Source organism: Sesamum indicum, linkage group LG13 (assembly GCF_026168435.1).
Source record: "Sesamum indicum cultivar Baizhima isolate 11 linkage group LG13, ASM2616843v1, whole genome shotgun sequence".
In the NCBI taxonomy this organism is placed as follows: Eukaryota; Viridiplantae; Streptophyta; class Magnoliopsida; order Lamiales; family Pedaliaceae; genus Sesamum; species Sesamum indicum.
This window is the reverse complement of record NC_142669.1, coordinates 4,181,592-4,253,680: the sequence shown is the minus strand read 5'-3', so window position 1 is coordinate 4,253,680 and position 72,089 is coordinate 4,181,592. Positions and strand designations below refer to the sequence as shown.

The 72,089-nt window shown below is 35.9% G+C and overlaps 2 protein-coding genes and 1 long non-coding RNA gene across 6 annotated transcripts; 2 read left to right on the top strand and 1 right to left on the bottom strand.

The window, feature by feature from the left end:
- Positions 1–8,179: 8,179 nt before the first annotated feature.
- Positions 8,180–8,710, bottom strand: LOC148784402 (uncharacterized). The gene has a single exon (XM_088876812.1). The coding sequence runs from the start codon at positions 8,708–8,710 to the stop codon at positions 8,180–8,182; it is 531 nt and encodes a 176-aa protein (XP_088732938.1).
- A 16,665-nt stretch (positions 8,711–25,375) lies between these two features.
- On the top strand, positions 25,376–42,999 carry LOC148784401 (ubiquitin C-terminal hydrolase 13-like). Of its 4 annotated transcripts, none has more exons than XM_088877003.1 (14): positions 25,376–25,793; positions 26,635–26,690; positions 26,800–26,977; positions 27,056–27,157; positions 27,277–27,348; positions 27,457–28,488; positions 28,609–28,683; positions 28,775–28,858; positions 37,868–37,926; positions 39,537–39,604; positions 40,339–40,397; positions 40,778–40,981; positions 42,007–42,074; positions 42,789–42,999. In XM_088877003.1, exons 1-6 carry the CDS (start codon positions 25,719–25,721, stop codon positions 27,568–27,570), a joined length of 597 nt encoding a protein of 198 aa, XP_088733129.1. In that variant the 5' UTR covers positions 25,376–25,718; the 3' UTR covers positions 27,571–28,488; positions 28,609–28,683; positions 28,775–28,858; positions 37,868–37,926; positions 39,537–39,604; positions 40,339–40,397; positions 40,778–40,981; positions 42,007–42,074; positions 42,789–42,999. The 4 variants fall into 4 exon arrangements, with proteins under 4 accessions (XP_088733129.1, XP_088733128.1, XP_088733130.1 ...); XM_088877002.1 differs by having other exon boundaries at positions 28,560–28,683; XM_088877004.1 differs by lacking the exons at positions 37,868–37,926; positions 39,537–39,604 and having other exon boundaries at positions 28,560–28,683.
- Positions 43,000–51,049: 8,050 nt separating this feature from the next.
- LOC110011506 (uncharacterized) lies at positions 51,050–54,759 on the top strand. Its single transcript, XR_016063825.1, has 2 exons — positions 51,050–51,288; positions 53,200–54,759. It is a non-coding gene; the product is annotated as an uncharacterized LOC110011506 (long non-coding RNA).
- The last annotated feature ends 17,330 nt before the right edge of the window (positions 54,760–72,089 follow it).

The following is a 72,089-nucleotide window of genomic DNA, read 5'->3' as shown; positions in this document are numbered from 1 at the left end:
CAAAAGGGATAGCATCTTAACCGAATGCTGCTGTACGAAAGACCCTTCAATCATCTTGGTACCAAAAAATGCTTTTGCACAGCATATCTAATATATCGTTCTGGTACCGCATTAACCTCGCTCATGCGGAGTATTATCTATTGGACATCATAATGCCCATTGTATTATTTTTGGATGTCATTGGTCATGGACGCCATTATGATAATGTGAACCTTCCAGTTGTCCTCATTTCACTTCTAGAACGTCGAACGTTCTTCACATGTGGACCCTGCCTGCAAGGCCCGCGTAAGGGACCTATCCGAATCATAGGTCTGGTTCTCAAAATCTAGGACAATCCTAAAACTTTGAAGCCAATCATTATAATTTGTTTCGTTAAATATATTAGCCCCAACAATTATAGTTAGTGGATTCTTAGACATCTACATCAAATGTAGACAGAAATTCAGTAGATTATTTTAATATTAAATATCAAGTTTAAGACTTGGTCGTCAGTCATTAACCCATCCCACTATTTCTTGAAAAAAACCCACCACTCTGAGGTGGGATTTTCGAAAAATCATTTCCTAGTGGACTTGGAGTCCACAAACGCAAATCTTCATGCCCCGCTTTTACGATTCACACGGAAAAAGGCTTTACCTCACTTCTTCATGAAATCCTATATCATGCTCATCCAATGAGATCACCAAGTAAATATTCCTTACTTCTTCATGTAATCCTGAGGAATCTAAGCGAATCACAGTACTCAGTGTTAGGTCCGACCCATCCACCAAACGAATCTCTCAACTGCAGCCCCCCACTACTTGTGAGACAGGGAAAAAGGAGTATATTCCATTCGTTCACAACATAGTGTACCTTTCTTTCATTCCAAACATGCCACGACTCGTGAGACCACGAATGGGTGGAAGTAGCATTCACACCACATTCTTGTGGATGGAAGGCATGGATTTAATCAAATCATTTGATTTTTAATCCATTATGGGCCTAAATTTAACTTGGAGCATCCAAGTGAGAGTTAAGTTTGTTGTTCCGAGACCTCATCATTATAAGATTTTTGCATGTATCAGTTTTAGTAATTGAGTATAACAGATGCATTCCAACCAAAGCATACTTCAAACATTAAAACATACACCGTTGGATGATCATAAGCCCAATCCTAAGGGACCCATTGTGCCCCATGTGAGTCTATGGTCAATCGAGGGTGTGGCATAACTATTACAAAATAGTAACCGATTATCATTTTAAAGAGCCTTCATTTTTATTCTTCTTCCATCGTGAGTTCCATCCAACAAGCCTAAGCCTTCATCTTCTTGGAGACTTACATTTATTCAAAATAAATGAAACCTCACAATCCTAACTACACTCATTATAACTGAAATTGAAAACCCCAATCAAAACTTGGGGGAGTACAAAAAGAGGGAGATAGCAAGCCTTATTATTTCAAAACTAAAAACGAAAGAAGAAATTAAAACAAACAGGCACGCAGGCCTCACCCTACATAAAAGTAAACCATGCATTCGGCCAATAGGCTTTGTGATCATCCCCATTGTTTATCCAATAAATAATAATTAACACATTTAAATCAAATATAATCATGTTAAACAAATAAATACAGTCCATGAACTTAAAAATAGATATCAAATATAAAATACCAAGAACATAATTAAATTCAGAAAATAACATACTAATAATGCAATTAAAAAATAAATATCATCCATACATCCGATGTACAATTTTTTTTTTTGGAAACCACTTTCAAATTAATCAAAGGCACAATTTAATTTTATAAAAATTCAATTTAACTAAAATTAAAATTAGCCAAAATTAATAATTTCTGAAAGATTGTAGAAATCAGGAAAATTTAATTTTTTGAGAAAAAACGACTGGGCCATTGGAACAACAGGTGGCCACTACAGACCGAGCGCGCACCCATGCCCGCACGCGCTCACCCGGCGCCACCCCCTGCTGGCCAGTGACCGACCTGCAGGACCGCAACGGGCGTACTGCTTTGTTTTTAAAAACTAAAATAAAATCATGCATTTAAAAAAAATAAATTAACTTTAGAAAATACAGAGATATCCATAATTTAAAAGAAAAAATTAATACATATTTTCTAAACACATAATCATGCTTCAAAGCCCTAAAACATGCTTACCAAAAGCAAATTAAACACGTTGTTCATACTCAACACATAATAACATGTTAATACTAAAGCCACAATATTGAACTGGACATTGACACCAGTGAAAAAATCGATATGGCTTGGGAACGTGGCGGAAGCGTGAAATAAAAATAAAATTTTAAATGGTTCAAAGGGGTGTTACCTTTAAAATTTCAGGGCATTCGGTGTTTGTCAAAAGCATAATAACATAAAAATTTATAAGCATGCTAGACATGTGGCGATAGGATGAAAACAAAAGAATAGAAATACAACATGAAACTTTACCTTTTATAACTTTAGATGAGCAGCAACGTGCATTGTTTCGCTTTTCGTTTCATTTTTGTTCACTTTAGGATCCAAATTAGAACCCCTCTAATTTGTCCAAACCACACTACGGAATAGATATAGTTTTTTTTCAATTGCTAGATAAAACAGAAAATAAGAAAAAAAAACAACTCCGAACAAACACTATTATTTAGTGCTTTTGGATTGCTATATGTTCTAACTTGAATTAAATTCAATGTTGAATAAAAAGGAGACTATTTTGAGAGAGAAATGGGAGCAAATTTCGTGGCTTATTAGTTGGTTATGTTGGATATGCGTCTAATTTTGTATATTACATACAACAGAATTCAAAATTCAATAACTACCAAGTTTGCCGTCAAGGCAACCTATACACACACATGCATATAACTTTCAACCATGATGAAATAACCAGTCCATAATGTTTATCATGGTGAGGAGTTTGAACTCCTTCCTAACTTGCTCCAACCTCCCTCAAATTTGTTTGGCCTTCAAGTATGCACTGGACTTGATATAATTAATTTAAATCAAACCCAAACCAAGTCCATTGGATAATAATCAATAAAATTAATTTTAGCCCAACTAAGTCCAAAGATTCATTTAATCCAATTAAATAAATCTAAGCCCAAACACTAATTAATTGATCCAATCAATTAAATAAGTCAAACCTAATAAATTAATCCAATGAATTTAACAGTGTTAAGCCCAAAATTAATTAATCCAATTTATTCATTATTGATCCGTCCATCAAATGAATTATTAAATAAATGATCTAATTATGTATATATTCTCCTTGAATTAACTTAATCAAATTAAATTAATTCGTTTCTTCTCGAATTAATTTCAAATTATTTCCACAAATTCCATAGTGATTTATGTGTGACTCTTTAGGTAATCCTCCGCTAGGCTTGGGCATTGTGCCCAAGATGAAGAATTGATTAAATTTAATCTAATTAATTATTTTCAATTAACCATTAATTAGGCTCTCGAGTTCCATACAGGTACGGTCCTTCTTTCAATCATCTCCTGGCCTTAGTGTAGGACATGAAATTAATAGTCGGTTCCCATCCTTGACCAGGCAATTATGCTGAATACTTGAGATGCGTTTACTCTATTAATCAATAAAGGAAACCATTTTGTATTTGACCAATCGCTACGGCTATAAACTTAGGGAATCTAAACCATCTCAGAGCGCATAGAAGATATATCTATCATATACTGATAGGGGGTGGATTCTATGTTGAAATCCAACGTCCTTACTGCATACTTCAACACACTGGACAAAGCTTATAACAACCGCATCGAAGACACAATCATCTCCCACTAGATCCAAGATATAGCCATCATATGCATGCGACTGCCATGATTCCTCAAGTCCAAGGACTAATGATATATTATTGAAGTCAGGAATTCAAGTCATAGCGACCAAGCCTTCAAGGCTTCTATATAATTCCCGCGAATCAGCTCAATCAATTAACAACATTGTCAACTAATCCAATAAAATTGCATAGACATCCCATGCCTGTCGTCGATGAAACATGACATTCATCCAATGAATGCAATACTTAGTGGAAGTCTCTATCGGACTCTCGATGCCTAGTCTCGAGGTCCTCGACTTCGAACAGTTGAGACCAACTCCCAGTAGTTAGTTTCCCAGCTGCCATCGAATGTGCAATGCAATTAATGGGTTATTCAATCGGTATGAGGGCATTTACTGTGACGTTAAAACACCATTCAATGTAAATAATAAGCACAACAAACACATAGTTCCATAGATGAATGCATACTACATTCATCAAGATAATATCACATTCATAAAGATTGCTAAATGGTTCCCAAAACCGCCAACCCAATTGGCTTTTCGGTCACCTATTCTAACACCAAGTGCATAAAAGATACCTCTGTCATATACTGACGGGAGATGGATCGTCTTCTTGAAACTCACCATCCTCGCTACATACTTTGGCTGCATTGGGTAAGACATTTGATGATCGTGTTGTGACACAATCACCTCTCGCGTGGATTCAAGATACAGTCATCGTATGCACGTGACTACCGTGATTTCTCAAGTCTGAGAACTACTCCTGTACTATCGAAGCTGATGATTCGAGTCATATCAACCAATCCTCCAAAGCTTCCATATTGTCTCTACGCGAGTCAATTTAGTTGATTTGAGACCTAGTTAAGCAACCCACCAAGATCGCATAGACGCCCCGCGTCTGTTACTGATGGAACATGGTACACCAATTGAAAGCAACTCTTAGTGCAAGTCTCCATAGGACTCTCGATGCCTATTCTCGAGATCCTCGACTTGGAATGTTTCAAACCCAAGGTTTTGTATGTTGGTTTTATGACCATCATCTAATGTGCAGCCCAGCTGCACGCTTGTCAATTGGTCTGTGGGCTTTGTTGTGATACTCAACTAAAAATATAAACATATAAAATGTGCACAACAAAATGGATGCCAAAATAAGCAAGTACTCATTTTATTCACTTGAAATAATATTACAAGACAACTATTAATTTTTCAGTATAAAATACATCTAGGTCAGTCTAACTCGCTTTTCGGTCATTTATTCTAACAATCTCCTACTTCACATAAAGCGAATCCTCCATCGTCCTGAAACCCACTTATCAAAATGTTGAGAATGAGCAATTTGTGACACCAATTTAGTCACTGGATCTGTTGTTTTTTGCTGAGTTAACTCGATCCATCCGCACGTCAACTCTGCTCGCCATCTCTCTAAGTAGATGGTAGCGTCTAAGAATGTGTTTGGAACAGTGATTGGATCTTGGTTCCATTGCTTGTACTATTGCCCTATTGTTATCACAAAAGACAAATATCGGTTCGGCAATGCTAGGCACTACACCCAACTTTTAGATGTAGTTTTTCATCCAAATTGCTTCATTAGCTACTATGTATTCAACTTCATAGTGGTATCTCATGTAGTAGCTTGGCATCATCATCGTCCAACTGGAAGCTAACATCATTGTAGCCTTCCATTATCAATCCTCCATTACCGTAGATCAAGAACATATCTTTAGTCCTTTTTAGGTACTTGAGTATTATCTTGACTGTGCTCCAGTGCATCTCCCCAGCGCATGCCTGATATCTGCTTGTCACGCTCTAAGCGTACGCGACACCGGGCCTAATACACTAGACAACATACTAAAGCAAAGAGGATGTCCGACATCCTTTTAAGTTCCTGATTAGTCTTGGGAGACTGTTTCTTGGACATCTTAATCCCATGTCTCATGGAAAGGAATCCTCGTTTTGAGTTTTTCATCTTGAATCTCTGCAAGACTTCTCAATATACGAGGATTTGGTCAACCCTAACATCATCTATACCTATGCATCTTGATGCCAAGGATGTAGGAGGCCTCACGCATATCCTTCATGAATAAACGTGTGGACAATCATGCTTTAATGTCACCCAACATGTTGACATCATTCCTAATGAGCAAGATGTCGTCTACATATAGCACAAGGTACCAACCACGCTCCCACTGATCTTCTTGTATACACAAGTATCAATTTCGTTTTTGATGAAATTATAACCCTATATAACTTCATCAAAACGTGTGTTCCTGCTTGAGGATGCTTGTTTGAGGCCATAGATGGACCTTTGGAGATAATAGACCTTTTGTTCTTCTCAAACGAAAGTCAAACCCTATGGCTGATCTATGTAGATCTCTTCCTCAACAAAACCACTAAGAAAAGTCATTTTCACATCCATTTGACATATTTTATAGGCATACCATATTGCTATGGCAAGCAGAATCCGAATGGAGTTGGCCATGGCTACGGGCGAATAGGTTTCCTCAAAGAACCCCTGGTTGTTGAGTGTATCCTTTTGCCACGAGCCTAGCCTTGAAGGCTGTAACCTCCCCATCAACTCCAATCTAACGTTTGTAGACCCATTTGCACCCAACAGGCTTAACACCTTTAGGTGGGTCTACTAGGGTCCAAACTGATTTGAACCCATCGTGTCCATTTCGAATCTCATAGGCCTTAAGCCACTTTTCCGAATCGATGTCGAACATCGCTTCTCTGTATATCTTTAGATCATTTTTCAATTGACTAGACAAGCCCATGAATCCATACATATTAGGCATCCTTGATTCTTTAGTCGACCTACGGAGGGCTGGAACACTATCAGCGGGAATTATAGGCTCAAATGATGTTCCTTCATTGTGCTGAGGTATGTCACTTGTTTCCTCAAGTAGTACCACATTGCGTCGACTGTCTGTAGGAAAATCCTTTTCCAAGAACACTACATTTTCTCGAGATAAAACCTTTTGATCAAACGGATCATAGAAGTACTATCCCACAGTTTCTTTCGGATATCAGACAAACCTGCACAAGTTAGACCTTGAATCTAGTTTATCTCCCACTAGCTTCTTAACGTGTGCGGAACTACCCCACACTCTCAAGTTGTTATAGGATGCAAGCTTGCCATGCCGTATCTCATATGGAGTCTGGGGAACCGTCTTAGATGGCGCCATGTTAAGCAATTTGGCCGCTGTCTCGAGAGCGTAACCCCAGACGGAGTAGGACAACTCTATAAAACTCATTGTGGATCGAACCATTTCCAACAGAGTTCGATTCCTCCTTTCAGCCACGCCATTAAATTGTGGCATTCCACGAGGCGTCCATTGAAAGAGAATTGAATTCTCTTTGTAGTAATCAATGAATTCACCTCAAATACTCTCTGCCTCGATCTGATCGAAGGGCTATAATTTTATGGCCAGTTTCATTCTCGACTTCAAGTCTGTACTCCTTGAACCTTCTAAAGGCTTCAGACATGTACAACATTATGTAGACATAACCATACCATCCGTGATCATCGGTAAAGGTTATTTAATGGTCCACAGACGTCCGTATGGATCAAATCTAATAGGATGTTGACAAGCACACATTGTCCAACAAAAGTCTTCTTGATCATTTTCCTTTCAGATAGGATTCGTAAGTAGTTAGATTGTCCAAATTGTCTACCTCTAAACTTTTTTAATCTACAAACTTTCTTATCCTATCTTTTGAGATATGGCCTAGCCTTGCGTGCCATAACTGTGCGTTTTCATGATTATCTTATTTTTGATTATGTTGGGCATCATAATCCAATTAGACTATGGAGAATATAAAGACCATTGAGTAATATACCAATCAGATGAGGGTAATTATCAATCATCAATCATTATTATCTAAAACAAGAATAAAAATAATATTTTTGATCATGCTATGTACATAATAAAAGTTTTTTAATTCTTTCCAAATATGATAATTAATAACTAAGTTGAGAGATCCCATATATTCTGCAGTGATGACCTTCCCATCCCCACCCGCAAGTTATTACAAATGTGAGCTCCACAGCCGGTATCCCAGGAAGCGAAATTAGTTATCATATTTACTTCAATCACAAACATACCTGGGTTGGAGAGGAGTTGTGGCACTCCCTCTTCTAATGCCCCTTTTCATGGCAGTGTATGTAGACATCATTTGCCTTCAAGTGTTGATAACTGCGACCTTCCCTTTCCCTTTGTCCATTCCCACGAGAGCAGTAGGGGCTTTCAGAGCCCTAATGTAGCTGCGACAATTTTTCTCTTACTTTTCTTCCTCTTGCAATGTTTGGCCCCTCTGGCCTTTCGCTTTGGAGGTTGAAGCCTCTACTGCTGGCGTAGTCTTGTGGGTAGACGCTTCGTATTGGACCAGTATATTAATTACTCATGAAAAGACTTCTCAAGTCCATTCATGTTGTAGTTAATAATAATTGGGTCGTAGAATTGAGAAAGTGACTGAACGATCGCATCAATGTACGTGTCATTGTCAAGCCCAACTTTAAGGTTTTCCAACTTCTTCACTAGAGATAGCATCTTGACCCTGTGATTTTGTACAGATAATCCTTTGGCCATCTTGGTTACGAAGAATGCTTTTGCGACAGTGTATCTAATATGCCTATCAGGATCCGCATAAACTTCCTTCATGCGAAGCATTATCGAGGGAACATCATCCAGCCTATCATATTGATTTTGGATGTCATTGGACATCAAAGCCAATATGGTACTGCTGACCTTGTAGTTTTCCTCAAGCCACTTCTCGAACATGTCATGTTCTTCGAGCGAGCACCCTCCCGGTAAGGTCGTTGGGAGTGGCTTGTATAGGACATAGCCATGGTTCTCGAAATCTAGGACAATCCTCAGATTTTGCCGCCAGTCGTTGTAGTTCGTGCAATTGATTTTGTTAGTCTCCATTGTAATGGTTAAACAGAAATCAGTAAATGATTGTAATATTAAGAATTAAGCTTAAAGACTTTGGCTTTAGTCTTTAACTCTCCCACTATTTATACAAAAACCCACCACTCTCAAGTGGGGTTTCAGGAATAATGTGTCCTAGTAGGCTTGGGTCCACAAGCAAACTTTCCATGCTGCGCTTTTATGATTCACATGGCAAAAGCCTTGTGGGAGGTGTCTAATACCATTTTCATTCCATGATATTTGCAAGATTTTTTACCTTACCTCTTCACATGACTTCAAGGACTCAAAGAGAATCATGTTACTCGGTGTTAGGCACGCCCATCAACCAAAACATTTAATTCGCCCCCCCCCCCCACAACTCTGGACATAGGAAAACGGAGAATATGCTCCTTTCTTCAAAACAATGGTGCAGCTTTCCTCTATCCCAAATGTGCCACGTTTCATGAGACCACACTTAAGTATCGATAGCTTTTTCACCACATTGCTGTGGATGGAAGGCTTTGACAAATCCAAATTATTTTGATCCAAGTCCATTATGGGCCTAATATTTAACTTGGTCCAACCGAGTGAAAGTTATTATTGCGTTTTAGACCGAGACGTCATCAAATATTAACATTGCATGCATAACTATCAAATAATTAAATTATCAAATAGATGCACCGCATCGAATGAAACCTAGCATACCCCTGTTAGATGATCACGAGCCCAACCTATGCGATCCACCGAGCTCACAGTGAGTCTAAGGACTGTCTAAGGTGGCCCTATGCTATTACACAATATTTTACCCATCAACATATTGATGGGCCTTGTGATATCTCCATAGGCAGCCATCTCCGTGGGCCTCCTCATCCGTGGACGTTCTTCTCCAAAGGATGAATAAAATAAGAACCTCACTAAAAATATTCTAGACTCTCATTACAATTTTAAAAAAAACCTTTATCAGAAGTCGGGGGAGTACTGGTACAGTACCCATTTTCTTTATTTTATTTCAACACATAAAACTGAAATTATAAACAAGTATTTATGAGAAATCCAATTTTTTCTTAAAATACTTTAAATCATCAAAAATTGCAAAAATTAAACAAGTTAATTTTCTCATATAATTATCAAGAATAAGCTTAATTTTTAGGGTGCTTGGCCGATTTTATTAAATATAAAATACAAGACCCAATTAATTTTAATTAGATCTAATTTAATTAAGATCGACCTATTTAAGCCCATCATATATTTAAAACCAATTAAACATATGAGCCCAATAAGCCTTTATTAATTAATAAGACAAACTTAAAATAATAAGGGCAAGCCCAATATAAATTAATCCTATTAATTTATTCTTGAGCTCCTACATCCAATGGATCCCTCTCATTAATACGTAATCCAATTACTTATGGAATTAATTTCAAATTAATTTCTAGTCCCTTCTTGGTGATTTGTGTGTGACTTCTTACCTTCACCTTTCAGCTAGACTTGGCTATTGTCAAACACTAATTTAATTAATAATTCTCGATTAACCCTTTGATCAAGAAAGATTGTTACCATGGGTGGCCGTCTAGCAACGGTACATGGCACAAGAGACTAGGCGAATATCCATATGAACTTTTAGGCTCTCTAGTCCATACGGGTACGGCTATTCCATCTACCATCTCTCGGCCTTAACTTAGGGCATGGAATTGGGTGTCGGCTCCCATCCTCGAGTAGGCGTCTATGCTTAATACTTGAGATCGTGTTACGCCAAATTGCAATAGGAACCTCTTTGTCCTATTCGACCAATGACTGAGCCCACAGATTTATAGAGCGCAAACGTATCTCCAAGTGCATAGGCGATACCTCTGTTACATTTTGATATGGGATGGATCGTCTTCTTAGATGTTACCATCTCGCTACATGCTTTGACTACACTGGACAAGGCTTAGGATGATCATGTCTAAGACATGATCATCTCTCGCACAAATCCAAGATACAGTCATCGCATGCACGTGATTCTGTGATTCCTCAAGTCTGAGGACTAGTCTCGTATTATTGGAGCCAGGGACTCAAGTCATACAGACGAAGCCTGTAAGGTTCCAATATAACGATCCCTGCGAGACAGTTCAGTCGATTTGATACGTAATCAATTGACCCATTAAGATTGCATAGACGTCCCACATCTGTCGTCGATGAAACACGACACCCATCAAATGAGTGCCATTCTTAATGCAACTCTTCATAGGAAACTCAATACCTATTCTTGAGGTCCTCGACTTGGAATGTTTCAAACCCAGCCCTTGGCAATTGGTTTCATTACTACCGTCCAATACGCAGTCCAACTGTTGCACGGTTGTTAAAGTGGTCTGTGGGCTTTGTTGTGATGTTTAAAAGAAATGCAAACATGTATGTAATGACACAAGAAATGAAATGCCAATAATGAATATCCATTTTATTCACGAAATAATATTATATAGATCGAGTTATTGTCAGAATGGATTACAAGTATGCCAATCTAATTGGCTTTGTCATCACCTATTCTAACAGCTTTAAGGTCTTCGAGCTTCTCCACGACGGAGAGTATCTTGAGCCCATGACTTTGCACAGATGATCATTCAGTCATTTTTGTCCTGAAAAATGCTTTAGCAGTGGTATATCTAATATGCCTATCAGGAATTACATAAACATCCTTCATGCAGAGCATTATCGAGGGATCGTCTTCCAACCTATCATATATTGCTTTTGGATGTCATTGGACATCGAAGCAATATGATGTTGCGGACCTTGCGGTTGTCCTCATACAACTTCTTGAACCTCACATGTTTTTCGGGCGAAGGCCCATTCGGCAAGGTCATCGGGAGTGGCTTATCCAAGACATAGTCCTGGTTCTCGAAATCTAGGACAATCCTTAGATTTTGCAGCAAGTCATTGTAGTTCATGCCATTGAATTTATTAATCTCTATTATCAAGGTTAACGGGTTCTTAGACATTATTCTACATGATAAAATTTAAAATACAAATCAGTAGACGATAGTAATATTATTGACAAGTTGAGACATGGTCTTTAGTCTTTACCTCCACCACTATTTATATGGAAGCCCACCACTTGAAGTAGAGTTTTGGGAAATCAATTCCTAGTGGACTTGCGATCCACTAGAACAGTTTACCATGCCCCGCTTTTATGATTCACATGAAAAAGTCTTGTGGGAGGCAACCGATGCATGAGATTCCCAATATATTTTGCCTCACCTCTTCATATGATCCCAAGGACTCCAAGTGAATCATGTTACTAAATGCTAGGCGCGATTCATCAACCAAATTACACTTCAGTTGTCGGCCCCTGTGACTCGTGAGACAAGGAAATGCTGAACGTGCTCTTTGTTCACAATAATGGTGCAGCTTTTCTCTATTCCAAGTGTGCCACGACTAGTGGGACCACACTTAGATAGTGATAGCTTTCTGACCATATTACTGTGGATGGAAGGCTTGGACAAGACAATCTTGATCCAAGTCCATTTTGGGCCTAATATTTAAGTTGGTCCTACCATGTGAGAGTTAACATTCGAGTTGTTTGACCGTGACTTCACATAATTATATTGCATGCATAACATCAAATTCTAAAGAAATAAATAAATCACCGCATGCAACACAATTAAGCATACCCCTGTGGAATGATCACGAGCATAACCTATGAGACTCACTGAGCCCGCAGTGAGTCAATTGTCGATCTAAGGTGGCCCTTTGCTATTACAAAATAATTTACCCATCAACATGTAGATGGCCTTACAACTTCTTCGTGCGCCTCCTCCTTGGACCTTCATCTCCATTAGCTTGCTTTCAAATAAGAAATCTCACCAAAAATTCCTATACTACTCTCATTACAACATAAAATGAAACTCCAATTAGAAGTCGGGGGAGCATTGTGGATCGAAGAGAGAAGAAAGCATTCCAACCATAAACATAAACATACAAGAGGTCATGGGCTTCGTGATCATCCATCCATACAATTCATAATATACATCACATGTAATATTACAATCAATGATATCCAATATCACAACAATTAATTATACGAAGAAAACACGAGCTCAAAATTTGCAATCAAAAGGATGACCGAAAGTATGTGCATCGAATGCAGAAAATAAATCCAATTTCATCCCAAAAATTAAAAACAACATAATTAATAGTGAAGAAAAAATTTCAGAAAAATAAAGTTTCGAAACCGGTGAAAAATGGCACAACCGTCGGCCATCGGCCCTACAGCGTCTGCTGCCGTCGCGCGTTGGCCCCTCTGCCAGCATTAGCGCGTGCACTGCCCAAGCAAGCACAAGCTCCGCTACTGGGGCAGGTGCCTGGCCGTGCCCGACTATGCATCGTCAGCGGCAGTGCTGCTAATTTTTCTTCCCTTTTTTTGTGTTTAACATAAAACAACAAAATAAAGCATAAATACAAAAAAAATCAAAATTTTCATATGCTTTAATCATCCAAAAAATGAACGAGCTATTTTTATTATATAACATGCAAATACCATATAACCATCAACACCTACATCGAACCGGCTTAGATTCCACTTGAAGGATCGTGTGGTAAGGCCCGGGAACGTGCTAGTGGAAGTGGTAAATAAAATAAAAGGGACATACCATTGGAGTTCCTGGGCATTCGATGTACTATAAAATAAAATGAATATGGGCCTGATGTAAAAACATAAGAGCAGAATATAAAAGCATAAAAAACGATACCTTCATTCTTCACGTTCACTTGAAGCGTTCTCTACCTGAGCTGCAACACAGGTGCCTCTAATTCGTCCACAGCACATCGAAGTCGGGATCTCTACATCCTCTTTTGTAGAAGAGAGCAAGAGTAGAAAAATGCACCAAGCGCACAAAGAGAGATGAGGCAGCCGAATGGCTTATGGAAGGAGGAGGAATTTATTTTGTTGTGTAATACTGATCATAATTATTTTTCCAAATAATTATGTTTCATATATATATATATATATATTGTTTGATGATTAAGAATGTTTTTAAATAAATTCTTTTATCTACAAGGTATGCTTCTGTTTATTTCAAATACAGAGACCCAAATGACTAGAATTGCACATTCCAAAGTTGCAATTTTCTAGCCATTTATTTACTTCCATAAAATTTTCCATGGGCTCAAAATTGGCTTGGCCGATTTTGCCCTTAAAAATACAAGTCCAATGAATTTTTATTTAAATTCAATTTAATAAAAATTTATTTAATTGTGCCCAACTTATATTTACTCTAATTAAATACATAAGACTAAATTATCCTTATCAGTTAATAAAAATCTAAATTATTAAATAATAAGGACAAGCCCAATATAAATTAATGTCATTAGTTTATTCTTGGGTCTTTTCCATCCAATGGATCTCTCTTTATAGGTAATCCAATTACTTGTCGAATTAATTCCAAATTAATTCGTTGTTCCTTTTCTATGATTTGTGTGTGACTCTTTAGGTTCACCTTAAAGCTAAACTTGGATTAGTGTCTAACACTATTAGTAATTAAATCTAATTTAATTAATAATTCTAGATTAACTCTTAATCCAAAAAGCCAATCGCCATGGGTGACCATCTAGGAATAGTCCATGGTACAAGAGACTAGGTGAATTACCATGTAAACATTTAGGCTCTCGAGTCCGTATCGATATGGTCCTTTCGCCTACCAACTCCCCGCCTTTGCCTAGGGCAAGAAATTGGGTGTCGGTTTCCATCCTAGACTAGACGTATATGCTTAATACTTGAGATTCCGTTACGCCAAGTTTCTCGACATCAGAACCTCTTTTTCCTATTCAATCAACAACTGTGGCCACAGATTCACAAGCATGAACGCATCTCCAAGTGCATAGGAGATACCTCTAGGACATACTTACAGAGGACAGATCCTCTTCTTGGAGCTCAGCGTCCTTCTACATATTCTGTCTACACTGGATAAGTTTTGTGATGATCGGGTCTGTGACAGTTATCGTATGCACGTGACTGCCGTGATTCCTCAAGTTTGAGGACTATTCCCATACCACCAAAGTTGGGGATTCGAGTCATACCGATCAATCCTCCAAAGCTTCCATATGACAATCCCCGAGAGTCAGTTCAGTTGATTCGTGACCTAGTCAATCAACTCACCAAGATCGCATAGATGCCCCGTGTCTGTCACAGATGAAACACAGTACTCACCAATTGCATGCAACTCTTAGTGCAAGTCTCCATGGAACTCTCAATGCCCATTTTCGAGGTCCTCGACTTGGAATCTTTCAGACCCAATCTTTTGGCAGTTGGTTTCATGACCGCAATCCAATGAGCGGCCCAACTGCATGGTTGTCAATTGGTCTGTAGGCTTTATTGGCTTTTGGATCATTTATTCTAACAATAACTAATTCTGCTTCTTGGATATTAGATACAAGCTGTGGAGCTCACATCTGCAATGATTTGCAGGTGCTGGAAAGAAGCACAAGGCTATGTAAGGACGAGATGGTCCTAAGGCTTGGTGATGGCAAGGGCGTTGTTGCAGAAGCCATGGCATCTCTTAACTTAGGTATTAATGATCATATCCGGATAGAATTAAAGAATTGTTATTATGTACAGAGAATGAACAAAAATATTATTTCCATTCCTATTTTAGATAATGATGGTTATGCATTTAAGATCGATAAAAATAGTTTTTTTTTCATGATTGATAATAACCTTCATCTGCTTGGTACATTAACAAATGATCTTTATATTCTCTAATAGTCAAATTGGATTATGACTGCCCAACACAAACGAAAATTAGATAACCATGACAATGCACAGATTTGGCATACGAGGTTCGATCATATTTCAATAGAGAATATGAGGAAGTTGGTAAAGGCAAGGAGTCTGGAGGTAGACGACTTGGATAAACTGCCAACTTGCGAATCCTGTCTCAAAGGAAAAATAACCAAGAAACCTTTTATTGGAGAATGTACACTTGCAACTGGTCTATTGGAGTTACCCATACGAATGCCTATGGACCACTAAATACTCCGACTAAAGGAGGATACTCATACTTCATAACCTTTATCGATAATCACTCGCAGTATGCTTATGTTTACCTTATTAGGTATAAGTTTGAGGCCTTTGGAAGGTTTAATAATTTAGACTTGAAGTGAAGAATCAAACTGGCTGCAAGATCAAAACCTTTCGATCAGACCAAGGTGGAGGGTATTTAACTGGTGATTTCATGCATTACTTAAAAGCGAATGGAATTCTCTTTAGTGGACTCCTCTAGGAACGCTACAGCTCAACGGTGTGGTCCAAAGGACAAATCAAACTCTGTTGGACATGGTCCAATCTTTGATGAGTTTTAGCGAATTACCCCTATCCTTCTGGGGATACGCTCTTGAGACAGCAGCCAAGTTGCTCAACATAGCACCATCCAAAGTAGTGCCCTAGAGGCCATATGAGATATGGCACAGCAAGCCTGCATCCTATAAGTACTTGACAGTGTGGGGTAGCCCCGGATACATCAAGAGGCTAGTGGGAGCCAAACTAGATTCGAGATCTAGTCTGTGCAGGTTTATCGAATATCTGAAAGAAACTGGGGGGTACTATTTCTATGACCCGTCGGAACAATAAGTCTTTGTCTGGAGGAACGCAGTATTCTTGGAAAAGGGTTTTTCTACGAATAGCTGACTTGATGAGGAACTACATGAAAACTCAAATGGGATACCTCATCAGGATAATGCAACGCCATCTATACCTAAGGTTCCTCGTGATAGTGCTCCAGTTCTCCGTAGGTCAACCAGAGTATCCCAACCACCTGATAGGTATGGATTCTTAAGCTTCACTAGCCAATTGGATAATGATCCAAGAACATACGGAGAAGCGAGGTCTGATATCGATAGGGATAAGTGGCTTGAAGTCATGAAATCCGAAATGGACTCAATGAGTTCAAACTAAGTTTGAACCCTCGTGGATCATCCTAAAAGTGTTAAGCCAATTGGTTGGAAATGGGCCTACAAACGTAAGCTTGGAGTTGACGGGGAGGTTACTACCTTCAATGTTAGGTTCGTGGCAATAGGAAACACTCAACGACTCGGGATAGACTTTTAGGAAACTTATTCTCTCGTGACCATGGCCAAATCCATTTGGATAATGCTTGCTATAGCAGCATGGTATGACTGTGATATGAAAGATGGACGTGAAAACGACCTTCCTAAATGGTTTTGTTGAGGAATAGATCTACATGGATCAACCGAAAGGTTTCACCTCTGTTGGAGAATAACAGAAAGTCTGTCGTCTCCAAAGGTCTATGGCCTCAAACAAGCTTCCTGAAGCTGGAACATGTATTTTCATGAAGTCATACGGGGATATGATTTCATCAAGAACAGAATCTGATTCTTGTGTATACAAAAAGATCAGTGGGAGCTCAGTTGCGTACCTTGGCCTTTATGTCGACGAGATCTTGCTCATTGGGAATGGTGTCAAGATGTTCGGAAACATAAAAGTATGATTGTCCACTCAATTGTTTATGAAGGATATGGGTAAAGCCTCCTACATCCTTACCATCAAGATCTACAGGGATAGATCCAAAAGGTTGTTAGGTTTCTGAAATGGAATTTAACATTTTTAAACTCTTAAAACAACTTATAAGATTTAGGAGCATGTAAGATGTTTCAAATAACCTCAGCCGAACACTAAGTTTATAAGAACATAATATGTTATTGAATAAGATATAGATAATACCAATTAGATTCATACGAATAAGATCAAGAAATCACACTAAAAATATAAAATTAAAAATTGCAAATAATGGCAAAAAATAATATCTTATGCAATGATATTTCAAAATTTAGAAGTAAATGCAGAATGCAAATAATAATTTTACAAAGTTAGCAGAATTATTAGATCTTGTGATAACAATACTGCTAATGCAAATGTCTAATTAGATTAATATTTGATTAAAAATAATTAGTTTGAAATCCTTTCATATCACATCAATAATGTAAAATTGAAAGACATCATCATCAATAAAATTAAAATACACACGACCTCTATAACAATTTTGTAACGAATGGGACGTGCTGATGTGATTGAGGGGGTAACTAAAATGTATTTATTTTATAGTGGTGCCTGAAACCGCTATAATTTATTGGTTATTACTAATTTTCTATGGTTTTTATAATCGCTAGTTTTCTTTGTATTGGCTTTTTGGTTAAATAAGGATCCGTTGCAATGGCAGTGAGAAAACCCCCAAAAAATTATATAAGAAGACAACACTAAAAAAGCTGTGACATTAGATATAGATTTTTGTAATGACCATTACAAAGTCCTTTACAAAATAATGGCTTCATTTTCTAATGGTTAGTCTTCAAGGATATACTAAGAGTTCCAAGTATATGTGCAAGTTGTTTTCATTTCATTTCATTCCATTTGTTGTAGAAATTCTTATTAACCACAGACACTCTCAATACTCTGATTTTCCTGCATTTACACTTAATTAGTTTGTATATTATTACTCAAATTTTGGACCATCAACTAATGCAGATCATCTCTTAAGTTGGTTGACCAGGTAACAACCGCTAATTTAATATTTTATTGTGTTTAATTATATTAATTGTAGTTTACTTATTTTAGTTTTATTATTTTTTTATTAATCTTAGATCATGTTAAATATATGTATTCTCATAAATGCTGTAGTGTAATTTTTGTCGTCAAATAAGAAAATTAATTATATATACATATGAATACAGTTATATATATATATATCATTATGTTACGAGAATTGAGGAGATGGATGTATAATAAGAACCTTCCAAAGAGGGCAGGTTGTACACTGGAGTTTGAGTATGGGACTAAGACTTTTATAGAATGGGCAAAGGGTCAGCGTGGACATATGGATGAAGATAAAATTAGGTGCCCTTGCCGAAAATGCAAAAACACGAAGTTCAGAACACCCTACGATGTCAATTATCACTTACATATGCGAGGATTTATGCTAGAATGTTATGATGTCCTTAGGTACTTGCTGCTTACTCTCCGTATGTAGAGGTTGTATTCTTGGAGGGCAACTGCCGCGCACATGACGTGACATGCCAATCATCAGACTGAGAGGGGTCAATGTGTCATCCATCCGATGCTGAGGATTGGAAGCATTTTGACTCGACGTATCTCGATTTTGTATAAGAGTCGCGTAATGTCGGTTGGGCCTTTGCACAGATGATTTTGCATCGCACGGTCAGTATGATCGTACTTATTCATGTTGGCCCATTATCATTACACCATTCAATCTCCCCCCTGGTATGTGCACGAGTTCTGAGTACATGTTTCTTAAGATGGTGATCCTTCGCCCTTCTAATCTAAAGCATTTGATCGATGTGTATTTGGAATTGTCGATCGAAGAGCTGGTGCAGTTATGGTGGGGGTTCGAACGTACGACAATGCCACGGACAACGCATTCATCATGCGGGCGGCATCAATGTAGACTGTGAATGATTTACCCGCCTATAGGATAGCGTCTGGGTAGAGTACCACCATTATTATGGGTTGTATGGATGACACAGGGGCATTCCATTTGCAGCACGGTAGGAAGGCGTGCTACTTAGACTGCCACATATAGTTTCTCCCTGATGTTCTGTACTGGGCAACGCATCTGATCCGCCACAACCTTGAGATCATACACATTAAGAAAAATGTGTTTGATAATACATTCAATGCCGTCATGGACATCAAGGAAAAGACAATGGATAATTTGAATGCACACAGGGATTTGAAGATCATCTGTAATCGTCCGGAGCTTGAGTTGGATGAACGTAGATCGAACGTTATGCCTAAACTAGTCTATACCCTGACGAAGGAAAATAAATATATATATGTGAATGGATTCGTGGTGTTAAGTTTCTGATGGCTACGCATCTAACCTTGCCCACCGCATCAACCTGACAGAATTATGGATGCACGGCATGAAGAGCCACGAATATCACGTATTCATGCAGAAATTGATCCTAATTCCATTTTCTGAGATGCTTCTCGAGTATGTACGGAGTGCATTAACGGAGGTTAGTCTTTTATTTCAAAGCATATGCTCGACCATGCTTGATGTCGTCAAGCTACATGAGTTAGAAAACAGTATTGCTATTATACTGTGCAACTTTGATAAAATAGTTCCTCCAGTTTTTTTTGAGTCAATGGAGCACCTCATTGGTCACCTGTCGTATGACGCTCGCGAAGGGAGGCCAGTGCAGTACAGGTGGATGTACCCATTTGAAAGGTTCTTATGTGAATTGAAGAAAAAGGTGAAAAATAAAGCACATGTCGAAGCATCAATTGTTGAGGCATACATTGTCGAAGAAATCGATTTGTTTTTTTCACAATACTTTGAGTCGAACGTGCAATCCAAATGAAGTATGACTCGTCGAAATGATGAGCGCACGAGAAGCAATGATGGAATCAAGGTGTCTATATTTTCAACTACCCTAGTCGGGCTAGTGATGCCTCGAAGAGCAGATGGCTTAGTGGACCAAACCGGCACGTCATCCTAACGTACATTTTGTACCAACACCACCATTTAGTTGACCCAATTATTGATCGACTTGTATCGAATGAGTTCAAGGATTGGTTCAAACGATGTGTAAGCTAATATATTTATTTTTGAATTTTTAAAATTATTTTGTGCAATATATTGAATATCTGATTAATATATGAATGTGAAGGTACATCCCGAGTTCAACTACACGGACAACAAGTTCCTTAAGTCTCACTATTGGGGTCCAAGTGTAGAAGTGACATCGATCCCTTGCTATTTTATGAATGGGAAAAATTCCACACGGAACGTCATAATGCCGGCAAGTAAACCATGAATTGTGGGGTGCGTGTCAAAAGTTCATTGTATACAAACGAGGACAATAACTTCTACGGAATCATCGAAGAGATCATTCAATTGACATACCCACTTATTTCCAACTTCCACATCGTTCTGTTCAAGTGTCGGTGGATCAATCTAGTAAGAGGCATGAAGGTACGCCCACGCTATCACCTTGTTCATGTAAACATCAAAAAAGTGTACCAAAAGGATGTCTCATTCATACTTGCAGATCATGCAGTACAAGTGTACAACACTAAGTACCTAAGTATGAAGAGAGACAAAGCGAATTGAATGGTTGTTTGCAAAATCAAGGATCGGAGAGTTGTCAATCAGTCCAAGTGGACTGAGATCATATATCAGCCGGAGAAAGTCATACCAGTCCCTGAAGTTGCTACGGACAATTAGTTGTATGATTCACGTGATCCCAATAGTTTACGAATTGCACATCAACAGGGTGTAGGTACTCTACGGACTAAAGATGGTCAAACTGATAATGAAGATGAAGAGGATGATGAAGACAACTTTGAGGACTACAGGACAGATGAGGATGAATACGAGGTACATAGTGTATATTTTTTGTAATAAAATATTTTTATTTTGCAATTTTGTAAAATGAAAAAAAAGTTTATAAAATTTTTGAATTCTTTCTAACCATTCATTTTTTTGGAATGGCCAAATTAATGACAAAGCCATTACAATGGCCTTACAATTTAAGACGACAAACTTTTGGCGCCAAAAATGTAAAACGGGGAATGAAATTTTTTAACGGCCACATTGCAAATAGCCGTTACAAATGCAGTTACAAATTAGAAGTTCTGAAATCAAAATAAAAAAGGTGGAAATTTAATTTCGATTGGCCGTTACAAAGGCTGGTACAAAGGTAAATTATGAAAGCACCGGAAAGTGCGAGTGGATCGGCCTGGGAACGCACAAGTGAAAGCGATAATAACGAATTGCGTAAATTAAAATAAAAGCACAATTAAATCATAATTCCAAGGGGTGTACCCTTGGAATTCCCGAGTGATCGATGTAGTTAAAATTAAACGATAATATATTTAATGGAGCTAACATAGGAACCTTTATTTCCTATTCGACTAATGACTATGACTACAGCTTTATAGAGTGTTAACGCATCTCCAAGAGCATAGGTGATACCTCTGTCACGTTTTAACAGGGGAAGGATCCTCTTCTTCGAACTCACCGTCCTCGTTACATACTTTGACTGCACTAGATAAGGCTTTTCAGACTGTGTCTGAAACACGATCACCTCTCGCACAAATCTAAGAAACAGTAATCCATGCACATGACTGCCATGATTCCTTAATTCTAAGGACTACTCTCGTACTACTGGAGTTGGGGACTCAAGTCATATCGACTAAGCCTCCATATGATGATCTCTGCGAGTCAGTTGAGTCGATTCGACACCTAGCTAATTGACCCATTAAGATCGCATAGACATCTTAAGTCTATTGCCGATGAAACACAACGCTCATCAAATGAATGTAACCCTTAATGCAAGTCTCAGTCTCGAGGTCCTTGATTTGGAACATTTCAGACCCAACCCTAAGTAGTTGGTTTCATGACCGCCATCCAATATGCAGTCATACTGTTGCATTGTTGTTAAGGTTGTCTGTGGGCATCTATTGTAACTTCCAACTAGTGGTTGACGTACTTCAGTAAGCACAACAGATACATGTGCCGACAATGAATTCTTACCATATTTATCAGGGCAACATTGCTTAAATAAAGATTGCTTGAATGGTTCTCAAAAACCCCCAATTCAATTGGCCTTTGGCCATCCATTCCAATAAATTATTCCAGCTATTACAAAAGAAGTTACAGAAAACGAGCTATCTCGAAAATTCAGACTGAAAAATGCATTATCTTTACATCCAGGTTCCCGATTCATACCAAATTTAAATATATACAGTATGTGTCCATTAAATCATATCAGACGGTATGATTATAAATCACATGGCCTAATTTATAAATACACCATCTTGAATAATTACTATTACGTTTCAAGCATAATATGTTGAAATCCGTACATCTAATAAGGTTACAACTTGGCTTAATGAATTCTTTTATAAGTGTGATTATATCTGACGGTTTGATCCTAATTTTGTTGGCCCGATTAACCCATGCAGTTCGACACTATAAGATGATAGTTACATCAATGTAATACTGACATTTATGAATATACAAATTATTGTATACTGGGTACATGTATCAATGTCAAATAAAAAATTTTGTTTCTTTAATATATTTCAATTATATTGTTCAACTACTATGATACGTTTCCACAGCATTAAATTATCGAAAACGATAATTTTTTCAAGACAATTTCAATAAGAATAAATAATTATTTAGAACACTCTTTGTAACGGCCTTAGGCACACCACTGAATGAAACGACGTCGTATCCATATTTTGTATTACTCTTTGTAACGGATTTTTACACGACTACCATACACTATATTATTTGTATCGGCATTTTTAACGACTTTTTGCATGACTATATTATTATAATTCTTTTCATGACGGCCTTTTAATTTTTGCATCTCTTAGTAATGATTTTGGTAACAGCCTTGACCGTTCCAAAAAAGATAGATATACAACACTTTGATGAGTTTTTCCACTCTTCCTTTCATTCTTTCCTATTTCCTCTCTTTCTCTCTCTCTTCCTCTCTCTCCCCCCCTTCCACCCACCCCCACCACAGAACCCAACCCCCATCCCCGAATTCGGTAAATGTTTTTAAATTATTGATGTTTCTTTTTCAAATTCTTAATTTTTAAAAAAAATGCCAAATTCTTTAAAATTTCAGAAATTTTTGAAGCTTTTCTGAAAATTTTCTGATTTTTTGAAAATTTAAAAAAAATGTGATTTTTTTAATTTCAAAAAATGTTTTTAAATTCTGTAATTTAAAAAAAATCAGAGTTTTTTTTTAAATTTCAACTTTTTTTAAATTTTTAAAATTGTGGAAATTTTTTAAAATTACTTAACTTGTTTTTCTTAAAATTACATATTTATAAAAATCCAATTTTTTTAAAATTTCAGAAATTTTTGAAGTTAAACTCAAAAGTGCTATAATAATAGATATAAAGGCTCGGTCTCAACCAGTAGCTTCTTGGAAGATTGATTTTTCTGTCATGTAGTTTACTCGCATCCATAGAGTGGCCTAGGGTAGTGATCTGAAATCTACCATAGAGTGGCCTAGGGTAGTGATCTGATATATGACCTATGCCTCATTCAGACCATGCTACTTTTAATTGCACTTGAATCCGCCCTCGTCCGGTCTCCAGACCCACCCCCATCCAGATTCAATTCTGAACCCGATAGGTCTAATTTGCAAAAGTTGATGAAATTTTCTATTTCTTCAATTCATTAACATAATTTTTTTTAAAAAAAATAAAATTAACATTTATAAATATTAAACAAGTTATTATGCTAAATATAATTTGTTTAACCAACATATGCAGTAAATGAAAGTTTAAACTTTTGATTAAATTAAATATATGTATAAACATTATTTAGAAAGGGTGTTGGACGGGGTTAGATTGAATCTAGAAACTTAAATAAATGAAAGCATAAAATACATACTTACCGATTCCGATCGAATATGGCGATCTCCATGGGGCCACGTGTTTTGATTTGTTCGCGTCTACCAGATGTGGAGTGTGGTTCCTGATCAGAAAAGAAGAGCTTGTAAGCTAGTTGAGAGGTCCCCAATTAAGATTTTCGAATGCTTAATTCAGTAATTTTGGCTCAATCTTAATTTTCTATAAGTTTGATTTTTTTTATTAGATTAAAAGGAATTTTTTGATTGAATAATATTTATTATAATTACGGTAATTGATAGTTAATGTTGCTAATTTGTAACAAAATTATGCGCAATTATGTGAAAACTAGACCTAGTCTCTCTCCCGACGTACATGCGTATGCGCAATTATGTGAAAACTCACTTTATATGTTCCTCCATCCGGACCTAGGAGCAGATGACCATGCACGTGCGTACTTCCTTCTAACCTTCAACTTTTAGTTTTTTATAATGAGAGTATAACTCTACTAGATGTTGTCCTTGTTATTCTTTCAAATAGTTCCTTCTCACTCAAATTCTCTTCTATAGGTTCCCTTTGTAGTGTAATATCAATAGTTATTTATAATTTTAGACTTCATATAGTAGCTTTGCATTTGACCGAAAATCATATGTCTAGCTGTCTCGAGCTTACGCTTATCCAATATCTCGCGCCTAGAAAATGAATTGTTATGTTTTTACTTGAATTTTATACTTAAAAATAGCACTAACATAGATGAGACTCGTATTTACCACATTGGAGATTGCTATTGCAAGCACCCTGTGCTGCAAATTGTCTTAAGATGAACAACCCATTTATTTCACTACCACATGAGACATTTGCGTTCTTGCTTGCTCTCAAACTTATCTTTTATTTTTCTCTACGTGTTTCTCCTCCTTGAGGTAGTCCCTTTTATCACATAGTTAGTGATGTGATGCACAGTTAAAGATAGCGCGGTTAAATTACTTTCCTAGCCCATATTATTTGTTTCATAAAAAAGTTTTACCTATTGAAGTATTTGGATATCTGATGCAATTATTCGCTTAAAATTATAGAAAATATAAAACATGTACATTGTCTCTCCAAGAAAGCATAAATCATTTTGGAGTATAATATTATATTATCCAATGATGTTGTTGGATTTTTTGGCCCATGACCCACCCCCCCACTTGGATGGCAGCCCACTTGCTGCTCGGCCCATTACGTGGCCCAACCCTTCTTCTAGTTAACCCTAAATCACTACTTAACCCTATTCTTCCACTATTCAGCCGATGTCTCTTCCTCTCCCTTCTTTCTATCTCTGGTTTTGTTCCTCTCAAGTTTCCAATGCTCTCGAAAATCTCTCATCATCTCACCTCTTTCTATCTTTGTTCAGTGTGTTCTATCTGATACATATATTGGTCTTCTATGGTTTTAAACAGATTGAACAACAAAAAACTAAAACCCCTCTTTGTAAAATACTTTGTGAGAATATTTGCAGAGTGTGAAAGAAACTTCTAAGTGGAATTTTGAGTGATTCTAAATGAAGCCTAAGTGGTCTCTTTGTGGGTCTTTGTATCTTGGTGGCTTCTTAGTGGAATTTTGGGTGATTCTAAAGAAACTTCTTAGTGGAATTTTGCAACCATGTGGGTTGCCGACCAGTGGTGGCGCTTGGCCATTCGGCTGCTGGATCTGGCTCCTGAGCCGGTTACATTACTGGTTTCCGTATTGCTATTTTTCTGTTATTCTTTCTTTATTCATTGATTTGAAATTATTGTATAAGGGTTTTCAAATCCACCATTCTCTCTGTAGTTATTGTTTCATTTGGGTTCATAACTTTGTGAATAAATTCCCAACAGATCTCAAATTATTATCTTCCACGATTCTTTGAAATTCCTCGCTCTTTCTATTTCCCCCTCTCTTGCTCCTTGTTTCTCGTTATCTTAGTGTGATGGCTATGTTTGTTGCTTTATTGCTCTTCAACTTCTCTTTTGTTTTCTCTCTTTGCATTTCTCCTCCTTGAAATGGCCCCTTTTATCACATAGTCGATGTTGTGCCTCATATTGACTATTGTATACGTTATTTGCCTGAACAAATCATAATTAATTACTTTCCTAGCCCGTATTATTTGTTTGACTACAAAAGGTTTTACCTATTGAAAGATTTTGGTATTTTATGCTATTATTTGCTTAAAATTATACAAAATATAAAATTTGTACATTGTCACCTCCGAGAAACAATGAATCATATCAGAGTATAATATTATCGAGTGATCTCATCATATTATCTTCCACGATTCTTTAAAACTTTTGCTCTTTCTCTTGCACCTGTTCTTGATTCCTATTATCTAAGTGTGCATGTGCGTGTGCATACCTAGACACTATTAGTTACTCAATGTACCCCATTTATAACATCTATTTCCTTTCAGTGACCCCAAAATAATGGTTCTAAGTCTAAAAGTATTCTTTTTCCCCGTAACTACCTTCTTGTTAAAGCATTGAAGTGATGCTTCTAACTTTCATCGAATATATCCTGACTTTTTTGGTTTGGTATTCTGCAGGTTATCCACTTTCGCTCGTTGGAAAGGCCTGAAAAGGATGAATTTTGTTTACAACTGTGAGTCCAATAGAAGACAGACTTTTAATTCTAGAGTGTAGCTTCCTTTGTTATGGTTGGTAATATTGATCCACTTAACGCTGCTATTCAAATTTCATTAATTGTGAAGGTCAAAGCTTGATTCATATGATGAGGTTGTTAAGAGAGTAGCAAACCAACTCGGAGTCAATGATCCGTCCAAACTACGGCTTACATCACATAATATCTACTCTCAGCGACCAAAAGCTCATCCTATAAGATACCGAGGAGTAGAAAACTTGTTAGAGATGCTGCTGCATTGCGACCAAGTATGCATTCATACAACTATAAGTCGGGGTTCATTTGATGAGGGTGTGAAACTAACAAAGCATTACTTTCTTGTTCAGCTTTCTGGTATTCTGTACTTTGAAATAGTGGATATACCTCTACCAGAATTGCAAGAGTTGAGAATCCTCGAACTAGCTTTTAGCTATGCGGCAAACTCTGAAGTGAGTATTCATTCATAATCAGACATTATGCTCCTATAGAAGTGCATACATATGCAAGACTTTCAAATTTATTACATATTTAGCAAACATTAAATATCTTATTTGTTTTCCATATATAGCTGGAAACTCACAGTATTAGTCTGCCAAAAGAAAGCATTGTTGGTGATGTGCTTGAGCATCTCAAGGAGAAGGTAATAAAGCTGACAAGTTATTACTAGGAGTGTGCGTGTGTGTGTTCCTAGAATTATAAGATTTGTCGCATAACATAGCGTTAACTGTTGCAATGTTTCGTTAAACAGGTGAAACTTTCTCGTCTAAATGCAGAGCTCAGGTTGCTGGAAGTATTCTCACACAAGATCTACAAGATCCTAAATTATTGCATCTTCTTTTTGTTTCATTCATTAGTTTCATAGTATTAATATCAAAATAATATTCTTCTAAACTTTTACTTAATAATCCAACTTAAATAGTTAAATTCAATTTATTTTATGCTAAAAAATCTTGTATGGGTTGAGTACACACAAATTGCACGTGTCGGAGATATGTACACTGACTTGGAAGTTGAGTCTCAGTACTTGCTAGGTTTTTATATTTTGCCCATGTGGTCTTCACTTAGTAAATTGTATATTGTGTTCCCAAATGGATGTTAGAAATTCCTTATGTCTAGCCTTCTATTCTTATTTTTTTAAGTTGCTGAAACTCCAAGTTGCTACAGATATATGCTAATAGTGATAAGATTGCAGCAATAAATGACAATCGTTGGACTTTACGAGTAGAGGAGGTCTGTTTCTATCTCTATACATATGTGAGTCTATTATATAAATGCTTGTATTTCTCAGGTGATACACATAACAAAAAATATCTTGGTAATTGCTTTCCATGCTAGTACTGTGTCTTTGATAGGCTACGACACTTTTTCCTTTAAAATTGGCTTCCACATATGTTCATCTTTAATATCAACAATTTCTCCACTTTTATAATTTCTCATTGCAAATACCAGAGGAAGAGAAATTTCTTGGCCCAAGTAAATGTTTGATTCATGTGTGTCACTTCATGCATGAGGATACTCAAAACCAGATGGTAGTATTTTTAGTTCGTTACTTCATAGTTTTCCTCAAATATTTGTACTCGTTCTACCTCTCTAATTCAACTGTAAGTGCATCTCTTCTATTTTCTTACTTTTAATTCTTATATATTCATTTTGCTTTTGGCGGCGAATTAAAAATCTTGGCGAGCCATTTTTCTTGATGATCAATGATGGTGAAACTTTGTCTCGTATCAAGTTTCATGTGCAGAACAAGTTGCAAGTACGAGATGAGGAATTTTACAAGGTATTACAACCCGAGCCTAATTGTTACAATCACTTTAAATGAAAATGATGGTATGATGCTTATGTGGTTAGGCATGCTACAACGTCGACTTTCTGCATGAATCTTCTCGATTTTATGCAGTGGAGATTTGCTTTTGTGTCGCATAGTCAAGTAGAAAACTTGGAGGACTCAGATACTTTGTTCGACCATTTCCAGGTCTCACTCATTCTCTCTCACAGAGACACACTCTATGACAATATTTATATGCAGATGCGCTTAAATTTCATAATATGTTTTAACTCTACAGAGAAGCAGTTTGTGCTTCTTGGGAGCAATATCTTGGACTGGAACACGTTAACAATACCGCTAAAAGGCTCCTGCAGCAAATCAAGTAATCTATACCTTGTTTTATTTTCATTTTTTTTAATAAATTTGATTTTGTTGCTCGATGTTGATAATCTTGCCGAAAGTTTTGCAGAAAATCTAACACTATGTTTGGTTTCATTTTTAACTTGTTTTGATGTGTTTTGTGGAGATAGAGAGAGAAAAGCAAAGATAAATAAGTATGTGTTAGAGATAGTGTGTATGTTTGGATTTGCTTTTGGAGATAATATAAAATATGTATGGTATGTTTGGTGTTGTTTAGAAGAAAATAAAAACTATTATTCATTGTCAAATCATGTCTCTTTTATATATATTTATATATATGTATGAGTATGTATATAATTTTTTTAGTTGTAGGGCTATAATTAATGTAGACTTATTTTGACAAAAAATAAATGAGTCTCTATTTCAAAACATCTGAAAACAACACCAAAACTTTCAAAACAAATCAAGGCAAACATTGTCCATTTTTTAGCCCTCTCGGAGATCAAAATTTCATTTCATGCTATATGTCCTTTTAGTTATCTATTGAACAAATAGTTTGATTGCTATATTATGAGCCTTGACCCTTACGTGCAAAACAAAAACTTAATATGGCATGCTCTAGAACACAAGACGTACCTTAGTTGCTCTAAAAACAAAAATAAGGCATGTAACGTACTGAGTTTACGAATTCATAACATATATTTGTTTTATATCTGCAGTTGCGATGATATGTTTGTGTTTTCTATAAGAATAGTTCTAACTAAGATCTGCAATGACCTCTTCTTTTCAATATTGCACCTCACATAACAAGCCTTTGAGGATATACAATTAGGAGTGTGGCCGCCAGTGGGGTCCTTACATAGCCAGATCTTGAAAAATCATAAGTAAAACATATGGGAAAAGGCAAGCAACCCTTTGTGATCTCACAAATGAGCAAATTACCTCCTTATGAAAAAATAAATAGAGATTTGACTCGCCATAATTTTCTAGTACACCTATTTGTGTCTTTTATTGTAAAGGAGTAGTACTCCTTGTTAATGCTGCTCTATTTGTAAGGGATAGTACTCCTTGTTTATGGCTTTGTTAGAAATTCTAGGGAGGTAGCTCTCCACACTGTAACTATTTTGTGCATTTTAATATAGAAGGACTGGGGACTTCGAAAAGCTCCCCCCACCTCTAGGTGGTTTTTGTTAAAAATAAAATAGCGATTTACCTCCCTGTAATTGTTAAAATACAACAATTCACCTCCATATATTTCCAAAATGAAGCAATTTACCTCCCTATATAAGGAGGTAAATTGCTTCATTTTTTAAAAAGTATAGGAGGGTAAATTGCTATATTTTTTTCATAGAGGATAATGTGCTCATTTTCAATATCACAAGGGATGAATTGCATTCACCCGTAAAACATTTGTCAAAATTGAGAGTGTAATATACATATTTGTACATATATTGGAGATCTTCTCTTGATGTAAGGTTTCACGTCGATTCACATGTAATCTAACAGCTTATTGTGGGTGTTCTAGATTTGTGCCATGGATGACCAGTCAACTATTTTTGAATGGATAGTGAGGATCGTATTCTAGATTCGTTGTATGAGTTGTACATAGTACTTGTAATTGTTAATTATACTTGGCTTCATGTACATTACTGTTGGGAGATTGTTTATTTTTTTAATTGTATATATAGATAGATAGATAGATAGATAGATAAAGAGATAGATTGCAGTGCTACTGAACTTGTTTCTGCTCTTCTGTAGTAATTTTTGTTTATTATATTGTTTTAGTCTTGGCCATTGTGCAGTTCTATCACTATGTTCTGAAGCTTTCAAGAAGGTTAAAAAATTTTGTTGGTTCAATCAATATAACATTACATGAGAATATTTTTATGCTAGGCTATTAGGACATTGTGATGTCATATTTAAAGGTTAGTAGGATTAAAGTTTTCTTATGTATAAGAACATGTGAAAGGACAAAGTAACAAATCAAAGTGGATAATTACCTTATCCCCTGAGATTTAATGTCAATATAAATGTTCATTTAGCTTTTGTGACATATGTGTGTTTTTATAAAATTTTAAGTCTGAGGAATTAGATTTATTGAAAGAGATATATAAAGTAGGGGGTTTTGTGTAAGTTGATTTATTTATTTATTTTTTGGGTGAATGTAAATTTCATTAATAAGGCATGTAAATCGAACATCCTGTCTCACAGCTATGAGGCATCATCTGGCATAAAAATATTGGAGAAATAAGTGTGTATGTGTTTCTATTGCGCTTTCATCACAAAGAACACAGATGCCAAGATAAGACAACCACGGTTTATTTGCCGTGGATAGTTTCCCTAATATAGCGAGCCACAGTATGAATGTATGTCTACCGATCTTCAAGGAGCCCGAGAGTAGTGAAGTCTAGCCTACCTTGGTCTCGGCGGGTGTAAGATACGATATAGCAATGCAACAGCGAGACATCGATTCGTATCTCGCCAATGAACACGATGATCGTCTCCATGGATTATAGGCAAATTCTGTAGAATCTCCTAACATGTCCGTGATGAGGGCCAGTGCCAATGCCCATCCATAATGACCCTATTAAGTTTCTCCGAGAGTCTAAGACCAGTGAGTCGCGGCCACGTGGGAGCCTTTGAATAAGTGATCTGAAGGGGTGCCACGGGTCCTACCACAAATAAAAGGTAGCTCCATCACCCACTTGGTAATCCACCAACGGTTGAATAACGGTACGTAGGCGAATGAGTTTTCTCCAACCCCACGAACCTCCATGGTACAACCACTCCACCCATATGGATGTTCTATCACAATGAATCACATCGCATAATTTCTTACCCATTAAGGCACGGTTAAGAATAGCGTGTCTCTTAAGCCCTGTCCTCTCTCTGCAGCTGGCTTACACACAACTCTCCATGCTACCTTTGCATAGGCCCCACTAGTAGCACCTTTCGATAAGAAGGAGTGCAATCTCTTCTCGATCTCTCTTTTAACACCTTTAGGTAGAATGACCGCAGAAGCCCAATAGATACTCAAAGCCATGAGAACGGATCAAATAATCTGAATCCGTCCTTCAAATGATAATGTCGTACCCTCCCAACCCTGCATGCAACTATCAATTTTTGCCAATAGAGGTTGGCAATCCGCTATTGATATTTCTAGAAGAGATTAGAGGAAGCCCCAGGTATCGCATCAATAAATACCCCTCCTAGAACCCGAGCGCTGCTAATAACTGGTTTATCATCCCGTGTGTCGCTAGTGATAAAATGAGATGGCTCTTTTGCACATTAAGCCGTAGTCCAGATAACTCAGCAAATCGATCCAGACCCCGTTTGGACACTCCAATTGAGTCTATATCAGCTTTACAGAAAAGTAGTAAAGCATCGGCAAATCCAAGCTTAAATAATTTAGATGGTCCACATTTCCAATGAAAGGAGAATAGCATATCCTCATCAATCAATTGAAGTAAGAGTAAATGAAGTAGCTCCATCACTAAGACAAAATAGATACGGTGACAACGGATCTCCCTGTCATAACCCTAGTGACCCTGCAAAGAAACCGTGTGATTTCCCATTAAGACCAACCGAGAACGAGGGTGATGTGATACACTCCTCCACTCATCGAATGAACTGTGCAGAGAACACAAATAGGTGTAGAACTGTTAGGAGGAAATCCCATTCTACCATTTCATAGGCTTTCCGAATGTCCACTTTAAGCGCACATCGTGGGGGAAGCCGTGCTTGATTGTATCCTGTAAATAGTTCCTATCCTAACATAATATTATCGCCTATACTACGACCCGGAACAAAAGCCACCTAATAGGGGGCTTATCAATTTATCCAAAGTCAAACTCAATTCTGAACAAGAATTTTCGCAATGATCTTATAGAGGACATTAAAGCAAGAAATAGAGCGAAAATCTATGACCATCATAGGGGAGTGTACCTTAGGGATTAATGCTAGAAGCGTGGTGTTGATTTACTTCATCCTACCTGATGCAAAGAAGTCTAGAATAGCTGATGTGACTTCTGTTCCCACAATCAGCCAGGTTGCTTTGTAAAACCTAGAAGAATATCCATCAGGTCCCGGTGCCTTGTCGTCTGTGATGTTAAAAATGGCCTGCTTGACTTCATCCAGCGTAACTGGTTTGAGGAGAAGTTCGGTGTCCTCCTCAATCAGCACATGTCTCGTCCATGGTCTCACGTACCCAATATTGATTGCCGGTTGTCTTTGTACCCCTCCTAATAGAGCCTGGTAAAAGAAGATAAACTCTTGAATAACCGCTCCTGGCTCTGTATAGGTGTTCCCTTGCTCGTCATTGATCTGCAAGATCCTCCGAGCAGTTCTTCTTTGGGCTATTTTGCGAAAGAAGACTTTTGAGCATTGGTCCCCTCCCTTCATCCACTGCATCTTTGCCCGTTATTGTAGCATGATTTGCTCGAGCTTCACTACCTTGGCGTATACCATCCAACAACAGTGTTCCAGTAAGAGTAATAGTTCGTCTTATCGATCCATACTCAGTAATGCTTGGGCTATCTTAAGAAAACCTTTTGCTAGCTGAACATTGCGCGAAATGCCACCCTTATTTCTCCTTTGCTGCCTGAAGACTGGCTTTAAAGCCTTTAGCTTCCGTGCAACAGCATACATAGGCACGCCTACAATAGCATGTAGCCAGACATTCTGCACACTAGGGATAAAATTCGGTGAGAGAGTAAGGTAGTTATCAAATCTAAACATAACTCCAAGTTGCATCTGTCTATCCCCATTCAATACAAGCGATGAGTGGTCCAAAGTCCGGGACAAGAGACTAGTGTAGCACGATGTGGGGAATCATGTGACTAAAATAAGCATCCGGTCTAATTTGATAAGTCTTTTCTCTAGGCTTTTCTGCTCTACTTCCTTCGAAGTATTCATCTCCGATGACGTGTATTTTGATAAGTCTTCCTAGTCGGTTTGCAATCACACCTTTTGGATCTCTGGCAAGGATGCTGGCTTTGGTATCTTCTGGAGTATTATACCATCCGATCTTTACGGATCCCTCCAAGCTCAATTCTACAAGCTTTATGAAGTTTTCCTTATCAAGCTTTAGGGTCGTTGCTGCTATCTTGATGGTTGCAACCCATTCGTCTATTAATTTCTCAGTTTTTCGGAAATCGATAATATCCAAGTTCAGTATAGCCCCATATGGATGTAAGGGCTGGAGTATGGTTCTTGCCCAAGGTGTATTCTTCGGCACTCTCTTTGAATTTCTTCCTGAATTTTTCTTTAGCCTGGTTCCCACAAACATTGGAGTGGCACTAGTGTGGAAATCCGCACTCTCTCTCATCGTTTGATCCTGTGGAGGATCATTAGAATATATACTTCCCTCCGGTGGTGGTAACGCTGGAGTGATCTCATTTATTTGGATATTGACTAAATCTACAATCGCAAGTTGGAAAAAGGATTCCGTCAATTCAAGTAGATCCAATATATCTGCTCTCGTTACCTCCATTATTTTATAGTTCTGATTGATGCGATAATCAGATCTTTTTTGGACTTCGGCTTTGGAATCTCCGTGGCATTCCCCTTCTGATGTAGAAGAGGTATTGTTCCAAGGACATCCCTAATACGCTCTTGTTTGAATTTTAATGTCTCAGGGCTCTCCTTTTGGTTTCGTTTCATATCTGTAATTTCTGCCCTCAGATCTGTAAGGCCCTTGTGTAGATTGGGAAGGATCTTAAGGACCTCGTCCACCTTTAGGTTCAAAGATTCTATTTTTATAGGTATGTGTATTAGCCTATGTCCATAGTCTTGAACTATTTTTTATATCTCCCCCGTATCTTGAGATATCTTCGATGTATCCGGCTCGAGTTCTTCCAATCAGTCATAATTTTTAGAACTGAAATTATATAGGAATTTACCCGTTTCGTTTCTCCTGGTTGGGATTCTACCATGGACTTCAGTGGAGTGTAGACGCCTTACTGCATTTCCTGGTAGTACTTGTCGAACCTCAAAATTTCTCAGCCACTCCTGTTCTTCTTCTGATGTGAGAAGTTTTGGATCAATCCTTTTGGGACCGTTGTAACACTTGTTAAGAATTTCCATTCCAGAATTCAGAAATATTCCCTATTTTAAGAGTAAATCAAACTTTCATTCGGTTTCATTTTCTCTCGAAAAGTCTCCTCCATTATTAGATAAATCATATCAAATCTAATATACCATTCTAGGCGAGCATGGATGAAAATATGCAAAAAAAAATGCAAGAGTAGTGAAAATGGACTAAAATTCGCTCATGAAAGTATTAGAGGGGTAAAATAGTCCAAAATTTAGCCCAAATCCGTTCAGATTCTGTCAAAGGAGCAAAATTGAGTGGTTTAGAAAGTTATGGGACTAAAATAGGATGGCTTAAAATTGAGGGATTAAAACGAGAAATGGCCAAAGTTAGGGGACTAATACTGACTTTAATTTTTTTCTAAAATTTTCATTTAATGTTCAGTTTTCATGTTTGATTCTTCATTCCCTAATTTTTTAATATTGTTATATATATTGTGGCCGAATGACTTATTTAAATGTAGGCCCACTGAAAACTACCAAGGCCGACCTATCTAGAAGACCCATCTCCAAACCCGACCCACGAACCTATCTACTTATATACCTAACCCTAATCTTCTACCCTTATTTCTTCCCTCTCATTTTCTCCTTGCGTCGCCTGCTGCTCTTTCTTCCTCTACCTTACCTTATACCACCACCGTCCACAATGGTGGCTTCCAAAGCCAAACCCATGGCTTTTGGAAAGCCACCCTACTCTTATCATATTCAATCGATCACCCCAGCTTTAAAAGGGGGGGTCTGATCCGCGGCCATAATATAACGAGTTCTTCTCTCTTTGTGTATTATCCTCTTCTCTCATAAAGTTCTTAGTGAACCCATTTGGGTCTCAGTGGCTAAACCTGTGGATCTTTGTGATCTGAAATTAAGAGGTGCTTTTCGTTGAGGTTTGAGGTGGTGTAACCATGGATCGGTTGGCTTATGGGAACGGTGCCTTCTGACCGTGTTTTCATATACTGGTTTTGGATTTGGTTGTTCTAAGCCTGTTCATAACTATACTATTATTATGATTATTTCTTATTTTTTGTTCATATTTTTTATTATTCAAAGTCTGTAATATTGGCCTGTAATATCTTAAGGAGTTTCATACTCCATTCTCTATAATAGTTGATAGGTCATTTTTTAAAGGAAATACCACGAGAGGCTTTAACTCTCTAGAGTGGTGTGACGCCCCAAAAATTATAATACATAATTGGGGGATTAATTGGTAACTTTTTATAAAATTTAGTTGATTGGTAAATAAATTATGTTCCATAATTGGAATATAATAACACTTGAATGGGTTAAATTGAAGCTCGTTATAATATTTAAGAATAAATTAAATTAATTAAGAGATTTAGAAGGGATGTGATGGGTATTTTAAGAAAACTCTTATTAAATTAATAAAATAATAATATGATATATATATATGTAAATGATATGTATATATATATATTAGTAAATAATATATATATATATATATATAAAAGAAAGATAAAAGAAAAGAAAAAAAAAAAGGAGGAAGGAAAAGGTTTGGGGGTGGGCCCTCACCCACCGCCCCACCCCCTACATATATATATATATATATATATATATATATATATATTTTAGCTAATTATCATAATATCACATTTATAAATTCGCAATTTCCTTCTCTGTTCGGCAATTCGCAGCGAGAGGTAAGTTTTATTTTGATTTCTATTAATTTATATAAATATATTATTTATTTAGTTCATTTATTAAATGTTGTTTATATTGAGTGATGTACTATTTAATTGGAGTATTTTATAATTTTGGTTATTTAAATTAGTGTCGAGTTAAATATCACAATTGCTATAAAAATGATATAGTTGGGTAATTAAAATATTAGATTTGTTAGATTTAATTATCGTTATAGCTAATTTACACAATTCCATCGAAATGATTAACGAAATATGTAATTCTATGTAGTGTTGCTTAATTCAATTATATAACAAAGATAAATTGGTAGAAAATTCATAGAAATGATTTGAAAATTATATTTATGAAATATTATGTTATTAAAGAGGAAAAACGAAGATTTGTACTTCGATAGAAGTGGAATATTAAAGAATTATGGGAAATCGTACGAATAAGATTTAGTATTATATTTAAAAGAAATTACAATATTCTCGATATATTAATTGTGTGTGGTATAACTCATTATAGGATATGGGGGTAAAGTGAAAAGGCCGAACCACCACCTATTGAATAGATAAAGGAATTGTAAGGTCGACGTAAGTAAATAATTAGTATTATCTATATATATATCTTTATTTGTGATTTTATTATTATCTAAATTTGTGGTTCATGCTGACATGGATTTATCTGGAAGTATATAAGTGATGGATGATTTGATTTGACTGATGGTATTGTGTACGTGGAATGAGAAAATACGTTGAAATATCATGTTTGTTGTATGTTATGTTGTGGGTGTCTGAAAATGAGAATGTAATGATATATGGTTTTACGTTAGTTGCTTACAAGAATGGTGATATGTGAAAATGAGGGAGTGGTGGAAATTGAATATAATTGTGGTGTGAATACCCCTTGATGTGTTGAAAAGCCTATCAGGCGATATGAAAGTGCTATGTGCAAAAAGAAAGTGCTATGTGCGAAATGAAACAGCTATGTGTGAAATGAGATTGATGAGTCGGCTTTCAAGGGGTTCACTTGAATTTATGTAACGGTGAGATTGAGTTGGCGGGAAAAACACAATATCACCTTCTGGTAAGCAAACTAGGAAAAATGGATTTTGGTTGGTTGTCTTATTATGAGATAGTCATGTGGTGTAATAATGTTGATTATGTCGGAATTGAATTAATTGTATTCTATTCGTGTTGCTTGTTTATCTTGTTTAGGCTGTGTTTGACATGCATACATAGATAAGGCTGGTTATTTGCTTACTAAGTGGCAGGCTTATCCCTCTGCTGACATTTTCTTTCAGGAGTAGACTTTGCGGTGTTTGACTGCTGAATACTAGGTCTACGGGTTATACTTAGGCAGGTCGGTCCAGTATGCTATTTTCTCCTCGTTATCAGTTAGAGTACAAATCATATTTTGTTGTATACAGGGAACGTAAGCATGAAAATTACTTGTGGTGTTTGATATGTATATATATGATGTTGTGGGTTGATAATACCTATTATGACGTTGGGATTACATATGCAAATTAATTAGATGGTTAGGTGCAAACGTATATAGATGAACACAGGGATTACTATAACTATGGTGTTTAGCATAGATATAGCTCTTGTAGCAAAGGGGGTGCTACATTAGGTGGTATCAGAGCAGAGATTAGATTTCCTTGGGATAGTAGACGAAATGTAATATTATATGTAAGGTGTATATGTTAGGAATCTACTCACATGTGTGTATTTCATATAAGATGGAAGCGTCAAGAGAAAACGCTGCTGGCCCAACTGAGTCATTAGAGTCTGTGCAGGGTCATGATTCTGGATCAGAACATCAGAGGTTAGAATCCCAAAATAGAAATGCCCCACAACCAGAAATGAACCCCTTTATGCAACAATTTGTTGGAATGATGCAGAGGACATGAGAGAAAAATACCAATATTTATTTCATGAGCCGGTAAGTTAGTTAAATTTCGAGAACGAAATTTTTATTAGGAGGGGAGAATTGTGACACCCCAAAAATTATAATACATAATTGGGGGATTAATTGGTAAATCTTTATGAAATTTAGTTAATTGATAAATAAATTATGCTCCATAATTGGAATATAATAAAATTTGAACGGGTTAAATTGGAGCTCGTTATAATATTTGAGAACAAATTATATTAATTAAGAAATTTAGGAGGGACATGATGGGTATTTTAAGAAAACTCTTATTAAATTAATAAAATAATAATATGATATATATATATATGTAAATGATATGTATATATATATTAGTAAATAATATATATATATATAAAAGAAAGATCAAAGAAAAGAAAAAAAAAAAGAGGAAGGAAAAGGTTTGGGGGTGGGCTCTCACCCACCGCCCCACCCCCTACATATATATATATATATGTGAGCCAATTATCATAATATCACATTTATAAATTCGCAATTTCCTTCTCTGTTCGGCAATTCGCAGCGAGAGGTAAGTTTTATTTTAATTTCTATTAATTTATATAAATATATTATTTATTTAGTTTATTTATTAAATATTGATTATATTGAGCGATGTACTATTTAATTGGAGTATTTTATAATTTTGGCTATTTAAATTAGTGTCGAGTTAAATATCACAATCGCTATAAAAATGATATAGTTGGGTAATTAAAATATTAGATTTGTTAGATTTAATTATCGTTATAGCTAATTTACACAATTCCATCGGAATGGTTAACGAATTATGTAATTCTATATATTGTTGCTTAATTAAATTATATAGCAACGATAAATTGGTAGAAAATTCATAGAAATGATTTGAAAATTATATTTAAGAAATATTATGTTATTAAAGAGGAAAAACGAACATTTGTACTTCGATAGAAGGGGAATATTAAAGAATTATTGAAAATCGTACGAATAAGATTTAGTATTATATTTAAAAGAAATTACGATATTCTCGATATATTAATTGTGTGTGGTATAACTCATTATAGGATTTGGGGGTAAAGTGAAAAGGCCGAACCACCACCTATTGAATAGATAAAGGCGTTGTAAGGTCGAGGTAAGTAAATAATTAGTATTATTTATATATGTATCTTTATTTGTGATTTCACTATTATCTGAATTTGTGGTTCATGCTGACATGGATTTATCTGAAAGTATATAAGTGATAGATGATTTGATTTGACTGATGGTATTGTATACGTGGAATAAGAAAATATGTTGAAATATCATGTTTGTTGTATGTAATGTTGTGGGCGTCTGAAAATGAGAATGTATTGATACATGGTTTTATGTTACTAGTTGCATACAAGAATGGTGATATGTGAAAATGAGGGAGTCGTGGAAATTGAATATAATTGTGGTGTGAATACCCCTTGATGTGTTGAAAAGCCTATAAGGCGATATGAAAGTGCTATGTGCGAAAAGAAAGTGCTATGTGCGAAAACAAAATGCTATGTGCAGAATAAAACAGCTATGTGCGAAATGAGATTGATGAGCCGACTGTCAAGGGTGTTCACTTGAATTTATGTAACGGTGAGATTGAGTTGGCGGGAAAAACACAATATCACCTTCTGGTAAGCAAACTAGGAAAAATGGATTCTGGTTGGTTGTCTTATTATGAGATAGTCATGTGGTGTAATAAAGTTGATTATGTTGGAATTAAATTGATTGTATTATATTCGTGTTGTTTGTTTATTTTGTTTGGGCTGTGTTTGACATGCATATATAGATAAGGCTAATTATTTGCTTACTGAGTGGCAGGCTTATCCCTCTGCTGACATTTTCTTTCAGGAGTAGACTTTGAGCTGTTTGACTGTTGAAGACTAGGTCTACGCGTTTTAGTCAGGCAGGTCGGGGCAGTATGCTATTTTCTCTTTGTTGTCAGTTAGAGTACAAATCATATTTTGTTGTATAGAGGGAACGTAAGCATGAAAATTGCTTGTGGTGTTTGATATGTATATATATGATGTTGTGGGTTGATAATACCTATTATGACGTTGGGATTACGTATGCAAATTAATTAGATGGTTATGCGCAAATGTATATATATGAACACAGGGATTGCTATAAGTATGATGTTTAGCGTAGATATAGCTCTTGTAGCGAAGGAGTGCTACATTAGGTGGTATCAGAGCAGGGATGAGATTTTCTTGGGATAGTAAACGAAATGTAATATTATATGTAAGGTGTATATGTTAGGAATCTACTCACATGTGTGTATTTCATATAGGATAGAAGCGTCAAGAGAAAACGCTGCTGGCCCAACTGAGTCATTGGAGTCTGTGCAACGTCATGATTCTGGATCAGAACATCAGGGGTTAGAATCCAAAAATAGAAATGCCCCACAACCAGAAATGAATCCCTTTATGCAACAGTTTGTTGGAATGATGCAGAGGACATGAGAGAAAAATACCTATATTTATTTCATGAGCCGGTAAGTTAGTTAAATTTCGAGGACGAAATTTTTATTAAGAGGGGAGAATTGTGACGCCCCAAAAATTGTAATACATAATTGGGGTATTAATTGGTAAATCTTTATGAAATTTAGTTAATTGGTAAATAAATTATGTTCCATAATTGGAATATAATAAAACTTGAACGGGTTAAATTGGAGCTCGTTATAATATTTGAGAACAAATTAAATTAATTAAGAAATTTAGGGGGGACGTGATGGGTATTTTAACAAAACTCTTATTAAATTAATAAAATAATAATATGATATATATGTAAATGATATGTATATATATATATATTAGTAAATAATATATATATATATATATATATAAAAGAAAGATAAAAGAAAAGAAAAAAAAACAGGAAGGAAAAGGTTTCGGGGTGGGCCCTCACCCACCGGCCCACCCCCGACATATATATATATGTGAGCCAATTATCATAATATCACATTTATAAATTCGCAATTTCCTTCTCTGTTCGGCAATTCGCAGCGTGAGGTAAGTTTTATTTTAATTTATATTAATTGATATAAATATATTATTTATTTAGTTCATTTATTAAATGTTGATTATATTGAGAGATGTACTATTTAATCGAAGTATTTTATAATTTGGGCTATTTAAATTAGTGTCGAGTTAAATATCACAATTGCTATAAAAATGATATTGTTGGGTAATTAAACTATTAGATTTGTAGTATTTAATTATCGTTATAGCTAATTTACACAATTGCATCGGAATGATTAACGAAATATGTAATTCTATGTATTGTTGCTTAATTAAATTATATAGCAACGATAAATTGGTAGAGAATTCATAGAAATGATTTGAAAATTACATTTAAGAAATATTATGTTATTAAAGAGGAAAAACGAAGATTTGTACTTCGATAGAAATGGAATATTAAAGAATTATTGAAAATCGTACGAATAAGATTTAGTATTATATAAAAAAGAAAATTACGATTTCTCGATATATTAATTGTGTGTGGTATAACTCATTATAGGATACGAGGGTAAAGTGAAAATGCCGAACCACCACCTATTGAATAGATAAAGGCGTTGTAAAGTCGAGGTAAGTAACTAATTAGTATTATCTATATATGTATCTTTATTTGTGATTTTATTGTTATCTGAATTTGTGGTTCATGCTGACATGCATTTATCTGAAAATATATAAGTGATGGATGATTTGATTTGACTGATAGTATTGTGTACGTGGAATGAGAAAATACGTTGAAATATCATATTTGTTGTATGTTATGTTGTGGGTGTCTGAAAATGAGAATGTATTGATATATGGTTTTACGTTACTAGTTGCTTACAAGAATGGTGATATGTGGAAATCAGGGAGTGGTGAAAATTGAATATAATTGTGGTGTGAATACCCCTTGATGTGTTGAAAAGCCTATAAGGCGATATGAAAGTGCTATGTGCGAAATGAAACAGCTACGTGTGAAAAAAAAATGCTATGTGCGAAATGAGATTGATAAGCCGGCTGTCAAGGGGGTTCACTTGAATTTATGTAACGGTGAGATTGAGTTGGCGGGAAAAACACAATATCACCTTCTGGTAAGCAAACTAGGAAAAATGGATTCTGGTTGGTTGTCTTATTATGAGATAGTCATGTGGTGTAATAAAGTTGATTATGTTGGAATTAAATTGATTGTATTATATTCGTGTTGTTTGTTTATTTTGTTTGGGCTGTGTTTGACATGCATATATAGATAAGGCTGATTATTTGCTTACTGAGTGGCAGGCTTATCCCTCTGCTGACATTTTCTTTCAGGAGTAGACTTTGAGCTGTTTGACTGTTGAAGACTAGGTCTACGCGTTTTAGTCAGGCAGGTCGGGGCAGTATGCTATTTTCTCCTTGTTGTCAGTTAGAGTACAAATCATATTTTGTTGTATCGAGGGAACGTAAGCATGAAAATTTCTTTTGGTGTTTGATATTTATATATATGATGTTGTGGGTTGATAATACTTATTTTGACGTTGGATTACGTATGCAAATTAATTACATAGTTATGTGCAAATGTATATATATGAATATAGGGATTACTATAAGTATGATGTTTAGCGTAGATATAGCTCTTGTAGCGAAGGGGGTGCTACAAGTGGTATCAGAGCCTCGTCGTTGATCGCCAATCTCGCCTTGGTGGTGGTAACCTCTGAAACCCCTCCTTTTATAATTTCTACATTTTTTTTATTATTTATTTGTTTTGTCAATTGATTTGTTGATTATTACTGTTATTGTTATACTGCGGTTAAATCCCCCTAATATCCCACCTGGCCGGACCCTTGAGGTAGTCGGGTATCTAGCCAGGACATAGGTTGGAAAACCCCAGTTTATTATCTGTTGTGATTATTAATTACCTGTTGTGATTATTTACTATCCGTTGTGATTGTCTGTTGTGATTATCTTTTTTTTCGGAATTATTTTCTTGTGATCTGTGTGATTAATCCTGAAACTATTGTGGATATTTTCTAGAAAATTCTTCTGTAACATTTCCTGAATAGTAACTGTTGAGATCTGTGTGATTTGTTTCTGAAATACTGCTATTTCTCTTAAATTACTGGAGTAATCCTTCTAAAATCTTACCACTATATTTTTCTGAAATTTAAGCTATAATTTCGAAAAATCTTCCTTCTGAAAATACGTGAAACATTTTTTGAAAAATAATTTAATGGCCAGATATAATTTACAACCCTTTGATGGCAAAAATGATTTTTCTATTCTATTTCAATAAAAGGTTTTTAAAGCAATGGACGGTAAGTATACTGAAAATGTTTCAGGAGAAAAGAAGTTGAAAAATGATGAATATGCGTACTCTTTAATTATTTTGAACTTATCTGATGTTGTCCTTAGAAAAGTAGGGAAACAAAACTCTTCTAAACAACTTTATTAGAAAACTTATACACTGAAATATCATACCAAGTAAGCTCTTTTTGTCAGAAAAAATTTTCAAATATAAACTTGGTCGTTGACCCCAGTACGATACTACGAGCCTGACGGTTGTCCTCATGCCACTACTCGAACGTCAAACGTTCTTCGCATGTGTACACTTCCGAAAAATTTCGAGGAAGAGACCTATCCAGAACATAGGTCTGGTTCACAACCAATTATTTGTAGTTTGTTCCGTTAAATTTATTAGTCTCAAGAATTACAGTAAGTGGATTCTTAGACATTAACACCAAACGTAAACAGAAATTTAGTAGATTGTTGTAATATTATATATCAAGTTTAAGACTTGATCTTCAGTCATTAACCCATCCCTTTCTTCAAAAAGCCCACCATTCTCCAGTGAGATTTTCAGGAAAGCATTTTCTAGTGGGCTTGGATTCCATAAACACAATTCTCCATGCCCTGCTTTTACGACTCACACAAGAAAAGGTTTTGTGGGAGGTAACCTATACCATTCTCATCTAATGAGATCCCCAAGTTATTTTGCCTCGCCTCTTTACGTGATCTCGAGGACTCCAAGTGAATCACGCTACTTAGCGTTAGGCCCGACCCATCAACCAAACAAATATCTCAACTGCCGCCCCCCACGACTCGTGAGACAGGAAAACAGGAGTATGTTCTATTCGTTCACAACAATAGTGTAACTTTCTTTCATTCCAAAAGTGCCACGACTCGTGAGACAACAAATGGGTGAAAGTAGCATCCACACCACATTGTTGTGGATGGAAGGCTTAGATTTAATCAAACCATTTGAATATTAATCCATTATGGGCCTAATATTTCACTTGGACCATCCAAGTAAGAATTAAGTTTGTTGTAACCGAGACCTCATCCTTATAAAATTTTGCATGAATCTGTTTTAATCATTGAGTATAAACAGATGCATTCTAAATACATCATACTCCAAATATTAAAACATACACTATATGCAAAACAAACCTAGCACGCCCCTATTAGATGATCACAAGCCCAATTCTTAGTGGCTCACTGAGCCCGCAGTGAGTCTATGGCCAATCTAGGGTGTGGCCCTAACTATTACAAAATAGTAACCCGTTATCATTCTAATGGGCCTTCCTCTTTGTTCTTCTTCCGTCGTGAGTTCCGCCGAGCACCGTCTAACGGGCCTATGCCTTCCTATCCTTGGAAGCTTATATTTATTCAAAGTAAATGAACCTCACAATGCTAACTACTCTCATTACAACTGAAATTGGAAACCCCAATCAAAAGTTGGAGGGAGTACAAAAGGAGGGAGAAAGCAAGCCTTATTATTTCAAGGCTAAACACGAAAGAAGGAATCAAAACAAAGAGGCACATAGGCCTCACCCAACATAAAATAACCCATACATTTGGACAATGGGCTTTGTGATCATCCCCATTGTTTATCCAATAAACAATAATTAACACATTTATATTAAATATAAATATGTTATCCAAATAAATACAATTCACGTATTTACAATAGATATCCAATATATAATACCAAAAAACATAATTAAATGCAGAAATAACATACTAATAATGCAATTAAAAACTGGATATGAACCATACATCCAATCTATAATTTATTTTGTTTGTTTGGAAATCATTTTAAAATTAATTTAAGGCATAATCTAAATTTAGAAAAATTCAATTTAACTAAAATTAAAATATTTCAAAATTAATAATTTCGGACAAAATTGCAGAAAATAGGAAAATACAATTTTTCAAAAAAAACGACACGAAACGGCCCAGCCGTTCGGACAGCAAACGACCGTTTGCTGTTGACCGCACGCACAGTTGCCCCTACTTGCGCGCAACGCGCGCAAGCGCCCCTGCCTGCCGCGCGTGCTCTGCCGTGCCGGCAAGTCACCGGCTGGCAGTGCAGCAATGGCCTTACTACTCCATTTTTATTTTTTTTTTAATTTTTGTAATTAATAAACTGAAATAAAACCATGCATTTAGAGAAAATTCAATTTTAAAAAATGTATAGATATCCATAATTTAAAAGCAAAATTAATACACATTTTCAAAACATACAATCATGCCACCAAGCTATAAAACATGCTTTTCAAAAGCATATTAAACACGTTGTTCATGCTCAACACATAATAACATGTTAATCCTAAAGTCACAACACCAAACAGGGCTTGATACCACTGTAAGAATCGGTATGGCCCGGGAACGCGGCAGAAGCGTTAAATAAAAAAATTATTTAAAATAGTTCAAATGGGTGTTCCATTTGAAATTTTCAGGTGTTCGGTGTTTGTCAAAAGCATAATAATAAACAAATAACAATGCTAGATAAGTGGCTACAGGATAAAACTAAAAACATAGAAACAAATTGAAATCTTACCTTTTGTTTCTATAGTTGAGCAGCAACATGCATTGTTCTCTTTACGTTCTCCCGTTCACTTTAGGATCCAAATTAGAACCCCTCTAATTTGTCCACACCACACTAAGGAAGAGATATAGCTTTTGTTTTATTGCTAGATAGAACAAAAAATTAGAAGAAAAACAACTCCAAACAAACACTATTGATTAGTGCTTTTGAAATGTTTTATGTTCTAAATTGAATCCAATTCAATATAGAACAAAAAGGAGAATATTTTTGGAGAGAAAAAGGGAGTTAAATTTCGTGGCTTTTGTTGTTGGTTATGCATGATATGTGTGTAGTTTATGTATATTATATACAATTGAATTCAAAATTCAATAACCAGCAAGTTTGCCTCCAAGACAACCTATATACACACATGCACATAACCTTCAACCATGATGAAAATAACCACTCTATTATCTTAATAATGGTAAGGAGTTTCAACTCCTCCTTAACTTGCTCCAACCACCCTCAAATGGGCTTGGATTTCAAATATGCACCGGGCTCGATTTAATTAAATTAAATCAATCCCAACCAAAGCCCATTAGACTATAACTAATTAAATTAATTTTATCCCAACTAAGTCCAAAGATTTATTTAATCTAATTAAATAAATCTAAGCTCAATCTCTAATTAATTGATCCAATCAAATAATTAAGTCAAATCAATTAAATTAATCCAATTAATTTAAAGGTGTTAAGCCCAAAATTAATTAATCCAATTAATTAATTCTTGATCTATCCATCAAATAGATTATTAAATAAATGATCCAATCCTTTATATATGTTCTCCTTGAATTAATTTAATCCAATTAAATTAATTCTTTTCTTCTCGAATTAATACCAAATTAATTCCACCAATTCCATAGTGAATTGTGTGTGACTCTTTAGGTTCATCAGCTAGACTTGGGCATTTATGTCCAACACAATTAATTAATTAAATTAAATTAAATTTATTATTTTCAATTAACCATCAATTAAAAACGCATGTCACTATGAGTGGTCGTCTAGAAACGGTCCATGGCACTAGAGACTAGGTGATTGTTGGCGTGAACATTTAGGCTCTCGAGTTCCATACAGGTACGGTCGTTCCGTTGACCATCTCCCGACTTTAGTCTAAGACATGGAATTGGGCGTCGGTTTCCATCTTAGACCAGGCAACTATGCTAAATACTTGAGATGCGTTTACTCTATTGATCGACAAAGGAAACCATTTTTTATTCGACCAATTGCTATGGCCATAGACTTAGAGAGTCTAAACCATCTCAAAGCACATAGAAGATATATCCATCATATACTGATAAGGGATGGATTCTATCTTGAAATCCACCGTCCTCAATATATAATCCGACTTTACTGGAAAAGACTTATAATGACCATATGGAAGACACAGTCATCTCTCGCCAAATCCAAGATATAGCCATCATATGCGTGCGATTGCCATGATCCTCAAGTCCAAGGACTAATCCAGTACTATCGGAGCCGGAAATTCAAGTTATATCGACCAAGCCTCTAAGGCTTCCATATGATGATTCCCACGAGTCAGTTCAATCAACTAACAACCTTATCAACTAATCTACTAAAATTGCAAGGACATCCCATGTCGGTCGCCGATGAAATACGACACTCATCCAATAAATGCAATACTTAGTACAAGTCTCTATAGGACTCTTGATGCTCAGTCTCGAGGTCCTCGACTTGGAATGTTTCAAACCAACCCTCAGAAGTTGGTTTCATAGCTACCATCCAATCCGCAGCTCAACTACATGGGTTATTCAATTGGTCTGTGGGCATTTGTTGTGACGTTAAAACACCGTTCAACATAAATAGTAAGCACAACAAACACACGGTGCCACAGATGAATGCTTACTACATTCATCAAGATAATATCACATTCATAAGCATTGCTAAATGATTTCCAAAACCACCAATTTAATTGGCTTTTTCGTCACCATTTCTAAGAAGGGAAAGTAGGATTGTCTGTTTGGCATCTGAGCCGCAAACATTGGGCTCCCCGAGGTGGGCTTTCACGAGAATTTGGGTCAAGAGGTAGAATGTTGGGCTTTTTAATTCATTATTGGGCCATAATTCATTCGGCCACGCCCATTAGTATTTATAATAAAGGTTTTACTACTTTTTTTTTCTATTTTCAAATTTTAAAAATTTAATTAATTGTTCTTATCATTTTTAAATTTTGTTTTTTCTTAAGTCAACTTTTAAAATTATTAAAAACATAAAAGAAAATAAAAACCCTACGCAACCATTGCCCCTAGGAAGCCGCCGCATCATGGTTGCTTAGATTGGGGGCAATGGCGTTATGACATCACCGTTACCCTCCTCAGAGTTGGGATGTCGCCCCCTCTGCGTTTGGCGGCTCGTGGAGGTGGGATGGGGGCAAGGTGATGGGGTAGGGGGTAGGGTTAGTTTTATTATTTTATATTTTTTCATTATAGATATAATATATATAAAAATTGTTCAAATCTTGACCCTTAATAATTTAGATCTAACAGTTGAGATGTATTGATTAAATCCTACAACTGTTATGCAACGAAACATTTCAATAGTTATGTAAATAAAAAATAATATATCATAGATAAGGGCAGAACGGTCTTTTGGCAAAAAAATTAACACTGTTAAGTTCAACTAACGGTGAGGGACAAGTGTGCTATATACGAAAATAGAGGGGTTCTTTTTCGCTTATTTTTAAAATAGATAGGGAGTTTTAACTGAATTTTGAAACATACAGTAATATGTAATTTGAAACTTTTCTTTTCTATCTTCCAGTAATAAAATCATTTGCTTCAACAGTACATCTTCAAACCATATAATGTTCCTCTCATTATCTGGTCTGTATGAAATTTCAATGAAAAAAGAATATGAAAAACAGTTTTTAAAAACATAAATTTAATTTAAAAGTAAATGACATATTTCCATCAAGAAATACACATACATCTAGTATGGAATTTATGAACATTAACATTGACACGAATCCGTTTAACAAAAACAGTTGTTCTTTTATTTTTATTTTTTGAGGTTGAACAGGTTAACCACAATTAATCTAAGCCAAAACCTTCTTTATTTGAATCTTTTTTTATTTAGATAAGATCTGACCCAATTGAATAAAATGCATAGCAAATATAAGGGTGAATAGCAATTTATCCCCTGTGATATTGAAAATAAGCACATTATCCCCTTATGAAAAAAAATAGCAATTTACCCCCCCCCCCCTCCTATACTTTTTAAAATGAAGCAATTTACTTCCTTATATAGTGAGGTAAATTGCTTCATTTTAAGAAATATAGGGAGATAAATTGTTATATTTTAAAAAATATAGAGAGGTAAATCGCTATTTATTTTTTCATAAGGAAGTAATTTGTTCATTTGCAATATCACAAGAAAATTGCTTGCATTTTTACCCAACTATAATGTATTTGTCAATTCCTTCATCACTTGTTACAACATTGGACTAGTCTACCGGTATATTTTTCAATATATTTACACCCCCCTTACCACCTATGCAAATGGATGGAAGGGCACTATCCTATGAACCTGGATTATATGAAACGAAATAAGTATATATAGGTTTGGTTTAATAGCCCCAAGTACTCATCACTATAGTGATATTTTAATACCCTAATAGAGCTGTTATAGGATATTAGTATAGTTACTACGAGAAAACAAAATTTTTATGGTGGAATTCTTAATAAATCTGTCACAAACCGAAATTTGTGACCACCAAGTGGAAATCGCAACAGATCCCATCGCAAAATATTTGTGGTGAATATTAGTGCCCATCCCAAAACATTTTAATGGGTGTGAATATCCGTTGTGAATGCTGTTATTTTGACAAGGAATGAAATTCAAACTTTGCAACAACAAATTTTTGCAATGACCATTTTTGTTAGTGATGGAGAAAATCTAAGCTGGATTTAGGGAGGAAATTGCGTTGCCAAAAGGGCGTGGTATGTTCTCAGAATTTTGTGATGGAATTTCACAACTCAAGATTTGGAATTGGTTTTATTGGGATGGATTGGCATCTAAAGTTTTGCGATGGTTATAGCTTAAGACGCACAATAGGCCGTAATGATCAAAGACTGGCAAAAACCAAATAAGAAAAACTCGGTTCAAGACTGACCTAATACTGTTCAGGATTGGTCTTAGGGTGGTTTTAGCCTTTAAATGGGCTACAACTCGGTCTTTTTTTAAACTAAGTCTGACCCATAGACCACCTCAGTCGAGGCCCGAGAGCAAGCCTTCTGAGATGGAAATATATTTATCAATAAACTTCACCTTTTAAAGATAGGTTGAACCGCGAAAAAAAATTTCATCTTAATATTATAAAATAAAGTTGTAATGTATTGACAGAATTTTTTACGGATAGTCATTAAAAAAAAGAAAATAGAATATGAAAAATATTCCGTCTTTGATTTGGTAATAAAATAAAAAACTTATGATGGAATATTTTCATCTTAGATTCTCAGAATTTGAGACGGAATTAAAGATGGATTTTAAATTTTTTTTTTTTATTTTTCGTCCTTAATTTTGATGTTATTTCGTTCTTTGTCTCATCTGAAATATGAATCTTGAAGTTTATTCTTTTTTTATAAAATCTATCTTTGTTTCTGTCTTAAATTTTTTAATCCTATGTGGAAAAAAAAGATGAAATTCAAACCAATTGATTTTTTAATAAATCATTTTTCTTTTTTGGCTAAATATTTTTTTAAAAGTTGCTGCCCCCAAATTTTCTTTTTTGACTAACCTAAATCTGCAAATTGCAACTCTCTACGAGGATGTCTCTTCTCTTTCTTTCTCGCCAGTGCGCTGCCACAACAACTCACCGGTGTACCGTTGATCAACAACTCGCCAATATGCTGCCGAAGTTCAAAGATTTTTTGCTCCCCTCCTCGGAGTTGAAAGAAGGGGATTGCACTGTTAGTTGTGGGTGAAGGAAAAGAGCATATCAAACAAAAAGGTTGGCTTCTCTTTTGCTTAGTTTTGCCGGTAAAATTCCGTCTTCATTTTTTCTTTTTTCCTTCTTTTTTACCTTTTTGATCTAAGTACTTAGGGCCAGTAGTTTAATATTGAAATGGATTTGTGATTTCTACATTTACAAATCGCAAAATTAATGTTTAATGTTGTTGAAAAGAGCAGAATGTCTTTGTTTAATGTTTGTTGCTAACAAACAAATTAACATTTTTATATCTTACTTAATTTCAGTAAAATGATGAAGGAAATCCAAAAACTAAATGATCTGCCATTGTTAGCATTTTTGGTGTGCTAGGACTGATAGAGTGACTATCTTTGCTAAATGTTCATGCAGCATCTTGACTTATTCTGCTAAAGTTTTTGTAGTAGTTTATGGGTGTGAATATCTTGTCAACGCTACTAGATTGACACCAAGGATCAAAGGAAATCGTTGTTATATTCTGGTTTTAGGTAGGCAATATCTTACTGTTTTCATATGTGTGGTTATAGTCCATGGCCTTGTATTATTCGGGTTGCTGAGAGATAATTATTTGAGCTTCTACAATCAATTGTGATGTGGTTCGGATTCTGAATAAGGGATGAGACGGGAAATTTACCCTTTACACAGCAACACAATCAGATAAAATTAAAATTTAGTGAGAAAATTTTTCGGGATAGGATGTAATGAGTCGCCAAATCAATGAATAGTAACCTTCTTCTAAAAAATAATATATTGAGTATTTATAGTGGTGTTGAGAGTTATGCAGTGTGCTAGAGTGTATGTATTCATTGTGTGGCTTACATAGTAAGAAAAATACTTTTCAACCCTTGTAAATAAACATGTATTACCAACATCTACATCATATAGCCCTACTCTTGGATGAAATATTTAATTTTCGGTGTAGTAATTTGTTCGAGAATAAACAATTTTCTAAGAGAAAAAGACTTGAGTTTAATACATGGGAGTGGGTGGGTGGGAAGTCATTAATTGTTCTCCACCCATCTACCTCACTATGTTTGTTTCCTCTCCCATTCCATTTGCCACATTCCCTCCTCTTCAAATGGCAAGTAAAAGTAATTCTTCCACCCTCTCTAGTTTAGTTTTTTCTTGTAGTTGCTTTGTATTGTATTTTCCCTTCGGATTAATTGAAATGTGGAACGGGGAGGATTTTGGTGGTGCTCGGCTAGGGAATGGGGGGCTGGAGAGGTGCGGCCTTCCGGAAGGGGGGTTAGCTTGGGGGTGTGGTCCCCCTTTCCTCGTGCGGGGTTGGGGACGAAGGGGATGCGAATATTTTCCTCATGTTGAGTATTCTACAGCTAATAATGCGTGGCGTGACTTCCCTCCATATCTAGAAGGTTATTCACCCGATCACATTGCCGCGATTATGCGTTTGCCTAAGTGCTTCTTTTAACTCAGTTGAGAATTTAGAGGACATATATGATTTTGAGTCTAACAACTTCATTGGGTCTAGGCCTAGCGAACAAGTGGATGAAGTCGTGTCTGTTAGCTAAGGTGGGGATGTTAATGAGGAGTGGGGCAAGAGTGAAAATGAGGAAGTTGGGAATGAGGAGGACAAAAGTGAGGGGGTTGAAAGTGAGAGTGAGGAGGCCGAAGCTTATGAGGTGTTGGGTCGATCGAGTATTGTTTTAGTGTCGGGAGTTGATGATGGGAGGCGTCTGGGTATTCAATGGTGTCATGAACCACGGGGTCGTGTGTTGGATGTTGGGCACATGCGATAGTATTCTTACTCGAGAACAGCTTGTGGTTCTGCCTGGAGGATTAGGTACCCTCCTGACGGGTGTTTCACTATTTATGCTGCTTTCTTTGACTGCGGGTTTTCTGTTCCTCCTCACTCCTTGTCACGATATGGTATTTGTGTTAGCCAGCTTATGCCGAATTCCTTTATGTGGTTTGAAGGGTGGTGACATCGCCTTCGAGAGTTGGGGCCTCCCTAACTCTAGAAGGCTTTCACGCCTTGTGTGCTATCTGCCGAGTGGCTGAGTTGTCTTCTTCTACTGACGATGCAAGATATTTCTGCTTCTGTCCACGCAAGGCGGGTAGATTCTTGGGCTGGTCTGTTTCCTCTAAAGGTCCCTGGAAGGAAAAAATTTTGTACGGTATAGACGATGGTTAGGGGTTGGCCTTGAAGTGGAGTAGTTCGCCCATCAAGATCGCTCATCTTAAGGAGTTAGGGAAAGTCCGTGATGATTTTATGGTAGCGGGGTTATTTGGCCACATGCTTGACATTATTTCCCATTTCACATTCACTTGGAATCATTTTGTGATGTTGTCTTTCATATATTTTTCTTAGATGTGTTAGGATTTTGTTTGAATATTGCATTTTCCTTAAATCGTTTGGTCTTCTACGTTGTATGATGTATATGTTGATAATATATATTTATTTACAAGGTTAAAAAGCTATTTTTTTACTATTTAAGCCACACAACAAATACATATACCCTACCATACTACATAACTCTCAACACCACTATAAATACTAAAGATATTATTTTTTAAAAATAAGGTTACTATTCATTGATTTGACCATTCATTACATCCGTTCCTAAAAAATTCTCTCACAATCCCTTATTCAAAATTAGGACCACATCAATTGATATCTTATAGCTTTACTCCATGACATGGAAGTTCTATGTAAAACAGCTCTACCATTGCGAATGTCAGTTATTACTAATCTATGCAAATTTCATGAAATGAATTTGCTTCTCAAGCCCTCTTTATGCCTTGACCTCTTCTAGTCTCCAGTGTCTTCCAAATGTTGATCTCTATTAATATAGTTCATCCTTTTCTTTTAGGGGGAGGGGGGGAATCAGAATGCTTCAAATGGTACCTGATACTTGTTGAGATTCTTGTTGTAAAGATGCCGATTTGTGCAGGCAATTTCTTTGTGTTTTGATTGTCAATGGGCTTACCAAAGCCAAAATTTTGCCTGTCTCAAATCCTCCATAGTTGGAGGACTGTGCCCTTGCACTTTCCTCTGTCATGCAAATTCCTTGTTCCTTCACAAGCTTGTATACCTGCATTGCTTTCTTTAAACATTAGGAAATGTCAACTTTTTTTAGTTACTTTATTTATGTCTTTTATTATGATATTCTTTTTCTAGACTAGGGACTGCTTTCATGAAAATTACTCATGTCCTGCTACTTCATAGATGATAAATACAAATGAATAGATAGACAAATCTCTTGATGAGAATGGGCAGCTCAAGTTCAAGCTGAATTCTTCAGTCACCAGCAAGGAAACGCCAGAATTCGAACACTTGTCCATTTAGTCTTATCTTTGTGTAATTCTCTTTGTATTAAAATCGTTTGTCACACTTTTATTAGTAATTTCACATCTTATCTGTTGAAGGTCGTCTTCTTCATTTCTTTCCCGCTTGTACAGAACATTATTAGAGGAGCTTTAATGCTCAAGTTTTGAATGAGAACTTCGGTACAATTCCATGTACTTTTTGCTGCATCTCTTTCTTCTGTGGTGAGTTTAACATGGTATTAAAGCCATCCTTATGATAATCTTTGCATATCTAAGTGTGATTGATGAGTCTATTTTATCTATCTTTATGTGAATTAATTTGCCATGGCAAGCTCTACGAATGCAGCTCCGGTTACTTCTGTTACTACTGGTGCTGGTTCCGAAAATTAGACTGGAAATCCGAGGATTCAGATAGTGGATCATCCAGGAATTGACGTCTATAGGATTTTATAAACAATGGGGAGACTAATTGATAATTATTAAGAAAATTTAGATTTAATTATAAATAAATTATAGGGTGACAACCAAATATATTAAAACTTGAATGAAATATATTGAAGCTTCTTATAATGTTTGGGAGCAAATTATATTAATTAAAAAATTAAGCAAAACATAATGAGAATTTTTGAAAACGGCTAAATAAAATGCAAATATATATATATAAAGGGGGAATTGGCAAGTGGATGTTATTAAAAAGAAAAATGGGATTCTCGTGAAAAATTCAATTTAGGGATGTTATTAAAAATGATATATATAAAGATATAACGGGTTTGATTAAATGAATTTTTATGAGTTAGTTGATAAATTAAATATATACTTGAAAAACTTAGAAATGTAGTATTTAAAAGAAAGTGAAACGGAAAGTTGAATTTCGATATAAAAAGAATATCAAAAGATTGGTCGGAAATACATGAATATTATATAATATCTTATTTAGATATAACGATGATTCCGACTATAGCACATGATGATAAAGTGGAGGTTGAACAACTCTTTGTTAACTGAATCGTTTTGAGATTTGAGGTGAGTATGGCTAATTGAGTTTATATATATACATATATAATTTTATATGAAAATCATATATTGATTGTTGGGTTTATATATATACTTATATGGATATAATATATTGATTGTTTATATACTTGATTGTGGATGTGAAGAAATCGCATGGTATGGCCCGTGAACGCGCTGGTGGAAGCGGTCAAATAAAATGCGTAATAATGAAAAATAAATGCAAGAACTAAACGAATCTAAGGGGTGTACCCTTTTTTGAGTTCCCGGGCATTCGATGTAATACAATAAAAATAAACATGGGGCTGATGTAAAATCTATAAAACTGAAAAACATAAAGGGAAAAACGATACCTTTATTTTTCACTGTCGCTTGAAATGCTCTTCACTTGAGGCCAACATAGCGGCTCTCTAATTTGTCCACACCACATCGGAGTTGGGATCTCTACGTCCTATTTTCTAGAAGTGAATAAGAGGAAAAAATACACCAAGTGCATTGAGAGAGAGATAGAAAGGGGCTGCCGAGCACCATGGAAGTGGAGGGGATTTTTTTTTTCTGTTGTGTGATTATGATTATAATTATTTCTCAAATAATTATATTTCATATATTTATTTTGTTTAGATAATTAACAATCTTTTCAAATATATTCTACTATCTACAAGTATATTTCTCTTTATTCCAAGAGATCCCCAAAATGGTTAGAATTGCATTTTCCGAAATTGCAATTTGTTAGCCATTTATTTCCTTCAATGGAATGTTTCATGGGCTCAAAATAATGGGCTTGGTTGATTTTTGTATTTAAAAATACAAGCCCAATAAATTTTTATTTAAATCTAATTTAATAAAACTCCATTTAATTGAGCCCAACTTGTATTTAATCTAATTAAATACAAAAGCCCAAATTATCCTTAATTTTTAATAAGATCCAACTTATTAAATTGTATGGACAAACTCAAATATAAATTAATGCCATTAATTTATTCTTAGCTCTTTTTCATCTAATGGATCTCTCTTTGTAAGTAATCCAATTACTTATGGAGTTAATTCAAAATTAAATCCATGTTGCTTTCTAGTGATTTGTATGTGACTCTTAGGTTCACCTTTCAGCTAGACTTGAGCTAGTATCTGACACTATTATTAATTAATCCAATTTAATTAATAATTCTTGATTAACCCTTAATCAAGAAAGGCCTTCACCATGGGTGACCGTCTAACAACGGTGCATGGCACTAGAGACTAAGTGAATTACCGCGTGAATATGTAGGGTCTTGAGTCCATACGAAAACAGTTCTTCCATCTACGGGCTTCCGACTTTAGTCTAGGGCATGGAATTAGGTATCGGTTCCCATCCTAGACTAGGCGTCTATGCTTAATACTTGAAATCGCGTTACGCCAAGTTTTTCGATATAGGAACCTTTTTTCCTATTTGATCAACGATTGTGGCCACAGATTCATAAAGCGTGAACACATTTCCAAGTGTATAGGAGATACTTTTGTCACATACTAACAAGGGACAAAACCTCTTATTGGAACTCACCGTCCTTGCTATGTACTCCGACTGCAGTGGACAAGGCTTATGATGATCATTTCAGTGACACAATCACCTCCCGTGCAGATTCAAGATATAGTCATCATATGCACGTGACTGAAGTGATTCCTCAAGTCCAAGGACTACGTCCACACTATCGAAGTCGGGGATTCAAGTCATACTGACCTAGCCTCTGAGGATTCCATATGATGATCCTCGCAACTTAGTTCAGTCAGTTGACCACCTTCTCAACTAACCCATTGAAATTGCATAGACGTCCAACCTCTATCGCCGATGAAATTGGACACTCATCCAATGAATGCAATACTCAGTGCACGTCTCAATAGAACTTTTGATGCCTAGTTTCGAGGTCCTCGACTTGGAACATTTCATACCAACCCTTAAAAGTTGGTTTCATAGCCATCATCCAATGCGCAGTCCAATTACATGGATTATTAAGTGGTCTGTGGGCATCTGTTGTAACGTCAAAGCAGTGCTTAACGTAATTTGGTAAGCACAACAGATACATGTGCTATTCATCGGGATAATATTTTTTAGATAAAGTAATTGAATGGTACTCAAAATTGCCAATCTAAGTGACTTTTGGTCACCTATTCCAACAACATCCCACTTAGTTTATGAGAAATATGCGATACCGGCTAGGTCTTATAGGTTTACTATAGTTTATGCCGATGTCGTGCGGTCCAACTCCACGTTACATCTTCTTATAATCACTATAAGCAGATTATGGTGTCTAAAATTTTTTCTTCGACATGTGATGAGATCTCGAGCCTTTTACCTTGCGCCATAGCCTAGTTGTCATCCTCCAAGGTGACTATTGGCGGGGCCTAGGTAACACAACCAACAATCAGGCGTTGTTTTTCAATCCTAATATGTTTTTCAATATAATTTTTAAAATTGCCATACATTGAATTTTTCATGATGAAATTCTTTGTGATATTCCACTTGGAATCTTTTCAATATTACCATATCATCATAAAGCTTGAATGTAGACTTGTTTTGAGATTAGGCATTATTCATATGATGCTGGAAGCTATTATCACTATAGCCTTCCAGAATTGACTCTCTATTTATGAGTGTCAACGACTCTTCTTTAATTCTTATTTAGGTATATAAAGATAGCCTTTCAACAGCTGTCTGTTGCCTTGTCGCTGCACACTCTGTTAGAATAGGTGACCTGAAAGTCAATTAGATTGGCATACTTGTAAACCATTCTGACAATAACTTGATTCCATATAATATTGTTTAGTAAATAAAATGAGTATTCACTATTGGCATTTTCTTTGTTCTACTAATTGTATGTATTTGCACTTCGTTTGGACATCACAACAAAGCCGACAGACCACTTTGACAACCGTGCAACAGTTGGACTGCCAATTAGATGGCGGTCATAAAATCAACTATCAAGGGTTGGGTCTGAAATGTTCCAAGTCGAGAACCTCGAGAATGTGCATCAAGTGTCCTATGGACACTTGCATTAAGAGTCGCATTCATTTGATGACTGTCGTATTTCATCAGCTACAAACATGGGACGTCTATGTGATCTTACTGGGTCAATTTGCTAGGTGTCGAATTCACTGAACTGACTTATAAGGATCGTGAAATGGAAGTTTTAAAGGCTTGGTCGGTATGATAGTAAGGAAGTAGTCCTTAGACTTGAGGAATCACGACAGTCACGTGCATATGATGACTATATATTGGATTTGTGCGAGATGTGATCGTATCACAGACATGCTCATCATAAGCCTTGTCGAGTGCAGTCAAAGCATGTAGTGAGGACGGTGAGTTTCAAGAAGAGGATTCGTCCCCTGTCAATATGTGACAGAGGTATCTCCTATACACTTGGAGATGCGTTTGCGCTCTATGAACCTGTGGCCACATTCATTGGTCGAACAGAGCAATTTGGCGTAAGACGATCTCAAGTGTTAAGTATAGACACCTAGTTCAGGATGGGAGCCTCCATGTCCAAGACTAAGGCTAGGAGACGATAGATGGAAGGACCGCAGCTATATGGACTCGAGATCCTAAAAATTCACGTGGATATTCACCTAGTATGCACCGTTGCTAGACGGCCACCGATGGTGATGAGCTTTCTTGATCAAGGATTGATTAAGAATTATTAATTAAATTAGATTTAATTAATAATAATATTTGTTATTAGCCCAAGTCTATGTGAGAGGTGAATCTAAAGAGTCAAGCACAAATCACCAAAAATGGACGAGGAATTAATTTCATAATTGGATTATTTACAAATGAGAGAGATCCATTGGACGGAGGAGCCCAAGGATAAAATTAATGAATTTAATTTCTATTGAGCTTGTCTATAATAAGTTGGACTTATTAATTATAAAGACTTATTGGGCTCATGTATTTAATTGGATGAAATATATGATGGACTTAATTAGGTTGATTTTAATTAAACTGAATTTAATTAAAGTTAGTTGGGCCTTGTACTTTTTTTATCCTAATAAAATCAGCCAAATACCCCCAAATTAAGCACACTAGATAATTCTAAGGAAGGAAATAATTGACTAGCAATTTTCACTTTTGAAAAGTGCTATGTTGGTCATTCTTTATTTGGAATAAAGAATGTATTGCCTTATGGATAATGGAATGAACCTAGACACATTCTAGTACATCCATACAAGCTATATACATATATATGTGTCTATATATGTTCTATTTAGTTATTTGGAATAATTAATTATTACACAACACACAAAAAAATTAGTATGTATTGTGTATTGTAAATTGAAGAACAATTTCTTAATTGATGACAGGCCTCTATCTTTTTGTTTTTTGATGAAGAATATTGGTTGAAAAACAATCTATGAAAAAGTGATAATGGCCTCGTTCTGAGTGAAGACTTGAAGAATACAAATGGGACAAGACAAAACTCAGAAACTCTCTCTAGCAATTGTAGGAATATTTTGTTTGTTTCATGTGTAAGATTCGTGTAGGCCAAACGTTGATTGCTAGAAGGAATGTGAACAACATCACATTAAAACATCAAACTCTCAATGAAGTAGCTCTAATACTAGGAAAACAAATTTCTCAAATACAAACAGTACAGGGTTCAGTGCCTAAGCTAGAATGGCTTATATGAAGAAAGAAAACAGCGAGAATTTTCTAAAACTCAAGCCAAAGTTTTCTAAGAAACCATAAAAACTGTTAAGTTAAATCCAATAAGCAACAAAAGTGAAAAACATAAGTAGATAACAAACTGCAATATATCTTTGTTTTCCATGAAACCAAAAAACCAAAAATACAACCCAAATGCTGAAAACTCCAAAAATAGTCAGCAACATACATAATTCAGTTTCTATCAACCAGACAAAATACAAACATTGTTTCCTCTTCACATTTTTTTCTTCCCTTTATCGTTGTTGTTATCCTTCTGTTTTCCTCCATTCATTGCTTCAGTTAAATTGGACAATGTGACGAATCTTTTTCCTCCCTTCACTATGGATGGTGTTCACCCTAAACTTGCTTGTTCTTGAGTTTTCCTTTCATCGTCAACAAAAGAAGCTGGTTGTCTGATCTTCACCCCCTTTTGACATTGTTTAAATTGCTCAAACATTGTTGGTGCCGTTGTTGTAGCTTTTGGAGGTAACTTGAAAGCAGAGGTTGGTGGGATATATCCCTACACAATTTTAAATTGATTAATTGAACCACTATCACTTATACTCCTTGTTTTTCTATGTATGACCACATCTCCTTCATGAACATGCTCTTTTCCTTTTCTTCTAACCTGATAGAAGGTTCTCCAACAATTAACAAACCAACTATCATTCAATAAAATTTTTAACAAGAATTGTAATTATACCTTAAGTTTCTGTGGGATATTTGCAACTTCAGCAACTGGTTCATTTGGACATTCTTGCACAGGTCCATTTCTTCCCATAACCTGACATAACAACTATTAACAACTAATATGACATTAATAAAGCATTAATAAACCAAAAATGTGATTATTTCACTTGGCTTGCAGCATCAGTAACAGGCTCTTTGCAGGTCTTAACATTGCGTCCCTGAATACCACATTTTCCACATTTTACAGTAGTTTGTTGCCTCTTTATTTTATTGGATCCTTCTTTGAATATTGGAGCAGGTTTCCGCTTCTTCTTCTTCTGGACAGGCTCATCAGGTTCCAGCCTTCCTGATTTTCTAGGCTTTCCAACTGTTTTCACAGGATTTGGTGGAAGTGGTAGAACGAAATCTGATTTCTTCCATTCTTTTCTTCCATTGATTGGCAGGATTGCATGTTCATACACCTTCAAGTATTCTCCACCCTATAGCATTGGTGTGTGTAGTTTTCTATATTTTCTCCTTGACAGAAAATAACACTAATAGCATGTTTACAAGGAATACCACTCAGGTCCCATTTCCTACATCCACAAGTCGCATTCTCAAAATCCACACTACATTGAGCCCACTCAGGTCCCATTTCAATGTTTCTATCAATTATTTTTTGGATCTTAGGACATAAAACTTTCTTCCATCTCTTTTTTGCCCTGTCCCTATTTTCTTGGAGCCTTTGCATCAAATACTCCATTATCCACTCAAACATTGACATGATGGGTTTATCTCTTGCTTCAAGAATATTGCTATTAAAACTTTCACAAGCATTATTGAGTAAAATGTAACACCATGGACAACAAGAAAAGTGTGACCTACTCCACTCTTTGGGATTCTTATCATTAAACCACGCAATAGCATCTTCATCTAAATATTTCATTTCTTGCATTTTTCTTGTAAATTCATTCATAGTTGTGGCTCTTGCAGCCTTCCACAAAGTATTCTTGAATGCCAAACCCCGGAACCCATAATTTTTTAAGTTTGAATGCAAGTATCTAACACAAAATCTATGCTCAGCGTTAGGAAACAATTCTTGTAATTCACCCACCAACCCTTTTTGTTTATCTGACATAAAAGTCGTAGGACCACATTCTTCTAAACGCAAATTCATTTTAAGCAATGTCAAAAATCAATCCCATGTGTCCTTATTCCTTTCATTACCACAACATAACAAATGGGAAAGAAATTGTTGTTCGGGTCAATAGAAACAGCAGACAACGAAATTCCCCAATATGCCCCCTTCAAATGACACCCATCAACACAAATGACAGGTCTATAACCATTCAGAAAATTCAATTTTAATGCTTGAAAACAAACATAAAATCTGTCAAACATGTTTTTGCCCCCTTCTTGCTCAGTCCCTAGTATCACAATAGATCCGGGATTACTTCTTTTTATCTTATCAGTGTAGTCCCACAACAAGGCATACTGCTCACTAGCACTACCCTCAAGCATAAACAACGCAAGTCTTTTAGCTCGTATAGCCTGATTTCTTGTTATATGGCATTTGATCTCTTCAATTGCATCTATTTTGAATCCCTTAATTCCCCTCATTCGATCTGTTTTGAATTTATGCATGTATTTCTTTGAGAGCCATGTCGATTTCATATTCTTCACATGAAAGGTGATGTTACAAGTATTATTAGGGACATAATACCTAATTTGAAATGTACATTCACTCTTCAAGGCACAAGCATGAATTCTCCACATGCACTCATTATCAGCAAATTTTTCATGCATTCTCTCCTTGTCATTTTTACAATCTTTATGTTTCTTTTATTTTTGATGGCATGTGATTGAATAGCCTTTCTCAATTCAGTCTTATTACTGAATACCATGCCCAGTGCAAATGTAGGTTCAAACAAACATGAAGGATTAAAAACAGGAAAATTTTCTTTTTCCCTTCCCCATCATATTCTTTATCACTCGACAATTCATCCCCACTGCACACAATGTTCTCATCCCCAGACCACTCAATATCAGTGTCCTCAACCCTAGCCTCTTCCAAAACCATATCCGCAATTGGTTCTTTCTGACTATCCTCAATCCCCTCATCATCACCCTGAAAACACCAAATCATCTTCCTCATTTTCTATACTTTTTTCTTCAAGCACCTCACTCATTTTGTATTCATGATCACTGACAGCGTCTTCAAAATTCTCCCTACTGGAGGTTAACTCATCCGCTCTCCTCTTTTCTTTGTTCTCCCGTACCTCCCCATTTATGTAAATATTTACCTCCACCTTATCCTCTAATCGTACAAATATTTCTTGAAGAAGTGAATTGAAATCTATGATTTTGAATCTATTATCTTCCTTTACAAAGTATTCTTTTTTCCCTTTAATGCCAACCTTATTACTTAATTCACCAAGGCCCCCAAGCCCTACATATCCGTACTCTACGTGGTCAAACTTATATGTAAACCCCCCCACATATTCATTTCCAATTAATTTACCCCCATAGTGAACACACATTGTTATTAGGCTGCTTTTTTTTATCTGTGCAGTGACAAAAAATAAGAAAAACAAAACAAAACAAACAAAAATAGATAAAAGTTAATAAAACAATACAGGAACAATATTAAAAAACAACAATTACACATTTCCCACAGCATTAAATTGATTAAAGAAACAAGAACAAAGCAATAAGAAAATATAAGGGAACTACTTCACCCCAGCCGCAAAGCATATATCAGTTAAAAAATCAGTGTTGTCCCCATCTCAAAAATTAGGTCAAATGCATTCAAGCGTGTTGTACCCATCTTAAAAAATAGGTCAAATGCATTCAAGCGTGTTTTCCCCATCTCATGGGCCACTTCAACAGTAAACATCTCAGTTTGTCCCCATCTCATAAAATAGTTCGCAAAACTGTCCAAAAACTACCAAAATCAGTGTTTGTCCCCATGAAAATAACACCAAATTACATCTCGCATTCTCAAAATAACACAAAAATACAACAACAAATAAGCATAAAAAAAAACACAGAATGAAAAACTTACCGTATTTTGGTGGGGGGTCGTCATTTAGTGCTGGGTCACGCATAACAACCATGGTTTCTTCTTCACTTTTGGCAAGATTGGAGAAAGACAGCGAACACGTTTGATTTGGGGCAGAAGGTAGGGCTTTGGAAAATGACTGATCGTGTTTTGGTGGTCCAAGTCTTTCCCAACTCAACTTACTTATCTCCACTTAAATTGCCCAGTCAGCGGGGTGGCCACGTGTGCAAGCCACGTACTCTCCTATGTGGCATGACACGTGGTCAATTGGCCGAAAATTGGACCAACTGATTTACACGTTGGCAAGTTTCAGGTAAATTTGAAATTTTGGTCATAAGAAAAAGTAGAAAACCCTCAAACAGACTAAATCTAATCAATTTTGCAAGTTACTAGAGTTAATAAATAGTGGCATGCTTATAGGACTAAAACTAAAATTGGCAATACTTAAAGGACTAAAAAAACATTTTTCCTCTTATTCTCTTCTAGCAAAGTGAATTAAGGGATCCCTATTTTTTGGTGTGGTGTGGACGTGTCTTTAGAGGACTTCTACGTTGGAGTCTTAAGTGAACAAATCGACAGAAGGAGGTTTGAAGGAAATCAAACAAGAGGTATCTTTGATTTTACATTTCTTGCACTCCTCGATTTTAATTGCACCATAAGCCCCGTTTTAGTTTTTATTGTTTATTTAATTAACTACATCGAACGCCCAGGAATTCCAAGGGTTCACCCCTTGGAACCATAGTCTTATTGTATTTAGTTTTTGATTAATATATTTTAATCACTGCTTCTGAATTATGCAACTTTGAGTTTTAGAAAACAATCCAATTTTATCCAAAAATTAAAAATCAACATAATTAATAACGAAGAAAAATTCCACAAAATCAATTTTTTGAAAGACGGCCAAAAATGGCTCAACCGTCTGTCGTCGGCCGTTCAGCGCGCGCTGGTCCCTCTGCCAACATTCGCGTGTGGGCTACTGTCTGCTCGCGCACAGGCCTCCGCCCACATACACCGGCCTAGGCTGCTTGCTCGTTCCCGTACCTGCGCGCTCGCATGGCTGCGCGCCGACATCGGCAGTTTTTGCTGCTATTTTTCTTCCCCTTTTTTTTGGTTCAATATGAAAAAACAAAAATATAGCATAAACCCATAAAAATTTCTAATTTTTCATATGCTTTAATCATCCATAAATTGCCAAAAAAATGAATGAGCCATTTCATTATATAACCAATAAACGAAAATGATAAAACATGCTTCGAAAAGCCGTAAAAGCACATTAATCACACAACCATCAGCCCCTACATTGAACCGAGCTCTGATACTACTTGAAGGGATCGCATGCCTGGAATGCGCTAGCGAAAGCGGTAAATAAATCGCGTAATAACGAAAAATAAATGCATGAATTAAACGAATCCAAGGGTGTACACTTGAAGTTTTCGAGCGTTCGATGTAATAAAATAAAAATAAACATGAGGCTGATGTAAAATGTATAGAACTGAAAAATATAAAGGGAGAAATGATACTTTCGATTTTCACGGTCGCTTGAAATGCTCTTCACTTGAGGCTTCAGCAAGTTGCCCTCTAATTTGTCAACACCACAATAGAGTCAGGATCTCTACGTCCTCTTTGCTAGAAGAGAAGAAGATGAAAAAATTCACCGTGTGCATTGAGAGAGGGAGGGGCGGCCAAGCACCATGGTAGAGGACGGGATATTTTTTATTTTTGTGTTTTGTGATTATGATTATTATTTTTCAAATAATTATATTTTATATATATAGATATATATCTTGTTTAGATGATTAAAAATATTTCTAAATATATTCCATTATCACAAGGTATATTTCTTTTTATTCCAAATAAAGAAATACCCAAAATAGTTAGAATTGCACTTTCCAAAATTGAAGTTTGCTAGCCATTTATTTCCTTCCATATAATTTTTCATGGGATTAAAATAATGGGCTTGGTTGATTTTTACCTTTAAAAATACAAGCCCAATGAATTTTTATTTAAATCTAACTTAATTAAAATCTATTTAATTGAGCCCAAGTTGTATTTAATCTAAATAAATACATTACCCCAAATTATCCTTAATATTTAATAAGATCCAACTTATTAAATTATATGGACAAGCCACAATATAAATTAATACCATTAATTTATTCTTGGGCTCTTTTTCATCCAATGGATCTCTCTTTGTAAGTAATCCAATTACTTGTGGAATTAATTCCTTGTTCCTTTTAAGTGATTCGTGTGTGACTCTTTAGGTTCACATTTCAGGTAGACTTGTATTAGTGTCCAACACTATTATTAATTAAATTCAATTTAATTAATAATTCTATTAGAATAGGTGACCTGGAAGTCAATTACATTGGCATACTTGCAATCCATTCTAACAATAACTCGATTCCATATAATATTATTTAGTGAATAAATAGAGTATTCCCTATTAGCATTTCCTTTGTTGTGCTCATTGTATATATTTGCATTTCTTTTGGACATCACAATAAAGCTCATAGACCACTTTGACAACAATGCAGCAGTTGGACTGCATATTGGATGGCAGTCATGATTAGGTTTGAAATTTTTCAAGTCCAGGACCTCGAGAATGAGCATCGAGTGTCGTATGAAAACTTGCATTAAGTGCTGCATTCATTTGATGAGTGCCGTGTTTCATCAGCGAAAGACGTAGGCGTCTATGCTATCTTAGTACGTCGATTGGCCAGGTGTTGTAACGACTGAACTTACTTGTAGGAATAGTCATATGGAACCCCTGAAGGCTTGGTCGGTATAACTCGAATCCCCGGCTTTGATAGTGCAGGAGTAATCCTCAGATTAGAGGACTCGCGACAGTCACGTGCCTACGATGATTGTATCTTGAATTTGTACGAGAGGTTATCGTGTCAAAGACATGGTCATGATAAGCCTTGTTCAGTGCAGTCAAAGAATGTAGCGAGGACGGTCAGTTTTAAGAATAGGATCTGTCCCCTATCAATACGTGACAGAGGTATCTCCTATGCACTTGGAGATGCATTTACGCTCTATGAACCTGTAACGATCGTCATTGATAGAATACAAAAAGAGGTTCCTATGTCGAGCAATTTGGCGTAACGCGATTCAAGTTTTAAGCAAAAACGCCTAGTTCAGGATGGGAGCCGACACCAAATTTAATTCCCTACACTAAGGTTAGGAGACGACAGACAAAAGGACCGTACTCGTATAGACTCGAGAGCCTAAAAGCTCACATGGATATTTGCCTAGTCTCTAGTGCTATGGACCGTTGTTAGATGGCCACCCATAGTGATGGACTATCTTGATCAAGTTTGATCGAGAATTATTAACTAAATTAGATTTAATTAATAATAATTTTTTACACTAGCCCAAGTCTAGCTGAGAGGTGAACCTAAAAAGTCTCACACAAATCACCGAAAAGGGACGAGGAATTAATTGAGAATTAATTGCACAAGTAATTGGATTACTTAAAAATGAGTGAGGTCCATTAGATGGAGAGCCCAAGGATAAATTAATACGATTAATTTAAATTGAGTTCGTCCTTATTATAATAAGTTGGACATATTAATTAATAAAGACTTATTGGGCTCGTGTATTTAATTGGATTAATATATGATGGGCTTAATTAGGTGGATTTTAATTAAATTGAACTTAATTAAAATTAGTTGGGCCTTGTATTTTTTATCCTAATAAAATCGGCCAAACACCCCTTAAATTAAGCACACTGGATAATCCTAGGGAAGAAATAATTGACTAGCAAATTTTCACTTTTGGAAGTGCTATGTTGGTCATTTTTTATTTGGAATAAAGAATATGTTGCCATGTGGATAATGGAATGTACCTAGATACATTCTAGTACATCCATACAAGATATATATATTCTAATTAGTTATTTGGAATAATTAATTATTGCACAGTACATAAATGTTGGAATTGGTGATCAGAAAGCCAATTGAATTAGCGATTTTGAGAACCATTTAGCAATCTTTTCTAATGTGATATTATCTTAATGAATGTAGTAAGCATTCATCTGTGACACCATGTGTTTGTTGTGCTTACAATTTATGTTGAAGGTGTTTCAACGTCACAACAAATGCCCTAGACGAACTGAATGACCCATGTAGTTGGACTGCACCTTGGATGGCAGCTATGAAACCAACTTCTGAGGGTTGGTCTAAAACGTTTCAAGTTTAGAACCTTGAGACTGGGTATCGAGAGTCCTATAGTGACTTGCATTAAGTATTGCATTTATGTGATTAGTGTCGTGTTTCATCGGCGATAGACATGGGACATCTATGCAATTTTAATGAATTAGTTGACAAGGTTGTTAATTAATTGAACTGACTCGTGGGAATCGTCATATGGAAGCCTGATAATATATGCTTAGTTCTTGGACTTGAGAAATCATGGCAGTCGCATGCTCGATGCATACTTGAAGTCCAAGCCCACTTGAGAGAGGTTGAAGCAAGTTAAGAAGGAGTTGAAACTCCTCACCATGATGAACATAATGGAGTGGTTATTTCATCATGGTTGAAGGTTATATGCATGTGTGTGCATAGGTTGCCTTGGTGGCAACTTGGTAGTTATTGAATTTTGAATTCAATAGTATATAATATACAAAACTACGCACATATCCAACATAACCTATCACATGAGCCACAAAATTTTGCTCAGTTTTTCTTTAAAAAATATTTTCCTTTTTGTTCTATATTGAATTTGATTCAAGTTAGAACATAAAACAATCTAAAAGTATTAAACAATAGTGTTTGTCTGGAGTTCTTTTTCCTTCTCGCTCTTTGTTCTATCTAGCAATAGAAAAAGAACTATATCTATTCCATTGTGGTGTGGATAAATTAGAGGGGTTCTAATTTGGATCCTAAAGTGAATGGAAGAGGAACGAAAAGGGAAACAACGTACGTTGTTGCTCATCTAAAGAAACAAAAGGTAAAGTTTTATGTTATATTTTTGTGCCTTTTTCTTTCATCCACTAGCCACATGTCTAGCATGCTTATTCGTTTGTTATTATGATTTTGACAAACACCAAATGCCTGGGAATTTTAAAGGGAACACCCCTTTGAACCGTTTTAATTTTTATTATTTCATGCTTCAGCTGCGTTCCCGGGCCATACTGATTCTTACAGTGGTATCAGAGCCCGGTTCGATTTTGTGGCTTTAGGATCAACATGTTATTATATGTTGAGAATGAACAATGTGTTTAATTTGATTTTGGAAAGCATGTTTTATGGCTTTGAGGCATGGTTATATGTTTAGAAAATATGTACTAATTTTGCTTTTAAATTATGGATATCTATGCATTTTCTGAAAATTGAATTTTCTGTAAATACATGATTTCATTTCAGTTTTTAATTGTAGAAATTAAAAAAAAAAATTAAAAAACGGACTAGTACAACCCTTGCTACCTTGCTGGCAGGGAGCCAGCGTGCAGGTGCATGCACCGCGCTGGGCACCTGGGGCCGGTTGTAGACGGCCGTTGTTCCTTTTTTAAAATTAAATTGTGTCGTAAATTAATTTGAAAATAGTTTCCAAACAAATCAAAAAATTCGTATATTGGATGTATGGTCGATATCCATTTTTTTAATTGCATTATTTGTATGTTATTTTCTGTACTTAATTATATTTTTGGTATTTGATATTGTATATTTATTGTTAAATACCTGAATTTATATCAACGATTGGTGCAGGATTGACCACTCAGCTATGCAAGTGGAGTAAAAGACACATTTTGAAGTTTTCCCATGCCTCATGAGGGCACACTTTCAGCTCTAAACTTTCGGTCTGTAGCAAATGCTAGAAGTCCAAGATGGTGGTTTGGAACATCCAAGAGGGCAGGACACCAAATCCACACTCTCTTCTTTTGGTAAAAAGGAATCTAAAATCTAAATCAATCATTTGATCTAAGAAAAAAAGTACTAGTGTTTTATATCTTATATAAATGTATTAATTACTGTTTATTGGATAAATAATTGGGATGATCACAAAGCCCAATGGCCGAATGCATAATTTTATTTTATGTTGGGTGAGGTCTGCAAGTCTCTTTGTTTTAATTTCGTCTTTCATTTTTAGCCTTCAAATAATAAGGCTTGCTTTCTCCCTCTTTTTGTACTTCCCTCCACTTTTGATTGGGGTTTTCAATTTCAGTTGTAATGAGTGTAATTAGGAATATGGGGTTTCATTTATTTTGAACAAATGTAAGCTTCCAAGGAGATGAGGCCTATTCCTATTTTACGGAGCTCATGAAGGAAGAAGAACAAAGAGGAATGCCTAGTAGAATGATAATGGGTTAGTATTTTGTAATAGTTAGGCCACACTCTAGATTGACCATAGACTTACTAGGTGCTCAATGGTCACTTAGGATTGGGCTTGTGATCGTCCAACAAGGGCGTGGTAGACTTATTTTTCCATGTGGTGTATGTTCTAATATTTGATGTATGATATGTTTGGAATACATTTATTTATACTCAATGATTAAAACTGATACATTCAAAAATCTTATAATGATGATGTCTCCGTTAGAACAAGATTAACTCTCACTTGGATGGTTGATGTTAAATATTAGGCCTATAATGGATTAAATGCATATGGTTTGATTAAATCCAGGCCTTCTATCCACAACAATGTGGTGCGGATGCTACTTTCACCCATTCGTGGTCTCACGAGTCGTGGCACGTTTGGAATGGAAGAAAGCTACACTATTGTTGTGAACGAATAGAATATACTCTTATTTCCCCATCTCACGAGTTGTGGGGGCAGCAATTGAGATATTCGTTTGGTTGATGGGTCGGACCTAACATTGAGTAGCATAATTCGCTTGGAGTCATCGGGATCACATTAAGAGGCGAGGCAAAATAATTTGGGGATCTCATTGGATAAGAATGGTATAGGTTACCTCCCAGAAAGTCTTTTTCTGTGTGAATCGTAAAAGCGGGGCATGGGAAATTGCATTTTTGGACTCCAAGTCCTTTAGGAAATGAAAGCAATAAAAATGCGAGTGGATTGGCCCAAGAATACGGAAGGGGAAGCGGTAAATAAAAAATTCATAAATTAAAAAATGAATTAAACAAAACCATGATTCCAAGTGGTGTATGCTTGGAGTTTTCGGGCGTTCGATGTAGTTAATTAAATAAACAATAAATTAAAATGGGGCTTATGGTAAAATTATAACTAGAAGATGCAAGAAACATAAATCAAGGATTACCTTTGCTTGATTTTTTTTGAACTTTCATTCGTTGATTCGTTCACTCGAGACTTCAACGTAGAAGCCCTCTAAAGAGAAGTCCAATCTCACCGTAATATTGGATCTCTTAATTCAATTTGCTAGAAAAGAATAAGGGAGAAAAGTTCACACCAAGTATGTAGGAGAAGGGGGCGGCCGATTTGGAGCTCTAGTGTAGGAGATTAATTTTTGTGTTGTGTAAACTTATTAGTTATTCTAAATAACTAATATATATACCTTGTATGGAAGTACTAGAATGTGTCTAGGTTCATTCTACAATGCATAAGGTAATGTATTCTTTATTCCAAATAAAAAATGACTAACATAGCACTTTGCAATATGAGCTGCACGAGGGGTGCACGCACACCCTGTGCATAGGTGCGTGCGGGGCCGCTGGGTTGCTGTCTGCCGACGGTTGGGCCGTTTTTTCATCATTTCTTCTAGAAGATTGGATTTTCTGATTTTTGCACATTTTTGGAAGGATATTAATTTTTCTAATTTAATTTTTTTAAAATTGGATTTTTTCTAGAATAAATTGTTTTAATTAATTTAGTTTGTTTGTGTGCATTGGATGCACGAAACTTTATCATTCTTTTAAATTGTAAATTTTAAGCTGGTTGTAATCTGCATATAATTGTATGCGTGATATTGTATATCATGTTGCCCTAGCTTGGTATATTAATTTTCTTATTTATCACTATTAATTGATATTATGTTCTAGTTGAGTGTGGATGGATGATGACAGAGCCCTAGACTGAATGTATGTCCTTTAATTTTGTTGGGTGAGCCTATCTGCCCTTGTGGTTTATTTTTTCTCCTCTCTCCCGTTTTGTGCCTTGGAATAATAAGGCTTTCTCTCTTGTCCACTATGTATTCCCTTGACT

Excerpts from the sequence above, each read along its gene's own strand:
- LOC148784402 (XM_088876812.1), bottom strand. The coding sequence starts at position 8,710 with ATGGAGACTAACAAAATCAATTGCACGAACTACAACGACTGGCGGCAA.
- LOC148784401 (XM_088877003.1), top strand. The coding sequence starts at position 25,719 with ATGTGGGTTGCCGACCAGTGGTGGCGCTTGGCCATTCGGCTGCTGGAT. Across the intron at positions 26,691-26,799 it reads GATGAATTTTGTTTACAACT|GTCAAAGCTTGATTCATATG; the intron begins GTGAGTCCAATA and ends TTAATTGTGAAG. Across the intron at positions 27,158-27,276 it reads GCTATGCGGCAAACTCTGAA|CTGGAAACTCACAGTATTAG; the intron begins GTGAGTATTCAT and ends TTCCATATATAG.